The 72089-nt window shown below is 41.4% G+C and overlaps 1 protein-coding gene across 1 annotated transcript; it reads right to left on the bottom strand.

Moving 5' to 3' along the window:
* Nucleotides 1-21624: 21624 nt before the first annotated feature.
* On the bottom strand, nt 21625-61114 carry FBXO32 (F-box protein 32). Its single transcript, XM_036764335.1, has 9 exons — nt 60629-61114; nt 49689-49801; nt 48186-48235; nt 47538-47630; nt 30324-30417; nt 29516-29700; nt 24488-24670; nt 23311-23454; nt 21625-22239 (listed from the first exon to the last, which is right to left on the bottom strand). Exons 1-9 carry the CDS (start codon nt 60742-60744, stop codon nt 22150-22152), a joined length of 1068 nt encoding a protein of 355 aa, XP_036620230.1. The 5' UTR covers nt 60745-61114; the 3' UTR covers nt 21625-22149.
* Between the last annotated feature and the right edge of the window lie 10975 nt (nt 61115-72089).

Here is a 72089-nt window from a genome sequence, read left to right as displayed (position 1 = left end):
TGTTAGTTTGGTTACAAAATACAATAAAGTAGCTAGTAGCAAAATCTCTGGCTTCAAATTTATATATGGAATTTTATGAAGTTTAAGTAAAATAGAAGTTTTATCACAAGGAGACAAATTTAATCTCAAAATTATCACTAAGACTTTGTGGGATAAGAGCCATGACTGGACCATGGCTCTGGATGGATAAGCTGTATTAAAACAGCAATGACAACAAAAAAACCCCAAACCAAAACAGGATAGGTAAATGATGGGGTAGGGTAGCACTGCATATTAAGAAGATGTATTCATATAGATGTAATTCTTGGCCTAAAGGGCTATTTGCATGGGACCATCTTTATTGGTGAAGATTGTTTACTCAGTGCTTGTGAGTAGAATTGGTAAAAACTTGAGAGAAGAGAAATCCTGATCTTCTGGTTTTCAGCTTTGAGAGAGAAGACTCTCTTTAGGTCCTTGAAGGGAAAGAAAGAATCTAGGAAGAAGCAGGAATGTAGAGGATCTGGCAACTTTGATCATGTGCCTATCCCTAGCTTTCTACACTAGAGACTTTGGAGAATTTCCTCTTGAATGAGATCTGAGATTCTATGTCTCTCGGTTGCGCTGATATAATTTCACCCCCAATGGGAGAGTTCATTTTCTTTGTCTATTGTCTGGTATATATTCTCATATGTATACTTTCTCTGATTCTGTTTTGCTCTCAATTTGTATAAATGGGTTTATTGCTATTTGCTACATGTGTTCATTGTAGAACTGGCACCTAGTGGGAAGGGAGTCAAGCCTTGAATTTTTGCTTAAGGCATGCCTTCCCCATTAAAGGATAATGACTGGGAATGCAGCTTGACTTTAAAATCTGTTTCCTGTAGACCAACAATATTTAAAGGATCAGATAGATATAATTCTAGCCCAGTCCCCACTCTCTCTGAGGAGAGCAAAGTGGCCAGCCTCTTGCCCCAACCTCCTGCTTCTCTTCCTGGCAGGAATCAAAATTTCCCTTGGAAAAGAGTGGCAGAAGAAAACTCTAGTGATATTTATTCATGTCTCCCTTTGAGCTTTATTTAGATAGACCTATGGATACACATAAGCTAGGTGGGTAAAATACAGAGTAGCTCACACATCATATTTTGTATAAGAAAAGCCAGGAACTAGAGGAGGAAATAATGGTGCAGGGTATTTAGGTGAAGAAAAATGAAGGAAGAAACAGAAGTGCTTCTGTTCCTGGAGTATACTACAAGCACTTAAATAGAAAGAGGTAAGAGAAGCGTTTGGGAAATGGATGACAAGCCAGATTCACATGTTATATAGTGGTGATGGGAGACTTCCATTGTCTAGACATCCATTGGAGCTCTCTCTCTGCTAAAAGAAGAACTTATAGATTGTTTTGATGACAATTTCATTCTCCTAAGCTTACAAAGGGAAATTCTATTCTGCATCTGATTTTCACTAGCAAGAAGTTGCTAAGAAATGATGGGAACCTTGTGGAAATGTTGGCTGCTGCCTGTGAGAGTTTGTAATAGAGGAAAGCTTCAGACTGGGCAGTAAGGTGGCGAAGTGGATAGAGTACCAAGCCTAGAGTCAGAGAAACTCATCTTCCTGAGTTCAAACCTGGCTTCAGACACTTAGTAGCTGTGTGGCCCTGGGCAAGTCACTTAACTCTGTTTACTTCAGTTTTCTCATTTGTAAAATGAGCTGGAGAAGGAAATGGCAAACCACTACAGTATCTTTGCCAAGAAAACCCCACATGGGGTCACAAAGAGTCAGACATGACTGAAAGGACTGAACAACAAAGCATAGAGTCTCCCATGCAACCTAGATTTTGGGAGAGCAGGTTTCAAAGGATTCAGAAGAAAGATAGCTAAGATCCCATGGGCTAAAATTTTACACAGAAATCAATGCAGGAGGAATAGAAAACTCAAGAACAAAATTCTGAAGACATGAAAGGAAACAATTCCAGTGAAGGAAAAACAGGAATTGTCTAAAGAGACCAATGTGGATGTAGAGAATTCATCACCTCACTTAGATTTTTTTTCAAAGAAAGATATACTTGGAAGATCAAAATAAGGGCAGATAACAAAGAATGAATACAGAAGTAGGGCAGGGTCCTGAAAAATAGTGTCAAGAGTGCTTAAGCTGGGAATAAGCTGAGTCTGGCAAAAGAAGCTAAAGACAAAAATAAAAATATATCCATTCTAGTTTTATTTGGGGAAAAAAGAATCAAATAAGAGACAGGATCACTGTTTGGGGGTGAATGGGATGATGATAACGAGAAAAAAAGTAAGACTGTTCAATTCTCAATTTGATTTTTTTTCTCTGCCAAGGAAAGCGATCTTAGGACAGGAACAGGAAGAACAAAAATGAGTGATAGGGAGTTGATAGCAAATATAATAAGGCAGTAAGAGGGAACCTAGCTGTCCTTGATGAGTTCCAAGTCAACCAGTGCAAATGAACTGCAGTTAACTGAAAGAACTGTCATGTGATCACTGAGTGACAGTTGAAAGGTCCTGGAGAATTTCTAGGAGAAGTAGAGGGGCTAGGGAAAGGCAAATGTTCCAATCTTCAAAAGGGGAAAAAAATGAGTATGTAAACTATAGCCTGGGAGCTTAACTTCTATTCCTGGAATATTAAGGAAGGGGGAAGGGAATAAGCATTTATGTAGTACCTACTGTGTTCCAGGCACTGTGCTAAGTGCTTTTTAAAAAGCAAATTTCATCTCATTTGAGATTTACAGTAATATGCAAAGTAGGTGCTACTATTGTCCCCATTTTATAGTTGAGGAAACTAAGGCAAATAGGGATTAAATGACATGCCCAGGGTCACAAAACTAGTAAGTGTCTAAGGCCAGATTTGAATTCATTTCTTCCTGCCTCCAGGCCCAGGCTCTATCCACTGTGACATCTGTTCTACTTTAGTGAACGTTTAGAAAAGGAAGCAGTAATTACAAAGAGCCAGCATGGCAGAAACAAACACAGGTCATACAAAATTAACCTTGTTTCTTCTCCTTCTCCTTCTCCTTCTCCTTCTCCTTCTCCTTCTCCTTCTCCTTCTTCTCCTTCTCCTTCTCCTACTTCTCCTTCTTCTTCTTCTTCTTCTTCTTCTTCTTCTTCTTCTTCTTCTTCTTCTTCTTCTTCTTCTTCTTCTTCTTCTTCTTCTTCTTCTTCTTCTTCTTCTTCTTCTTCTTCTTCTTCTTCTTCTTCTTCTTCTTCTTCTTCTCCTCCTCCTCCTCCTCCTCCTCCTCCTCCTCCTCCTTCTTCTATAATATTTTATTTTTTCTGATTACATGTAAAGATAGTTTTCAACATTCATTTTTTAAAATAAGATTTTGAGTTCAAAATTTTTCTCCCTGCCCCCTCTCTGCTTCCCCAAGGCAGCAAGCAATCTGATATGTTATACATGTGTAATCATGTTAAACATTTCCACATTAGTCAAGTTGTGAAAGAAGAAACAGAACAAAAGGGAAAACTAAAAAAACCAAAAAACTAAAAAATTGAAAATAGTATGCTTCAATCTGCATTCAGACTCCATAATTCTTTCTCTGGATATGGATAGCATTTTCTGTCATGAGTCTTTTGGATTTATCTTGAATCATTGTATAGCTGAAAAGAGCTAAGTCAATCATGGTTGATCATCTCACAATGTTGCTTTTACTGTGTACAATGTTCTCCTGGTTCTGCTCACTTCACTCTTACTTCTTATTTTGAAAGGCCTACCAAACTGGTAAATTAAGGGAATGCCATAGTTGTGGTTAACCTAAATTTTGGCAAAGCATTTGATATGGTATTTTGTGCTATGCCTATGGGAAAAATGGAGAGATGCAGACTGGATGACAGTACAATTAGATGAATCAAACTGGTTAAACAGCTGTACTTACAGAGTAGTCATTAATGGTTCAATGTCAGCTTTCAAAGCCATCCCCAGGTAGTCTGTGCTTGGCCTTGTAGTATTGGACATTTTTATCAATGATTTGAATAAAGTTGTGAGTGACAAACTGATCAAATTTTTGAATGACAGGTCACAATCACTGCCACAAAACTAACGAGCTGGCAAAAATTTCAATAAATGTATTAGCCAGAGGTTAAAGTTGAGAACAAGGGGTATTTTTTCATGTGTTTAAAGTTTTCTTTTTATTTATTTATAAATGAATTATATGCTAAATAGCATCAAGGCTGAGCCCTAGTTTGTAATACAATATTGTCACAGTAAAAAGTCCTGCTATTTGGAAGAATTCTGCCTACTGTAACTATTTCACTTTTAGACATTATTTTGAGTTTACATTTCTGATTTTTACATTCCTCAATTGTATTGTGATCACTTTATACTGCATCTTTGTAGAGTATTAAACATTTTGAACTTTAGTTAAAACTTGTCATGCTAAACAGTTAAAAGATTTGGGATCCACTGATTTTGTAGGACTCCCCCCTTCTACTTGACCTTTTAAAATATAAAGTAACCTTCACAAAAAATCAAAGTTGGATTTAGTGTTTTAAAATTGTACTTACTATTTATAATTTTTCATCCAATAAAGAGCTTGTGAACTGATTAAAAAAATTCTGCCTCTGAAACTTACTACCTGTGTGATGTTCGGTAAATTACCTTAACCTCCCTCGACCTCCGTTTCCTCATATGTGTCCTTTTGAGATCTAGGACCCTAACCCTGAAGTTCTGTGCTTCAGGAGAAAAGGGAATGGTATTCTCCTCCACCTTTTTTGGACTTTTTGAAGCAAGAAGTGCATACGTGTCTAAGTACCTCTATATTCTGTAAGATATCATGTGGAGAAAGATTGGCAAATCTCAACATAATTAGGACTGTGTCTTTATGCATGAGAAGAATGAAAACAAAGTCTTGTTCTATGTATAATCCATTGCCATTCTGCAAATGTCAGGGCCATGAGAAAGAACAACTCAAATATTCTTTTCCATTTACTCATTGGCATTGCTCTCATTTTAACTGCCATGAGGCTATCATAGACCAAAGTAAAAACCTTTTTGCATGCAAAGTATGATTAAGTTGTAGCCTAGTTCAATAACTCAATCATCCAACTAATATTTATTAACCACCTATTATCAATCAATTAGTCAAAAAGCATTTATTAAGCAGTTACCAAGTGCCATTAGACTGGGAGCTCCTTGAGAGCAGGGATTGAGGTTTGTTTTTACCTTTATTGTACCCTTAGAAGGTAGCTCTGTGCCTGGCACATAATAAATACTTAATAAATGCTTGTTGACTGACTGCCAGGTACTGTACTAGGTGTTGGAGGCTCCTTGTAATTTCTCTGTTTCTGTCAGGGGTGCCAGAAACTTTCTAGTCGTCCAAATGTGGAACCTTGGAGTCATCCTTGAATTTTCACCCTTCCTTCTTCCTCCATCTATTTAGACCTTAATCACCTATCATCTGAACTATTGCAATACCTTCCTCTCTAGTCCTTCCCCTTTCTCCAATCCTCCTGATACACAACTGTCAAATTGTCTCTGTTAGGAAACACTGCATCTAATGATATATACAAAGAAGATACAAGGTAATTTTGGTGTGTGTGTGACAGACGAAGGCCTTAGCAGCTTCGGAGAATCAGGAAAGTTCTCATGTGGGAGTTGATACTTGAACTGAGCTTTGGACGAAGCTTGTGATTCTAAGAGGCTAGATACCAGAGGGGATATATTCCAGCAGCTTGTGCAAAAGCATGGGTGGAGATGGGAGATGGAGTGTTGTGTGTGAAGGTTGGCAAATAGCCTAGTTTGTTTTGACCTTGGACTACAGTAATGTGCAATAAGACTGGAAAGGTAAGCTGTAGCCAAATTCTTTGGTTTTAAAAGCCAAATAGAGCTCCATTTTTGATCATAGAGGCAATAGAGACTCACTGACTTTGTTGAGCAGGGAAATGACACAGGCAGCCTGTACTTTAGAAATGTCAGCTTTGGCAGCTGGGTGGAGGATGAATTGGAAAAGGAAGAGAATTGTCTATATACTTTTCTTTGTTGTCACTCACTGTCCCTGTGTTTTTCCAAAAACCCCTCCTTGAGGATTTTATGTGTGTGTGTGTGTGTGTGTGTGTGTGTGTGTACGTGTGTGTATGTGTGTTTCTTTCTTTATTAGAATGCCCCCTCTTGGAGTCAGGGAGTGTTTCACTTTTTGTATTTACATCCTCTGTTCTGCTTGGCACATAGTGAGTGATTAATAGATTCCTTTTTTATTGATGCATTCATTGAGGTGGGGGGGCTAATTAGGAATATATTTAAAAAACACAACTAAACCTCTTTCCCTCTTGGTCCTGTTCATGACTTCTGGAGAAAAAAAAAGGATAAAGGAGAAGATGAAGCAGTGTAGTGTAGTGGCAGAAGCATTGGTTTGGGAGTTGAGAATTGAATTTTGTTACTGGCTGGCTGCAGGACCTTGGATGGGTGACTTCTCTCTGGGACTTGGTTTCCTATCTTTAAAATGAGGAGTCTGTATTAGGAGGGCAGAGTTTATAATCTCAAAGAGGATCATAAACATGTCTGAAACGTTCGGAACCGCCGGATATAAGAAACTCTCAAAGTAGAAGGCAAAAGAATCAAAACATATATTTAGGCTCCACAGTAACCAACCCATGAACCAGCAACCCCATTTTGATATATTGATCAAAGGCTTCCAGGCCCAATAAGTACGCCTTGAAAGAGTAACCAGGAGGCTACAGAGAAGCATGATTGCGTAAAGCAAAATCATGCTTCCCCCCCTATGGTAATAAGATTACCCACTGGCCTGAAGTCTTTGTTCAGCTTCCTCCCGTAGGTCAGCTCTGCTACTGGCAGCTCCTGCTTCAGCTGTGTCTGTGGCTGTGGCTGTGACTGCAACTGTAGCTGTAACTGTAACTGTAACTGTAGCTGTAACTGTAGCCGTAACTGTAGCTGTAACTGCCTCTGGCTCCAACGGGAGCTGCTTTTAACCATCCAGCTTCTGCGGGGGTGTAAGGTACGCCGGGGAAAGCACAGGTTCTTTCAATCTGCTTAAGCAAGGTGAAGGGGTTGACCAGAAAAGCACAGGTTTTTTCCATCAGCTTAAGCAAGGGAAGCAAGGTGAAGGGGCCGACAAGCTTACTCCAGTCCAAGATACAAACAGCATTCAGTTCAGGGGAAAAAGCCAAACTAGTCAAGGGCACTTGTTGACTAAGTGCTAAGGAGCCCATTTTTGGTTGCCAATACACTCCACCCCTTGTTATAGGATACATAATCTAATCAGCCATGTATCCTAGAACATACATTGTGATCCAATTACAAAGGAAACTAAAACATATCATTCATTATAAAGCAAAACATATCATTTGGTGACATTCCTAAATATTGGTTTACGATTCAAATGTGATCCACCCCTAGATCCCAGCAAGATAATCTCTTCAATCAATCATCCCCAAAATAATTATTAATAATTCAAATGTCCACCCCTAAATCCTTGTATCCATTACATAGGATCAATAATATCATAACAATAAAACAACACAGCAAGGATAACACAAAATAAGTAAACAGAACACTATCATCATTTCCACCCCCCTTGAACGATTGGGGCTCAAAATCTTGGGGTGAGGGGTGAAGGTCTCATTTTCCATAGCTTCTTCATGCTGAAATTGGATGTAGAGATGGCCCTGCCCCCAAAAAGTCCCATTCCAGAGGTCATTTCTTTAACGAGCTGGCAGGAATTCCAAGAATGCTACATGCTTAGGCAGTCACCGGAAAGTGCAGGGTGCTTAAGCCTGAAGGAAACAAAACTAGCAACAAGGTTAGCCAAAACAAAGGACAAAAAGAATAGACAAGTATGGACTATAATTCTTCAAATAAAATCATCTCAAGTTTGGTTGAGATTTCAGTTATGCAAAGATCCAACATCAGAGCCAAACTCAGGTGGGAAATGTTTCTTTTCAAAAGGAACATAATGAGGAAGCCAAGAGGATCCCACCCTAGATAGAGACTAAGATTGTCCTCTCAGCCTTTCCCCAAATGTACAAGTTTTCATCCGTTAATCACACAAGGTCACCTTCAGTCTGAGTGGCTTGTGGGCTTGCAGGAGCAGTTCTTATTTCCCTATTTCTCGTGTTATCAAGTCCTCTATACATTCTGTATAATTCATTGGTTGGAATTCCATCTATCATTTCAAAACCTACCCCTGCTCTCAATAAAGCAGTAAACATTTCTTTCCTTGTTACTCTCCTTTGGCGCCAAGTTTGCTGGTTATTCACTCTTCTCTCTCGAGGAGATCTATCCCTTCCCCAGTCACCTAAGTCATGTAACTGTAAAATCTTATTTATCACTGTTGTAAGATGGCTCCCTACTTCTCCAAGTAATAAATTCAAAATTAGTTGTTTATAAGCAGGGGGAGCTGTCCTAATTATTAAATTCCTATGAGGCAGTCCCATTGGATCATTGTAATATTTGTCTGCAGTTCCTATCATAATGGCAGTCTTCATTACCTCCTCCTTTAGTCTCATGATACAGTCTCTAAGTGAATACCAGGGTCTGTGCTCAGTGGGCCACATAGAATCAGTAGCATATCTCTTATTGCATCCCACAGCGGCTAATGCCAACAGAGTAGTCCTGCTATCACCATCTCCTTGCTGATGATGTTCCCTAAAAGCTTGTTGAACTAGAGGATCATGGCTGATACCTATGAATCTCATGCAGTCTGTCCTATCTACTGATATTCCACTGGCCCCTTGATCACTGAGTCTTACCATCCAAGATATCAATGGTTCTCCTATTCTTTGGCTGAATCTACTCAAAATATCTGTGACCTCTTGCGGTGAGAAATCTTCCTGAATTTCCCTTGTAACTGAATCTTCACCTCGGGTTTCTGTCTTCCTCCTTTGTATGGGTCGAGCCCTTGTCTGATCATTTAACCATCTCCTATTCTCTGTGTGAGGCACATCCTGAACCCCAGTAGTGTTTTGTGCCTCAGCCCCTAACATTGTCTCATTCTCTCCCCACTCACTTCCTCTGCCACCATGGCTAGGACGAAGCAGGCAGTCAGGCTCTTTCTGGGCTGGGTTGAAATGCACTCTGGGCTTTTTTGGTCTCCTGTTGCTCTTAGCCACATTAATAGAAAAGTTCTCATTTGAGTCAGTTTGGTCTCCTGCTATCTGAGATTCCCCTTCTTCCTGTGGGGTAGGAGTGCCCCCATGTCTTTCACTTAATCTCAATCTTTCGTATACTAGCCGGTAGGCTGATAACACTATCCAGCTTTGCCTAGATAGTGATGCCCCTGACTGAATCCCAACTTCTCGTAAACACTTTTCCAAATCCCTAGGATCTCCTCTCCATAGCCTTGGTTCCCAGTTTTCACAGGGTCCAGCTTTTTTAGCCAATTCTTTTGCTAGGGAGGAATAAAATGGATCCTCCCATCCTGGGATATTCATCTCTTCCTCTGGAATTGTTCTGCTTCTAAATAGAGATCTTATACCTAGCGATCCCATCCTCGTCGCCAAATGTATTAGGAGGGCAGAGTTTATAATCTCAAAGAGGATCATAAACATGTCTGAAACGTTCGGAACCGCCGGATATAAGAAACTCTCAAAGTAGAAGGCAAAAGAATCAAAACATATATTTAGGCTCCACAGTAACCAACCCATGAACCAGCAACCCCATTTTGATATATTGATCAAAGGCTTCCAGGCCCAATAAGTACGCCTTGAAAGAGTAACCAGGAGGCTACAGAGAAGCATGATTGCGTAAAGCAAAATCATGCTTCCCCCCCTATGGTAATAAGATTACCCACTGGCCTGAAGTCTTTGTTCAGCTTCCTCCCGTAGGTCAGCTCTGCTACTGGCAGCTCCTGCTTCAGCTGTGTCTGTGGCTGTGGCTGTGACTGCAACTGTAGCTGTAACTGTAACTGTAACTGTAGCTGTAACTGTAGCCGTAACTGTAGCTGTAACTGCCTCTGGCTCCAACGGGAGCTGCTTTTAACCATCCAGCTTCTGCGGGGGTGTAAGGTACGCCGGGGAAAGCACAGGTTCTTTCAATCTGCTTAAGCAAGGTGAAGGGGTTGACCAGAAAAGCACAGGTTTTTTCCATCAGCTTAAGCAAGGGAAGCAAGGTGAAGGGGCCGACAAGCTTACTCCAGTCCAAGATACAAACAGCATTCAGTTCAGGGGAAAAAGCCAAACTAGTCAAGGGCACTTGTTGACTAAGTGCTAAGGAGCCCATTTTTGGTTGCCAATACACTGTCATATGTGGTACTCTCTAAGGTCCCTTCTGGCTCTGACATCCTATGGCTCTGGAAAAAAAGTAGGAGTTCTTTGGAAAAACAAAAGCAAAAGGAATAGGAATATCGGCAATAGAGAGGAAGGCACAAATTCTCAGGATGGTCAAGAATATGTGTTATTGATGCTTCTGCCAAATATAATTTTCAAGGATGTGATCCTTGGCCAAAGATCTCATGTAGTCATTGGATACCAGTCTACTTCTGGGTTTTCATTTCTTTTTTTTTCTTTGCCCTTGGTTGGTGTTTAGTCTTGAAATTTTTTTTCTTGAAGACTTCTGCCGTACTCTGCGTTTCCCAGGGATCATCTGGAAGGCACTGGGAGAAAGCTGAGGCCACTGATTAGTTCGCAAAAGACTACTTGACCCTATAACTGGGATCTTAGTGATCCTGCATCTACAATCTACCCCAGACTTGAAACTTAAAGTTTTATAGAAATTATTTCTCTCCAGAAACACTGAATGTATATCGTGGTGTGGTGTGGTGAGACTTTGGCCTCCAAATCTTAGTTCTTGGCTCCAAAGCTCAGAAATAAGAACGAATTGCACCAGAACCTGCAAGAATGTGTAAAGGGCTATGTGTAGTGATGTACATAAAGTACTCTTATAACAGTGAGGGACTATATAAATGTTAGCTACAATTATAGAATCTGATTATTTCAGGTAACCCTTGCCTTTAACCTTTCTAAATGATTTGAAAATATGTGTTTGGATTTAAACTCCTTTGCTTCAAATGAAAGAACAAGTCCCTGTGGACTTGGCCCTGGTCAGGTTAACATCTATAGTATTATGTTCAGTTCTGGGCTTGACATTTTAGGAAGGATATAGATATGTTCAATCATCTCTTTTTATTCCACTGTTATGGAAATGCTTGTTTTATTTCATAAATTAAAAATAAATAAAATTTGTAAAAAAGGAAGGATATTGATAAGCTGGAGCATGTCTAAAGGAGAGTGGCCAGAATGAGGATGGATTAGAGACCATGCCACAGGATTAGTTGAAGGACCGAGGGACTTATCCCAGAGAAGAGAAGACTAGGAGAAGGGGAAGAAGACTCAATGGGGCAGGGAGTGGGGTTAGACTAAGAGCAATGAGTGGAAGCTACAGACAGGCAGATTTTAGTTCAACATAGGGAAAGCTTCCTAATGACTAGAGCTGTCCCAAAACAGGATGGACTGCCTCAGGAGGGAATGACTTCCCCCTCCTTAGAGGTCTTCAGGTAGAAGTTTGATGGCCACTTATCAAAGATATTGTATAGGGGATCTCTGCTTAGACACTGATTGAACTCAATGGATTCTGAGGTTCCTCCCAACTCCAATGAAGCCAAAAGCTTCCCACCCCTTGCACTGTGTTCTTTGGAATGTCTGCTCCATAGGTAACAAACAAACCTTCATCTTCAACCTTGTCCTTTCTTCTTCTTTCCATCTTCTTTTACTTACCTGACTTACTTTTTTCCAGCACTGGTTTCACTTTCACTCATGCCTCTTCCCCTCCAAGTCTCTGCAGTTTGGCTTCTGACCTCATCCTTCAACCAAAACTACTCTCTCTGAAGTTACTGATGATCTCTTGATTGGTAAATCTAATGACTTCTTCTCAGTCCTCATTCTTGACCTCTTTGCAGCCTTTGACACTTTGACATTTTCTCCTTAATACTTTTTTATCTCTATGTTTTCATGACACTGAAAATTCTCTTCCCCAGTCTGACTTTTCCTTTTAGGTCTCCTTTGCTGTGTCTTCATCCAGGTCATACCTATTGTGGCTATGGCTATTCCCCAAGGTTCTGGGCCCTCTTCTCTTTCTTTCCTATATTATTTCACTTAGTGATCTCATCAGTTGCTCTGGATTCAACTACGATCTCTATGCAGTTGATTCTCAGATTTATTTGTCCATCCCTAGACTCTCTGCCAACCTCCAGACTCCCATTTCCAACTGCCTATTGGATATCTTGAACTGAATGTCCCATAGAAATCTTGAAGTCACCATGTCCAAAACTGTATCTTTTCCCCCAAACCCTCCCCTCTTCCAAATTTTGCTGTTACTATGGAAGACACTACTATCCTCCCAGTCCTTCAGGCTCACAACCTAGGTGTCATTGCTGATTGCTGACTCCCTCTCACCCTTCATACTCAATCAGCTGCCAGAACCTGTTGTTTGTACCTTCTCAACATTGCTCATATTTACCCTCTTCTCTCCTCTGACATTCCCACTACCCTGGTGCAGGACCTCATTCCTTCTTGCCTGGACTCTTGCCATGGCCTTTTAATTAACAGCTATCAATGTAATTTCCTAAAACACAAACCTGACATTCATGAAGGAACTCAAGGGAGACATGTATTTGAAGGGCTGTCATAGAGAGGATGAGTTAAACTTGTTCTGTTTGGCCCCAGAGGGCAGAAACAGGAGCAACCGAGTCACCAAAAGCCAAATTTAGGCTTGATGTCAGGAAACATTTTCTTTTTTTTTTTTTTTTTGTTTTGGCAGGGCAATTGGGGTTAAGTGACTTGCCCAAGGTCACACAGCTAGTGTGTCAAGTGTCTGAGGCCGGATTTGAACTCAGGTCCTCCTGACTCCAGGGCCGGTGCTCTACTCACTGCGCCACCTAGCTGCCCCAGGAAACATTTTCTAACAACTAGAGCTGTTCTAAAGCTGAATGGTCATCCTGGAGAGGTGGCAGGTTCCCCCTCCCTAGAGCTTCCTTTCATGTAAGAGTTGGACTAGATGTCCACTGAGGTACCTTCTGACTCTTAAATTCAGTGATCCTATGTCAATTTCTCCATATTCAGTAAACTCCAGTAACTTCATGTTATCTCTTGGATCAAAACCAAACTCTCTTGTTTGTCATTTAAAGCTTTTCATAAACCAGAACTCTTTTCCTTCTCCAGCCTCAGATGTGAAGCCCCTTCTCCTCTCTCTATGTCTAGTGTGTCCATCCTTTTCACTTCCATCTCTTGGAATCCCCTTAAGACTCAGATCAAGAGCTGCCTTCAGCAGGAGACCTTTCTTCGTCCTTGCTCCCTCCCTCAAGCTGCTCCTGCTTTCTTCCAACAAGGTTACCTTAGATCTACTTTGTACATGTTCTGTATATACCTATATATGTGCCTGTTGTCTCCTTTGTTAGAATGTGAACTCTAAGGTTGAGGGTTGGGATATTTTTTGTTGTCTTATATTGCTGGTGCCTAAGGTGCATAGCAAATCTTAAAACACTCTATAAATCCTAACTATTAGGACAAAAGGAAACAAGCATTTATTAAGCATTTACTATGTGCTAGGCATTGTGTGAAGTGCTTACCAATATTATCTCATTTGATCCTCGCAACAGTCCTTGGAGGTAGATATTATTTTTATCCCCATTTTACAGATAAAGAAATTGAGGCAAAAGAGAAGTTAAGTGACTTGTCCTGGGTCATACAGCTAGTAAGTGTCTGAGTCTGGTTTTGAACTCAGCTCTTTCTTGACTCCAAGTCCATGGCTCTATTCCACTGTTCCACTTAGCTGCCATTACTATTATTATTAATATACTTGATTGAATTGAATTTGATCATTATTACTATATTTGATTGAATATATTGTTATATTATTTCACTTTTATTTTATTTGATTAATAGTTGATTGAATATTTGATACTACTGTTAATATATTTGAATTTTATGAAATCATGGAAACATAGGATGTAGAGCTGGAATAGACCTTGGAGATCATTTAATCTACCTCCCTTCAATTTACAGCTGTTTCCTGGTACCAATTAATTTCTATACTAGCATGTAGTTTTGGGTTGCCAGTCTCCTAGTTCATCTACCAACTTCCCAGTGCTCTCCCCATTCTGTTGTTCTGACCTCACTCCCCTGATCATCCAGTAGAAGTGATACTTGCCAAATAAACATTTGATAGGAAATACCCGGCTATTTCTTGGGCAAATTATAATTCCTCATGCTCTCAGTTGCCTGTAAAAAGTAGATTAGACCCATGGGAGTTCTCTGATGCCCCTTCAAGCTTCTCTGAATTCTAGACATGCATAGCCAAATTAAACCATAAGGATGTCGTGATCAGGCTGGCTCTGAATTCCTGTCCCATTTCAAGTGGCAAACTGGGTTTTCAGAAATATAACTTCTTATAGTGAAAGATGAGAGAGACAGACTGACAGGCTTTTGAGCTACATGGATTTTGGACACTCTTCAAATTATACCATCCACAGGTGACAGCCTAATTTGGCCTCATATGTAAGAGAAAGAGCCTTGAACGTGGAGTCACATGAGCAGAGATGGAATCCTGGTTTGGCTTCTTATTGCTTGTGTGACCACAGGCAAGTCAATTCATCTCTATGTGGTTGAGTTTCCTCATCCTCAAATCACAGGGTTGGATCCAAAGACTTCTAAGGCCCCTTCCAAATCGAGATGTGTGAGCCTATTCGCGTGGCGAGGTATGAAGCCCCAGTGAGAGAGAAATGGTGCTCATTAAGCCTGGCAAGAGACCTTTTCCTCCCATGGTTATATCCTTTAGCCTATTAGGATCATAGGTTTAGAGCTCAGGAAGGAGCCTAAGAGTCTGTCTGGACCATCCCTCCCATTTTACATAGGAGAAAATTGAGGCCTAAGCTCATACAGGTATTTACCTTCAGAGGTGAGACTTGAACCCAGACCTTTTCTCTTCAGAACCAATATCCTTTCCAGAGTGTCATCATGCCTTTTTGATTCTCTTTACCTCCAAAAACCTTTAATGTGGGTTTGGGAGAGGCAGCATGGCTCACCTTTGCAAAATCAAGCGGAAAGAATGCTGAATTTAGAATCTAAAGGACTAAGATTCGAATTCTGATTCTATTGCTCACTATCTGGGTGGATCTGAGGAACTTGTAACTTTGGGTCTCTAAGGATGTCAATCATACAGCCCGCTGGCTGGGCCCAACCAGGTTAAATGTAATGAGGAAATGTTTAATGATATATATATATATATGTATGCATATATATGTACATATATATATACACATGCATATATATGTATATACCCACATGTATACATATATATACACATATATACACATAGATATGTACATATATATGCATGTATGTATATCGTATATATCAATGCAGATAATGTTAATTTGTAGTTTTCTGAGTCAATCTGTAGGACCTGCAGGGCTCTATTTCTATTTGAGTTTGACACACAGGGATAGAGCACCAGGCCTGGAGTCAGGAAGACCTGAATTCAAATCCAGACTTGGATACTTATTAGCTATGTGACCCTGGTCAAGTCACTTCACTCTGCCTCAATTTCCCCATCTGTAAATCAAGCTGGAGGAGGAAATGGAAAACCACTCCAATATCTCTGCCACGAAAACCCCAAATGGGGTCACAAAAAGTTGGACACAACTAAAATTGTGTTCTAGATCATAGATTGAAAGAGAATCACAAAACTTAGAGCTGGAAGGGTCCTTAAAGAGCATCCGATAAAACTGACATGTTAGAAAGTGCTAGATTTGGAGTCAGAGGACCTAGGTTCAAATACTGCTTATATGACCACAGGTAAGTCACTTACCTCTCTGGGCATCAGATGAAGAAATTTTTTCTTCATGTACAAAATGAAAAGGTGGGTCTGGACAACCTCATAAGTCCCTTCCAGCTCTTAGCCAATGGTATTCTACATATGAATCCATGAAGCTGAGATTCTGATGTCTGAATTTATTTGCTCAGCCTCACACCATAGCAGCAGAGCCAGCATTCTCACCAGAGTCCAGCATTCTTGCTATCCTCCTATGTAAGCTACTGCCCTCTGGACCGAGGTGGCTTAGGCAGACCTAGACTATAGAGATACACCCTAATCAAGGACAATATTTCTTGGTCCACATGTGTGCACAGATGTAAACTCCCTCCTCTGACCATTCATTTACATATGAAAAATAAAATAAAATGACACATTTGTGGAAGAGGAAACAGAAATCTTTATGACCAATTAGAGCACAGCCCAAAGCAAAACCAAAAAAAAAAGACCACACCCCCAACCCAGGCATATGTAAAACCTGACTTGAAGTTCACAAAGAACACACCAAGGTTGTTGTTGAAACAACATTTATTGTAGCTCAGTGTCAAAATATTTTTTTACAAAAATATGCCACTGTTTGTACCAAACAGCTATAAAAATCAGTTCTACATGCAAGGAAGGTGTGCAAATAACTTACAAACAAGGACTCAGTTCACACAATAGTATTAAGGAGGAGGCATAGTCCATGGCTAGGCTAACCTCACACTTCTATTTATAATTTTCAACTCCTCTAAAAGTTTTCTCATTCTACATTGTCTTTATATCGGAGAAAAGCTATATATGCTAGAATGTGTGCTGCAAGAAACATTACCTTTTGAGGAGGCTGGTTGGCACTCTAGGGGAAAATAATGCTGTCCGTCCAAGGATTCCCAAGTTTAGAGGAATGGTTTGAGTCCTCCCCTTAGAAGACTTACATGCCACACAGTGGGAACAGGAACAAAAAGGACCATGATCTCATCTAAGCCACTCAGGACATTGTGGTGGGGGATCGAATACCAAGGAAGTCAAGGATCAAAAGCCCCCAAAAGGCAAAACATCCTTAAATTGGCAGTCTCAGGTGTAAACTGGATTGTGAAAGCTTTCCACATTTATTCTTCACTCCTGTTTACAAAGTGAGTTAACACTTTCAAGGACCTAGGCGACCAACTGCTTCCAAGATGGTCACCTTCCTGCCTGAGAAGGGAGAACAGATGAATTCCTAGAAATTAATTTCTCTGTAATCAAAAGGATTATATGGCAGGTAGCCCAGATATCAGGCTTAAAATCAGGGTGAAGTTCCCAGGATCTCATAGCTGGTAGCTATTTGGAAGGAAAGGAAGGACTGATAAATCTAGCCACAGTTAGTTTGGGAAGAAAAATACACTTGGGAATCATAGCCTTGGGAAGTTGGCCTGCCTCATAACACAGGCTCTGCAAATTAACTGGAAGAATTAAGGGGGAAATAAGCATTGCTTTATTTTACAGCAAATTGTGCTGGGGGTACTATTCAAAACATAAAAGCATTTAGGAGGTTGTAGCTGAAGATCTACTTAGCCTCCTTATTAAGAAAGGGTGACAAATGTCGGGAAGTGTCCATAGCAAGAAATAAGCTGGAGGTTACTAGTTTCTCTTTCCCTTTCCTTTAAAATGCAGGCTTATTTTAGAAAATAAAACATAGGCTGTGGAAAGTTTATCAATGTGTTTCTGATAATTTTAGTTAATGACAATGGAATTCAAAGGTGAACAATCTTATGCATTCTGAGCAGTTCTGTGGAATATCTAATGAAAGTCTCTCTGGGCAAAAAGCTGGAGTGGAGGGATATATTCCCTGTTGCAGATCTTCTAAAAGAGAAATCAACAGCAGATGGGATACACGGCAATGATGTGGTGCATTAAAAAATATATATATCACACATAAAAATGGTCATTTGCACAAAGCAAAGACGTCATCTCTCTAAAGCCTGGCAGAAAAATATAAATTCTGGTACACATTTTGTAATAAACATAGTTATACTGAAACCACTAAAAAATTACATGTTATTGAACAAAATCTACCTTGAAATGAATGATTTATATCATTGCAAATCATCATCCCCTCTTTCCTTGACAAATTAAACACAAAGTTCTCCCATGTTAAAAAGAACCAAACACACATTTAACACACAGTTAGAGGACTCGCAAATTCTCTGTATGGAATACCCCCAAATCTACAAAGTTGAGAATTGTAGTAATGATACAGTAATCACTGGGTTACTTCATGAGCACAAGCCAAAAAACAAAACAAAACAAAAAAACCATCCCTTTTTTAGGATGGTCTTACTCAGTAAACTAAATCTATTGAAAAGATCAGTTTTACATGCCAAGCCACCTCAGTAGAAAACAAATCCCCATCAGGCAAATGGAATCATATTAACCAATGCAAGGAAGCCTAGTGGAGCCTTGCTAGTTTGGGTGAAAGATTATTACTTTGTGCTTCTTGGGTCTGCTCAGTTCTTCCTACCATGTCAGTTGGGTACAGGGATCTTCTTATGGAATGCCACATCTAATTAAAACCAGAGTGGTGCTGTGAGACTATTCTATATAAAAGTCTGGACTCAGTCTGGCTCATTTTAAAACCTCCTTCCTGGCTACAGTGTATCTCATTGGGCAGATCTCCCAAATATAAGGTGCCAGCATCCTCAAGGGTATGCAGCAGCCCGGCTAACACAGAAGGAGCAATGAACTTAGGAGTCCCAGCTCCTCTTCTTTGTTTCAGAAAGGAAGGCTCTGGCCAAATCGTTTCATATCCGAAACTCAGTTTTCCCATCTGCAAAGTGAGGACAAGGACTCTTGTAGTACCTTGCTCATAGAGCTGTTTTGAAGAAATGACCTTGTAAACTTATTTGCCACTAACAACTTGCATTTACTTTGTTTTAAGGCTTACAAAATCCTTTCCTCACAATGCCCTTGTGCGAGGTAGGTATTATTTATTATTATTTATTATTTATTATAACCTTTGGATTTGACCACACCATGCTAGATTTGTTAATAGGCTCATGGTATCTAGGATATGGCCACATTTCCCCTGATAGTCAGTCTGTGTTGAGTATAGGGCTCTATTAAATTCAGTTTCCTATAGGCGTCAGGGTAGGGAAGAGGGCTGGAGCTGAGACCGAGGTGTGTACCATTCCTTCCTTTACTCCCCATTCTGATAGAAAGCTTCTAGCTGCTAGACCAGAAGGTCTCCAACACTTTTTTTTGGCCAAAGCTGCTCTTTGATGCATTTGTAAAAATGAACAAAAAAATTTAATATTGTAAACTCACAGAATCACAGAATCTCAGAGCAGGATGGGACTTTGGAAGTCACTTAATTTTAACCTTTATCTGAAGCATTGATTTCCTGTGACATCTCTGATGAGGAATCATCGGCTTCTGAGCGAATCTCTATAGATAGGGGTTCATCACCTCAGGAGGCAGCCCATTCTACTGATAGCTCCAACTGTTAGGAAGTTTTTCCTCAAAGGGAACCGAAATCCACCTCTGCACTCCTGGAGAATATGTATTGTGTCCAATTTATTTTTTGTGTGGGCATGGAATACTTGTCACATTTTTAATCAAGCTGAATTTGTGATACTTTGAATTCTTGCATTTGTGCTTCTCCTCCTCTGATGTCCTACACCTAGTGCAGGATTTTAAAAATGCCCCTTTGGTTCCTACTTTCCCCCCACCAACAACCTGCTATTCCCTCTCCTGTTTTCCCATCAGAACATTGCCTAGTTTCTTCTCTTGTTTTGCTTTTACAATTCAGCCCCTGGCTCCTGCACTTCTCACTTACATGTGCCAGAGAGTGGGACTCTTAGCCAAATTTGGCAAATATCTCAGATTCCATTCTGACATTTCTTGGTGAGTTTAAACATATTATCAATATGTTTTAGAATTTGCCATATAAGTTTGCCCGTATTACCATTCTTGAGGTGAGGTGGTTTTAAAGACAGGTGAAATGAGCACTGGATTTGGAATGAGAAGACCTGGATTCAAATCTCACTTCTATCACTAACTGCCTATGTGACCTTGGGCAGATCGCTGGTTTTCTCTGGGTCTCAGTTTCCTCTTCTGTAAAATGAGCAAGTTGGGCTTAATGATCAATAAGGTCCCTCCTTGCCCTCAGTTCTATGATTTTATGAGATACCCAATTGCTGACAGGAGCAACGAATCAGAGTATTTTTGCTGTTCGCAAATTAGCAGGGAACTTAGAAATTTCATCTGTTTCATAGATGTGACAGTGTAGAGGCTGTACAGATGGGGAAAGAAGAAGTAAAGGAAAGGATATACCCTCGACCTAAAAATACACATCCAATTTCTGAAACACACTGCAACAAACCATCTTCTTCAGAGAACCTGAGAAAGCTAAAGGAAGTATTGAATTATAAGAGTCTAGGTATGAATATTTCAAATGGTAGATAGAAATACACATGCACCATTTTACAACACAATGGGGTTTTGCTTGTGTATTACTAAGGAGAAAGGGTAAAGAGATTACTCTTTTGCTACACACCTCATTACCATACCTTTCTAGCTATCTTTACATACACTAGACTACAATTAGCATTTTACCTTCAAAGGACAAATTGTCCAGTAACACAAATGCCAAATTCAAACTATTTCTATTTTTCATTTTTTTTTGCCCAAGCTACACAAGATGGTGTTTGCATTTGCAAAAATGCAAATGTAATGGCAAATGGTAAAAGTAATGAGTTGCTGTAGAAAAGCAAGATCTCATAAAAAGTAAACACACACACACACACACACCAAAAAGTCCAAAAATTAACTCATGAAAGCCTGAGATTCCTCATTCTTCACTGTATACCCACCTATACTTGCCTTTCAAAAATCCCTTCATTTACACCAGTCCCAGCACTGAGAAACATTCAACGTGAACTCTGGGTTTGGTATGAGGACATACAATATTTTTTTCCACTCTCTCCCAACTTTTTCTAATGATCCTTCTCAATGTCAGTGCCTTCCCTGTTATCTCCAACTTATCCCGCATATATATTGTTTGTACATAGTTGCTCACATGTTGTCTCCCCCATTATTGTGAGCTCCTTGAGAGCAGGGTCTGTCTTTTGCCTTAGTATAATGCCTGGCACCTAGTAGGCACTTAATAAGTGTTTACTGATTGGAGAAGTTATGAATTTCGATTGAATTTGCCTTAGAAATGATTAGTCAGGGTTGACAAAAAATTCATGTTGGACAAATAAAGGAGAAGCTTGATTTAATGATCAGCATACTTCCAAGGGCAAGGTAACACATCTGAATCAGCCCACATATTTGGACTTGCTTGGTAAGGCCACAGGAACACAACCCCTCCAGGTTCAGCTTATCAACTGAGCTATGATGTTTTGTGAAGGTACTTGGAATGGAAGAAGCATAAGAAATACCCTGAAGACAAACAGGATATAGTCTTTCCTGGACATGGGTTATTACTGGGCTCTCTTAACTTCTTTCAGCCTCAGTTTCTTCATTAGTAATTCTCCAGTTTCTACAGCTGGGCTGCAGAAGTGGCTTTCTGTCCTGCTGTTCTCTCCACAGTGAGTGGCATAAAAAAGCATTTTGAACCTAGTATTTTAGGGTTCCCATTCAAGAGGCAACTCCAAAGACTGCCCTACTCCTTTGGATAAGTAAGCTCAAAATAAGAAAAACTTTGTGGTCAATATTTTCTCCTTTAAGTCACTTTTACAGTGATTAAAAATAGACGTGAAAATTTACAATGTGCACTAGAGAAAGTGCTGTGTATGTGTGTGTGCTGAAAGATAGCATTTTATGATGTCAGAGGTAGAAAATGGTGTGGTGTATTTCACGTTGCAGGATATGGCCCTTTATATAATATAGACTTAAGAAACGTTCAGATCTGTTACATGGGTTTTTCCATTGCTTTAAGACAATGACAGTTAATAACAACAACAACAAAGAACCACAAACCAAACTAGAAAACCAAAACATTGACTTTTTCATCTGGATATGCTGTTTCTTCCCAAATTTCCATCTTGTAAACAGGTCAAGGTTGTTCTATTGTCAATTCAACTTTGCTGCTTTCCCAATTTTTGGAAATCATATAGGGGTTTCAGAGCACGTAAGGCAAATTCAATGTGACTTCTGAAATATAGCATTAATGCTGCTATAGTCTTGCTGGCTAATCATTTAAAAAAAAGTTTATTTACAGTCTGACTGTTTTTCCACACTAGTTCTATTAAGAAAGTCCATGTTCCTAAATAGCCAGTCAGCAATTTCATCTTTCTCCTCCAGGGTCCTGTCATTTACTCAACTTAGGAATTTCAAAACAACATAAAAGTGTACACTATTTACAATGGAAGTGTCCATATTGGGTATTCCAAAGCATGCCATGAGAACTGGACATTCTCAAGGGCTGTCCCACGTGAGGGCTCAGAACTTGAACAAGTTGATAAAGTCCTGGGGTGACAGAGAGACAGAGCAACTCTCTGGATTATTGGCTGTACATGGATGATCAGTTCCCTGCAAAAAGAACATAGAAGTTGAGCTTGGGTTCTCAGAGGTATCACTTCTGATCTTAGCATTGCAAAGCACTGGCTAATGTAGGAACAATAACTCTGTCTAGACAGTGCCGTGGGAGAGTGCCACATGGGCCTGGAAAAGCAAGGAACTACAGAGGAAACAGCAAAACCAGTTAATAGCGTGTCAGCCTTAGAATCAGGAAGACCTAGGTTCAAGTCTTATCTTGGGTAAATCCAAGGTCTGTAGTCATGGGCAATTCACTTAAACTCTCAAGTGCCTCAGACAAGTGTCTTACTCTAAACTAGAATCTTAGATGCCTGGGGTTATCTAGTCACCAGCCCTTGTTTTTTCAGGCCCCGTGACAGAGGAATTCCACAACTGCATTGGTGGAGGGAGTTTCCATACCTGGGCACTTCCTATGATGATGAAACTACAGGTCTAGACCAAAAGAAAAGAAAGAAAAAAAAAAGAAGAAAGGAAGGAAAAAAGAAAGAAGGAAAGGAGAAAGGAAAAAAGAAATAAGAAAAAGGAGGAAGGAGGGAAGGGAGAAAGGAAGAGAAAGAAAGAAAAAGGAAAAGAGAAAGAAAGAAGAAAAGTATATGTGTATGTTAGGAAGCATAAAACTCACATTGGGAAAGAAGGTCTCCTTCGTTACAAACAATAGGGACGGAGCTCTATGGGGCTATTCCTAGGGACTCAGGATTTTTTCCTCATAGGGACCAAATGCAGCCAGTCCCAGATTAGTGTGAATAAGAGATTCCCTGAAGTGGCTACATTATTTGAATTCAACTGCTTATTTCCACCGGGCTCAAACCAATGATCAAATTTTACATGATCTTAACTTAAAATAGTACAAATTCAAGTATATGCATCTACTTCAGGGAGTTCTTTATTTGTGCTAATAAGCACCCACCTATGATTTCATTTCCTCACCATTACATTTCAGGTCATTGCAGAAGTAAAAAAACCTTAGTTTTATCTTAAGAACGTGACTAAAAATATTATTTGCACAGTCTCTATGAGAGGACAGAATCTTCCTGGGCCTTTGTCAGGGTCATTTTTTCAACCCACCTTCCAAGAAAGGATGTGGCAATGTTTGCAGAGCTGCAGGGTGTCTCCATATTGTTCTTTCCGTGGGTAACATCGGATAAGCTTAAAATACATCTTCTTCCAATCCAGTTGTCCTTTATCAGATAAAATTAATCGCTTTCGAATCTAAAATTAAAGTAGTGATAGAGGATTAAGTAGGATTATGGCTTGAGGGATTCTGCGAATGCTTTCTCCAACTTTTCCATAGCACCCCCTCCTTGTCACCCAATTCGCCCACAGAAGACACCTCAAAACCAGAAAACTTCCTTCTTCAGGTAGTACTGTGTTGAGTTTGAGCTGGCTTAGAATAAGGAAGGTATTGAAAAACAAGCTCTTGCAGGGAAGGGGTGAGAGACCAGAAATCATGCTATGTTAGAGTAATAATAATATTTGACATTTCTCTAGTGCTTTGAAGTTTAAAAATGGCCTTACACACTTTACTAATTTAATCCTTACAACAGCTCTGTGAAGTTAGTGCTACAGGTCTCATTAGTGCCTTTTTACAGATGAGGAAACTGAGGTTTGGAGAGGTGGCTTACCCAAGGTCACACATACTTGAAGTATCACAGGTAGGCCCTGAACCTAACTGGGGATGGTCAGCCTCAAGAAAAGTAGCAGTGGTGCTGGTAGTGGTGGGTGGGTAGGGATGATAGCTACATTTGAAGGGTTATCATGCGGAAGGTGGAGAAAATTTGTTTTGTTTGGTTCTAGAAAGCAGAACTAAGAACAATGGGTAGAAGTACTAGAGAGATAGATTTCAACTCAGTGAAAAGAACAAGTTCTTTAATACATAGAGTTCTCCATATGTGGAATAGACTGCCTCTGTTGGTAGTGAGCTCTCCATCACTGGAACTATTCAAGTGGAGGTGTTCCTGTGGAAGCTTGGCGACCACTCTTTAAGATGTTGTAGGGGGAAATCCTTTGTTCAAGTACAGGTTGGACTAGTTAGCCTTGAAAAATTCTTTCAATTTTGAGATCCTATGATTTTATGATTCTATGATTTGAGAGTCAGAACGGGGTGGGGAACCAACTTTGGGTATTATGCATGTGTACCTTAGAGAATAAACTTATGGAATTCTGGAGGGGAGAGATATAAAAAATAGAGAGGTAGAAGTAGGGATGTGAAGATGAAGGAAAAAAAAACCTGTTGTTCATTTACCTGTCGCTCTGTGAAATGATATTGGCAGAGTTTCTTCCATAGCAACCGGTCTTCACTGAGCAGGTGCAGGTCTGGGGCTACCTGGCCCAAGCTGACAAGGTCCCTTCCATCTGTTAGCCTCTGCATGATGTTCAGTTGTAAACACAAAGGCAGGTCTGTGAAGGTGAGGCCTTTGAAAGCAGGCTGAAACCAAGGAAGATTCAGTTATATGGAGAAGGAAGGGAAAATCATCCAACCAACCAACTAAGAGGTAAAGGCATCACTTACCACCAACCACCCTCCACTCTCAAGCTGGTTTATTCTACAGAGAGTGAATCAAAAATTTTCTTCATTCTAAACACTTAAATTGGCCCCAGCTGTGGAGGCCAAGGGAGCCTAGTACAGGCCACCTTGAACTGATTACTGTCTAATGACGTTTCCCTCAGTTTTGTAAAACTTGCCCTTTGTGTTCCTGAGATATGTTACACATTTCAGAAAGCACACACTGGTATTGAGGACAGGGTGTCTCGGAACATCTTCAAAGTTCTGTCTGGATTTGGGGTATTCTATGTGTTTTTTAGAGTCCTCCATCCATAATGGTGACTATTGCCTAAGAGTAGACAGATCTGGAAAAATCTGTTACCACCTATGTGGTATTGTGGTTAGCCCTTTGGACTTGGGAATCAGGTGCAACCCTTGCCCTACTATTCAAAAATTGCTTGACCTTGGGCAAGCGCTGAGATAGTTTTTCTCATCTGCAAAACAGAAATAAGACGTGTGCTACAAGGCTTTTCGAAAGCAGTATGTGAATACATAGGAGACAGTGTAATGTGCTAGATAAAGAATAGGCCTCAGAATTAAGACTACATGGGTTTAAGTACACCCTCCCTCCCCCTTCCCACACACGTGGTTGCTGTAGGAAACTGGGTAAGTTGCTTCATTAACTTCTCAGTACTGTGGGCAATTTTCTGAGAATATAAGGGTCAACAGTGGGGAGGAGGGCTGGGGAGGGGAGAGGAGCACCAGGGATCTCCCCCATACCAATGAAATCACAAGTCTGGACAAAAACAAATAAATAAATAAATTCCAGCTAGATTTCCCCCTCTTTCCATATAGAAATAGGCCAGCTAAGTGGCACAATGGATAGAGTTCGAGGCTGGGAATCAGGAAGACCCAAGTTCAAATCCTACCTCAAGATACCTGTTGGCTGTGTGACCCTAGGCAAGTCACTTTACCTATTTAAGTTTCCTCATCTCTGAAGTGGGGAAAATAATAGCACCTATTTCCCAGGGTTGTTGTAAAGGATCTGCTATAACATGTTAAGTTGCAAATCTGAATAAATACTAGCTTGATGATGGTAATGGTGATGATGATGACGGTGACAGTGATGATGGTGGTGGTGGGGGTGACGATGGCGATGATATGATTCGCCCAAGGTCTCATAGTAATTAACTAGAAGAACCAGGGCTTGAATTGAGGTTCTGTGACTTCATACCAGAGCTCTTTCCACGGCACCCCATTGTTTCCTAACTCAACTCAAAAATTTTCTTCCATTACATTGAGACCACGTCTTCTCTAAGCTTTGGGTCTTCTCGCTCAGCTTGGTGCCCTGCACACTGAAGGCATTAACCGGTGTTTGTAGATTGACTGACTGGCCAATCTGTTCCCCCTCGGTCTGTAGAGGAGAACATTTAGTTGTTTACCACAGTGAGGGCCCTGCAGGCCTGCAGACTGCTGAAAACCCATTTGTCATTTATTATCTGCAACGGATCGAATGAGCTCATAAAACCGCCCAGGGATTTTTTTTTTAAACTTCCAAGTGAGCTTCAAAGTATCTACTTTTTTTGGATAAAACCCCCTGGCCAACTATGACATTCGCTTCTGTTGGGGGGGGGAGCACAGCAGGCAGTCGGAGTGAGTACTTTCAGCTTTTCGAACCTGACTGTTTAACCAGATCTTTGCCTCAACCCCATGAAGAGCCTTGCCTCCTTATCAACAGCTAACAACTCACATGCTTGTCGTCTTTTGCCGAATATAAACATGAACCAAGGAAACGAGAGCCATCCTTTTTCTTTTCCAAGCCAGCACCTGGCTAGAAGCCATGCTGGCCCACTCCTTGACCCCTTCAACCCCCCTTCACAATGTAATTCTGCTTTTGGCAGTATGTGCAAGTATGGGGCAGACCCCTGCCTTGCTGCACATATCCCAGGTGCCTCGGATTTGTTTGTCCAGAAGACAAGAGCAACACAACCCCTCTCGATTGTCCTAGCCATCTCTTAAGCCTTTCAAAAGAAATCTTGGTTATCTCAGCTTATAAATATTGGCTCCATAGGATTCTATTTGAGAGTTTATCCGGACTATAAATCTGTGTGTGTGTGTGGGGGGGGGTGAAGAGCTGAGTTCAAAAACGGAAGGGAACAGAACACTGACCAAGCATTCTTACTTTGCTTGGGCACTCAGGTGATACACATAGCTTCCCCAGTCTGTATACTTCCTCTCTCCTCAGCATCCTCTGGAACTTGGGAGTTGCAGGGATGCAAGCTGGGTGGAGCTGTTGCTCTTGAAGTGATCACAGAGGGGTAAGGTGAAGTACAGGAGAGATTGTGGTGAGGGGGAAGCATGCCGAAGTGGGCATTAGGAGCTGTGGGTTCAGGTCCTAAATCACATGAGGGCCAGAACTGATATGAATTAGAATCCCAGCTCTGATATGTGAGTGGGGTGATGTTGAGCAAGTCATTCGATTCCTCGGAGTCTTATTTTTCTCCTCTGTAAAATGGGTATGATAATTTTTCACTCCCTACCTCAGGGGATTGTTGGAAGAAAGGGGCTTCAACAAGCCTTCAAGTATTTAATAGAATTAAGCTATTGTTAGGATCACGGATCCAGAGCTGAAAGGAATCCTAAAGGTCATCCAGTCCAACTCTCTTGTTTTCACAGATGAGGTCTAGGGAGGTTAAGGGATTTGCCTAAGCTCACATAGGTTGTCTGCAGCAGAGCTGAGACTTGAAATGAGGCCCTCTCACTACAAAACCAAGCGCTCTTTCCATGGCTTATTAACCTTTCTTGGGTTGTTACTGATAGTGAATTAGGGCTATTATTAATATTAATGATGATCATAGGCATTTAAAACTAGGAAGGACCTCAAAGGTCATTTAGTAAGTAAGGGGTTGACCACTCTGAGCTTGTTTCCTCTTCTGTAAAAAGGAAATAATGATACAAACAACCTCAAATAAGATTACATCTATACAGATTTTTGTAAACCTTACTGGGTCACATAATGTCAACAGGGAATTCTAGCTTCCTCAAGCATACACCTAGGCCGTCTTTGAGAGTAACACCACAATTCCACCCAGCCTGCGTGCCCACAGCCTCCAAGCTCCAGGGGACGCTGAGGAGACAGGGAAGCACTCCTTACCTTATTCTGAACCAGACTGGGAAAGCTAGATTTAGTATATGAGAAGGGAAGAATGGGAAAATCAAAAAGGCAATTCACACCAAACTAATAAAAATCCCTAAGAAATTTCCCCTAAAATATCCAGATAATTAAGTCAAATGCTTTTTAAAAAAAATTACTTGAATAGCCTCCATTCTCCACTTGCCTTTGTAGGTAATAGAATTATTCTTTCCCTTTTAGGGATTCAGAAATTAAGCCTCAGAGACATTGTGACAAGATAACAGGAAGAACACACACATGGTATTTTGAATTCTCCACACAGCTACTTCAGTGATTAGCGGTTATTTCTACAACAATTATTTGTAGAGGCAGAGGGAGTCTCCTCACTTCTGGCCAATATGAAATAGACAAGACTCTACTTTCTTTGGTTCAGTAAACCACTATAAGCAATCCCATTCCAATGATTAACATGCTAAAAATCAAACAAAGATGCCAATCTAAATGCTTTGTTTGTGTCCAGACTTGTGTTTTCATCAATATAGGGAACTCTAGGAAATTCTTTACACACGAAAATCAGCAACTCGTAGTAATGTGTTGTCTTAGAGAGTGGCCTGGGGCATCGCAAGGTTAAGTGACTCATCTAAAATCACACAGTTAAAAGCAGGCAGGACTTGAACCCAGGTATTCCAGAGTTCAAGACTGATCCTCCGCTATATCATAATGAATCCACCAATTTCTATTTCATGTGTTTTTCTGACAATACTTGCTAGCTATTAATCATGTTGGCAATGAGTGACATCTTATGCTTGGGTTTTACTTACTTTTTTTAAATCATTGATATCTTTAGTTTTTATATTGCATATATTTCTCAATAAATTTCTCCTTAATATATTTCTCAATAGATTTTCTCCTCCTTCCCCTACCAGAGAGCCATGTTTTATATAGCAAATAAAAAGAGCAAAAAGAATTTTTAGCCAAAACTCACCAACATGCCAACCAAATTTGACATATATGTGTGTGTGTGTGTGTGTGTGTGTGTGTGTGTGTAGTGTTCCGCACCTAAAGTTTTATCTTAAGATGAACCTACAGATGTGGACTGAGTTCCCCTGTGCCCTCTCTGATCTAAATTTGTGTCCACACCCTGTAATGAAAGGTTTTTTTGTCTTTATGATGAATACATAGAACTGTAATTTGCAGGTCAGTACCAGCCCCAAACCCCCTTCAGGAAAAGGTCAATAGAATCCCAGCTCTATTATATTGATGGTATCTTGAAGCTAAGAATAAGAAGTTTATTAGAAAAGGGACAGAGAAAAGAGGAGACCTCCTCAAAGCCTTTTCAAGGATTTCAGTGATTACAAACTTGGGAGAAATTTCAATTTTCTCATCATGCTTTTTTTTGCTCTTTCTCTCAGATCATCCACTCCCCCCTTTCCTGGCTCTCCCTCCCTAGCCTACTCTATCAGAGAATGTTTTGGCTGTTTTCTTTTTCTTGTTGAGGGCCCTGTTAACATATCAAATCATAACAATAGAGATCCTGCCATAACTGGAGGCTTCTGAAGCCCTAGTCTGCCCCCCACCCTCCGCCCCAGCTGTGCTCAGGCACCCGTATGTAGGAACTACAATGGCCCTTTTCCCCCCTTAGCCTTCCTGCTCACCCTGGTGATTTGGATGTTGTTCAGCTGCTGCTGCCAATGTAGAATGGTCTCCATTCGGTACACCCACATGTTAATGTTCCCGACCAGAACAGACTTGCCTACCCTTTGGACCAGGGTACACAAGGATGTGTAGAGGGTCTGCAGCAATTCTCTTATCAATCTGATATTTTGTTGGTCTTCAAGGACTTGGGAGGAAAAAAAATAAACAATTATCTATTTGGTGTTTTCTTCTTTTTCTTCCTCTTTTCTATATTTTGCATGACCCTTGAGTTTTTATTTTTCCAGGAAGTGCTGTTTTCAATCAGTTAATTGAAAACCAACAAGGATTTATTAAGTGCATTATATGCTAGATACTTTGGTAAGTGCTGGGGATATAAAAACAAAAGGGAAACAGTTCCTGCCCTCAAGGAGCCTATGTTAAAGGTTGAAGTCGTTCACAAACTAAGATTGTGATATGTGCTAGCAATGAGAACAGATTGGACTATGGTGTTCTAAGTGGAAGGAGATGGTTCCTTATGGAATGGAGCATGATAAAGGCGTTAGAAAATTCAATGAATTGGGTCCTGATAATTCCATATAATAGCAATGCTTTGAGCTTTTCAGTGTGGTATTATTTTTTATCATCCACCTTTAAAGAATTAAACAATCTTAATGCTTCATTGGTACTCTCCTTATGCCTTTTAAAATAGACACATACATGCATGCATACACACGTGTATACACAAATAACACATGTAAATGTATATATGTACATGTATGTGTGTATATATGTACACATATATATGTATATGTATTAAAATAGGTTTACCTTTCAGCACAACTTTTTCCAAAATGTTCATGAAGTTCTTTTGGGCGATGCCACTCAGGGAAGTGAGCTGTGATTTTGCTATCAGTTCCAACAGCTGTGGATAAAAATAGAAGTTGCCAGGCTTAGAATACAGAAGTTTCCCCTTCCCCCCCACCGCTAATCTGTGCTTTGAGTCATGTGACGCAATACAGACCCACACTGAAGGCTAAAGAGATAAATGGCAGGCAGGGCCAGCCACAGTGAGAAGCAGATGCTCAAAATAAAAGATAAATGGGAGTAATTAAAAGGAAGCAGGCTGAAGAATCAGATGCTTTTTTTTGAAAATAAAAAGAATTTTGGCTTAAGTTGGGACCACCCCATCCTATTTGTCCTCCTTTTGTTGCACCCCATGAAGTTCATGCCTTTTGAAAAGAGACAAGCTTGCTGGGACCTGCTGCTGATGCTTTACTTCTGCATGATCACCTCCCAAGTCGCTAAAGAAACAGATTTGAATTTTGCCTTTTCTCTTTGTCCCAGCCCTAATGTTATAAAGAACTAGCAAAGAACACTGAAAGGTTCAAAATATGAACAGAGGAAGATGATGGGGGAGAATCAAGGTTTCTGGGTAACCAGCCCCAAATAACCAAGTGGATTATACTTTCATTATATAATTTAAACCTTTATTAAATCTTTTTAGAGTTTACCAAAGTAGGTATACTTTTTCAATGGAGTCTGAATATAATTACATTTGGGGTTAGAAGAATCAAAGGTACTAATAAAATGTTCCCTTCCCCAAGTCCAAGGTGGCTAATGTTGTAATGTTGTTACTAGGAATGGAGGAGGGAGGCTATGAAAGAAATCTTTACATAATTTTGAGAACTAGAAATGGACTTTAGAAATCATTTAGTTCAATCTCTATAATTTTTTTTCCTACAGATAAGGGAAGAAAGGGCAGAAAGAATTTAAGTAACTTGGCCAAGGTCATGCAACAAATTATTGGTAAAAGCAGCCCTCATACCAGGTCTCCTCTCAGCTCCTTGTTTGCTGCTCTTTTAATCAGACCATGCTATCTCCCCAATTTTTGCAGTATCTGATTCACCTAAAGCAAAACCTCCTAACCTTTTTGGTGTCCTGGACCCCTTTGGCAATTTTGTGAAGCTCGTGGACCCCTTTTCAGAATAACGTGTTTAAATGCATAAAGCAAAATACACAGGATTACAAAGAAAACAATTAGACTGAAATTCAGTCATAAAAATATGTATGTTAAAAAAAAAGTCCATGGGCTGGAGGTTAAGAACCTTTGGTCTAGTCTAGATCACCACTCAAGTTATGGGTTGTGCATGCAACAAAGAATGACCAGCATGTATAAACATTGGGTTTGTACTCGGCTGTGTACTGTGAGCTCACAACAAAGAAACTTAGTTCTGTTACTTGCCTATTTTGCTCAGCACTCTTCCCTGGACATGTGACTGTCAACTGAGGAGCTGGAGTGGTTAAAAGTGACAGATCAACCCTTCTACTTATTGGCTCGGCCAACACCCTGGATCAGAAGGTTGATGTTCTATTAATATCCTGCACCTCATATGACCCTCACAAAGTAAGATGAAAGAAAACAAAAACCTAGATCATTGCTGAGAAGGGCAGGCTGCCTTGTACTGTGACTCATCATTAAGGGGAAAAAAGCCCTAACACCGAGAAGGATTCTGACTGAGAAGCCCATCCCAAATCCAAGGTCCATTGTAACCATCAGCCACTTAATGGTAATAGGCTATTTTAAACCGTGTCTAAAAATGCTCCAAGTCACAAGGTGCGGGTGGGTGGGGTGTGGGGGTGTGGGGACTGTGCAATCGAGGAAGGGGTTATGCCCTCAGGCCTTTGGTCTGATAGGTTGCTTTGAAAGGAGGAAGAATAGAATCAAAAAGTATTTGGTGGCCAAAGCAGCTGACTGACAAATCAAAATATAACACATATACTTCTGAGGTGGGACCTTAGGCTCTAGGGCCAGAAAGGGCTTTAGAGGTCATCTGTTCAGCCTCCTCATTTTATAGACGAGTACATTGAGGCCCAGACAGCTTAAGTGATTTACTTGAGATCACACAGGTAGTGCGACAGTTCATTCATTCATTCACTCAGTCACTCGTTCAACATTCATTAAGCAGCTACTCTTTATAAGTTGAAAAACATGGGTCTTCTGATTCTAAATTCAGTGTTCTTTTCACTCTATCAAGTTTCTTCACTCCATGTTTTATGTGTCTTTGTATCTATCCTTTTATCTCTTACCCAATATGATACATTGCATATAGTAGTTGCTCAATAAATATTTTTTGAATGACTGAGTAATGGGTAGAAATTACAGGAGGAAGATTTTGGTTCAATATAAGGCATGACTTAAATTATCAAAGCTTCCCAATAATGGGGTGGGTAATGACTTTGTCACTGGAGGTGTTTAGAGATTATATGACTCGTCAGGCATACAGAAGAGGAGATTCATGCATCAGGCAGGGGGTTAAGCTAGATGACATTTAAGGTCCCTTTAAACTTTAGGGTTTTAGGATTCACCAGCTCTATATTTTAACCCTAATCATTCCTAGGCAAAGTAATATTCCTTTCTGTACTTCAGCTTCCCAACCTACAAAATAGGAATATTAACACAGAGACTAAAATACGTGGACATTTAAGCACGAGACATACAGAATACTGATAAGCTTGGATGGCGTAAAGTGCAAATCACATAATTTGTTCTCTTAGTCAGCTTGTGTTCTCATTTTGAACACTACTCTTATAGCCCCCTGTAACAAGTTGTGAAACCAATGAATGCCCTTCAGTGCCTCTGTGGCCTGTAGGTGGCACTATGCACAGATCAACTTGCTGACAATGATAATGATACTGTTAGGTCTTAATGGCCTCAAGAATGTTTCCCTTCTATAAAGTGTGCATACCTAGGGATTTTTGTCTGCTGTCATTTTTAAATTGGATGTCTAAACTCTAGCAAAATTTATTGATCACTTTTGTCATTTGCTTTGACCCTGTGTCCTAGTATATATAGCCTATGCAGCCTTCTTCTGATCAGGCTTTAAACAGAGTTTTTTTCTAGTTTTGAGGAGGACCATTGAGAAAACCTCCACCAAAGTCCTGCCCCAGTGTCTCTTCATCATGGCATGGGGGTGACCCTGGGTTCTCAAAGGCAATGCCAAGGGAACTCTATTTCTGGCAAGTGCTACCAGGCTGTAAGGCTGGTGAGGGGCTATGTTACTGTCATCTGAGAAGCCCAGCATAGCAGAGTTCAGGACAGACTCATTATCAGAAGGTTGATTCTCAGATGATCTTTTTTTTTTTTTGCATTTGGGTTTGAGGGGGAGCGTACTGGTGCACAGCAACTCGGGAAGAATTTTAATTACGCTGTGGATGGTTTATGACATGCATTCCTAGAGGTATTGCCCATGCTGGTGAAATCATAAAGTTTCTAAGGAATGAAGTGAGTGGAAGGAAACTAACACGAATATGATTTGGGTCTTGTATTGTTGCTCATTTTCCTACACCATCACTGTCAAGCACATTACAGATTGACAGAAGTTCTTTAGAACTAGGAACTACTTGGTACAGCAGAGAGGAGAGAGTGCTGACCTAAAGTGAAGAGGACTGGAGTTTAAATCCTATCTCAGATACTTTCTAGCTGTGTGACCCAATCAAGTCATTTAACTTCTCCCTACCTCAGTTTCCCTCTTCTGTAAAATGGGGATAACAATATAAATTCCCTCGCAGGGTTGTTGTGAGGACCAAATGAGATAAAAAATGCGAAGTGCTTTGCAAACTTCAAAGTGCTTTGCAAAGTGTTACATAAATGTAGCTTTTACTATTAGAAAAAGAACTGGGTTTGTATCCTGGCTCTCTGCTGCTTATGATTTGTGTGACCTTTGGCAAGTTATTGAACTTCTCTGTGCCCTAGTTTCCTCATCAGTAAAAAAGGGTTTTTGCATTTGAAGTATTGGAAATACCAGGTAATCTCTAAGGTTCCTTTCCAGTGATAAATCCTGTGACCTGGGAAATGTTACTGTTGACTTGGCTTGATACTTGAGCTGGTTCAAACCCTTTCCTCATTTTACAGATGTGGAAACTGTCTGCAATATATCTTGCCATGACACATCCTAAAGATATGACAACCCATAGTCCTATCAACATGGAATTTGATAGGATGAAATACGGGTCACGTCTTTCCCCTTTCATTATCCAGGATCGATTTACATTCTGAAAATAGGAGGCTAATTATGTATTGACGCTTTCAGGAAAAACCAAGTCTGAAAGCTTATGTTAATGGTATGCTGTGAATAGCAGCCGTTGGGGTTATCGGATTCCACAGCGTAATAGGGCGACAATTCCAGGGCCTTGGTTGGCCCATTGGTGTTACAGGCCTGTGCACACATGAGCTTCTCTTGAAATGTTTGTTGAATGAATGAAGGAAGGAAAGTAGGAAGGAAGGAAAGGATGAACTGGCTACTGTGGGTACCTTTTTAAAATGGTGAATGACAGAGAAAATAAGCCAAAGTTTCTGATTGCTTTGGACAGCACACGTCAGTACTTCAAAAGCACTAACTATAATTTCATCAGTGTTAGTGCTCAGCCAGCATAGGCAAAATGGGTGTATGGAGTGAACAGAGAGCTGGACTTGGAGTCAGGTACACCTGAGTTCCAATCCTGTCTCTGATAATAACATATGTGTTCCTGGGCAAGTCACCTGACCTTTCTGAGCCTCAGTTCTCTCTTCTGTAAAAGGATATTACTAATGCCTGTTGTGAGTCTCAAATGAGATCACATGTAAAATCCTCTGAAAACTTTAAAGCACTAAATAACTCTCAGTTATTACTATTCCTATCCCCATCATTGGAGCAACAACCACCAAAACAACCCCACAAACCTTCACTTGATGGCTAACCCTCTGGACACGAGCCTCTCTGAACTGACCCAGGCTGTTCCTTGACAGCACAGGGCAGGGAGCACTGGGTCTTTCCCAGATGGGAAGATCCTGCTTGAGTCTGTATTTCTCTGGCACTGCCTTTAAGAGCTCAGGATCATTTCCGCACCAAAATGAGGCACCGGAGGAGAACTTTAATGGAAGTTCTAACATTAAGAAAGAAAAGAGTGGCCAGGAAGCATCTATCTTGAGACTGTTATGTTGGGCAAAAGCTGTTAAGGTCCACCTTCCTGTACATGTACAAGCTAGTAAGAACATTTTATTGAGGACCAGCTGAAAATATATGTGACTTTCATTTTTACTTTCTGTATGACTCTGGCTGCGTATGTGCTTGAATACACAGGGTGAATGTTAATTTGGTATACATTAGCTTACCAAGCTGATTTAATATCTGAGACTATGTGTCTCCTTCCTCTTCTCCTTGTGGGGGTAAAGGAGAACAGAAAAGAATTTGTCATGTAGGAGCTAGGAGAATTTACCAGTAAGGGTTGAGCAATTACTCTGAAGACAAAAATAAATAAAACAGACAAACATTTTCTACTAAACAAATTTTAGTAATTATTATGTTTAATGATACCCATGGGGGGAGGAGGAAAGAGGGAGGAGGGAAGGGGGGGGCTAAAAGGAGGAATAAGGGAGGATGTAGAAAAAAGAAGGGAGGGGAATGAATTGAGGAGGGAGAGAGGGCAGCAGGAATGGGACAGGGAAGGAAATTGGAAGTAGAAAGGAGGGAGAGATTTGAGAGGAAGAAAAGGAGGGGAGGAAGGAGGGAAATGGGGAATGAGAGAGGGAGAAATGAAGGGGGAGAAAGGACGGAAGTGAGAAGGAAAGAGAAGACAGGAGAGGAAGGAAGGGGAGGGAGAAAAGGAGGAATGAGGGAAGAAAGAGGAGATAGAAGGCGAGAAGAAAGGAGGGAAGGTGAGGAAGGAAGAGAAGTAGGTCTGGTCACAGCTCTTGAATTCTAGGTTGCTATTACCACCTGTCCTTATTGTGTATTCATCATACTCAGCAGTGACTAATTTTTTTTCTTTTCAGTAAGATAAATGCTTCTGAGAAACAGGATGAAGGAATGATAGTTACCGCAAACTAAAACCACATCCTGCCCTTGAGCCTCGGGTGTTTCTACTGCTCTGCCATTGAAGATTTGTCACAAATCTCAGCAAAGAGACCACCAGGGTTTGAAATAGCTTCCAAGATTAATGGGGAAGAGTGAGATCTTGTCCCTACAGAAATGAATTGGTGAGTCCACCGTCAGGCACATAGGCTGAAAGGAATATCAGCATCTATCTTTTCTTGTGTTAGCATATTAGATCTGGAAGGATGTGTTGGAAGTAATATAGTCCCATACTTTCATTTTACAAATGAAGAAAGAGGCCCAAGGACATTGTACAAGGTCACACAACTAGTAAGTGGAAGAACTGGGATGCAAACCCAGGATGCAAACCCAGGTTTTCTTACTCACAAGAAAGTGCTCTTTCTAGGAGGCTATATGGCCTCCTCATGAAGTATCCCTTTAAAAGAGTATGATAACAGCCCACTGTAACATTGTTCTACCAATTCATGAAGCCAACTAATGCTCTTACGTGGCTATGCTGAGACCTAGTTATTTGTCATTCAAAGGTGTGACAAATTCAGGTAGGAACAGCAGACCCAAGCTTAGAGAGACTAGAACAACAAATGTATCTCTTTGTCTCTCTCTCTCTCTCTGTGTCTCTCTCTGTCACTCTCTCTCTCCCTCCCTTTCTCTCTCTCTCCCTATCTCTCTCCATCTGTGTATCGATCTATTTATCTATCTATCTTTTAAACAGTCCTAGAAAGGCTTACAGGATCTTAGGAAAGGGGGGGCGGCACAAACATTGATTAAGCACCTATTATGTGCCAGACGCCTTGCTAAATGCTTTACAAATATTATCTCATTTGATCCTCACAACAACCCTGGGAGGGAGGTCCCATTATTGTCATCCCCATTTTACAGTTGGGGAAACTGAGGTGAGGGAAGCTCAATAACTTGTCCAGGGTCACAGAGCTAGTAAATGTCTGAGGTCACAGATGAACTCGGGTCCTCCTGCCTCCAGGCCGTTGCTCTGTCTGCTGCACTACCTAGCCAGACTGATAGAGCCGGAAAGAATCTTAAAGATTATATAGTTCAATCTCTTCATTTTACAGATGATGAAAATGAGGCTCAGAGGGGCAGTGACTTATTCAAGGTCACACTCTAGTGAGTGGCAGTCACTTGAACGCTAGGCCATATACAAAGTCCAAGTCGAGTGCTCTTTATCGAACAGTAGCCCTAGAAGCAGTTTCACAAGCATGTTCTATGCACAAGACATACTGTTAGGAACCAGAATAGATTCATTTCAAAATTCCCCTCACGTGACAATGAGATTTTCTAGCCTCTATTATGCACATGGTTGATTAGAGAACATTTCATAATGATATCAAAGGCTTGACATCATCCCAGCTTTGAGATGCTTCACTTTATTGTATGTGATTTCTCACACTTCTGGCTCTTCTGTTAATATCAGTGTTAAACACTCTTAAGAAGTCTTTGTCTTTTAGAAAATAAACCCCCACTTTTATTTTGCTCTGTTCTCTCTCCATCAGACTCTGTTCTTTCAAAACCCTTATTTACTCAATGGATGACACAAATTAAAACCGTGGAAAGTTCTGGGCTGACTTTGAGCCCGAACACTGACAGGTTGGATGAGAATCACTTTCAACCACATTAATAATCTTAGGGCATGTCAAGATTGGGTAAATATTATTTGCAAGTAAAATATCCCTTTGACTTTCTTTCTTTCTTTCTTTCTTTTTTTAAAAGAACAGTCAAGGCTAGAAGAATTAATTGTACTTTCAACATAGCCAGAGTTAACCCTGGCCCCTTTGATTCATCCTGCATGCTGCTACAGATGAAAACACATTTCCATCCTTCCACTTAACAGCCTAAAATGGTTGTCTTTGGTCAAATACTGAAAAGTCCTCTCCTCCAGTTGGTTTTCAAGGCTCTCCATAATTCCATTCACTTGATTTTAATTCCACTCAACAGACAGTTCTTAAGCACTTATCCTGTATAAAACACTGTGCTGGGTACTGGGAGAGATACAAGGTTTAGATGAGACAAAGTTCCTGCCCTCCTGAAGCTTATAGTCTAGTAATGTGGAATATGACACATAGAGATACAAAATAACAAGAGACACTTAAACAAAATATTATGTGGGAAAGGCTGCACCTCATTGCAGGGGTCAGGAAAGGCTTCTTGGAGATATATTCTTGCCATACACAACAGAAGAAGACTGAAAACCTATAGGACTGTCCTAAAGTGAAGGGGGAAGGGAACTGCATTGGCAGAAGTGCCCAACTCATTTGAGGTCGTTTTAGGGGAAGTACCTGCCTCAGGGTGGCAAAATGCACAAGCAGGCCACCATCTACCAAAGACTTGGCCTGTGAGTGGCTTTAATTGAAGGCATTGGGTTTAAATTTTGGATCACAGGACCATATTTCAGCAATTCATTTGCCAAACCACTGGTCAATTTAAGCTAAAACATTTCTTGTTTTGAGAAATGCATTCTTAGGAGGAGGAATGCGGCAACTTGTTGGAAGAATTAGGAAAAAAAAAGAATACAAGGGTGGCAATTTAGGAAAAAAAAAAACCACCCCAAGAATATGCAGTGGTTACAGCTCTCACACAGAAGGCTCAGCTTCAGGGTACTGGTGGGAAGGTATCGACAAGCTTCCCTGCTTGTCTGTCTTGATCCATCAGTACCTCTGGATAGGAATAAGCTGGGGCAAGGGCCTCCAAGAACTTGGATGGTTGTGGACACAGCTGTAAAACAGTAGCCTCATTTTCATTCCACAGGGAACAATGGGTGGGGCAGGGTGGTAATTTGGGTCAAAAAACCCTAGACCCCACAGGCCTCTCAAGTCTGCTGTTGAGGCGTGTACATTCCAGGATCCTTGCATTATTCCCCGTTCCTCCCCAGGTGCCCTCCTCTAATGCCTTCCTGGGCATGGAGGTGACCCTGGGTGCTCAAAGACTATGCCAGAGAAACATAAGCTCTGGCAGTTTCTTTCAATATGGAAGGGCTTCAAGTTTAGGCCTGGCAAAGGGCTCTGGGTCTGGTGTCCAAGGACCAGCCCAGCTAAACTCAGAGAGGCTCATCATCGCAGGGTTGGCCACTAGGCAATCTTTTTTTTTTCTTTTTTCTTGGCCATGATAACTTCTGAAACTGCCCATTAAATCATGAAGGGGCTGGGATCTGTTTCACTGGAGGAAAGACCCACAGTGAAGAAATAACAGAGCTTTGAAATAAAATTGAACAAAGTATTTCCCTTTATTTAACAGGTAAGTCAAGGGAACCAGGAACAAAGAGAACAGTTCCGGACTTCAGTATCATAAGGAGCCAACAGTCAACCCTGCAGATAGACCTCTACCAGATCTGTTTTTCCTACATTGTTGCTTTTATCCAATCCCTCTCTTGCTCAGAAAACTCCCATAACTCCTCATCGTTTGTAGGATAAAGTCCAATTAATTGGCTTGGCATTCCAGCCCCTTTCTAAGGTCCAATCTACCAGACTACTCCCTTATCCTGAGCTTCAGTCAGATACCAGCCTGGTGATGATTCCTATGTCCACCCTGTACTTTTCTGTCTTTGCATGTTTGCGCATGTGGTTCCCCTGCCCTAGGATGCTCTCTTCCTTCTTTGGCTTAAGCCTACTCTTCTTTCAAGACCTAGCTCAGACCTCACCTCTGTGAAGACTCCTCTGACCATCACAGTCCATTGAAGTCTCTTCCTTCTTAACAGGAACTCTTGTTTATCCTTACTGCATACTGGCCACTGAAAGCTATTGTCAGCTACCTCTTAAAATACCCATGTCTTAGCTCCTTCCTCAACTCTGCCTCTCATCTCTGCTCCCCATCTTTGTATCCCCTTCCAGAACTGTGCCTTCCACATAGCAGGTGTAGAATAAAAAGTCAAGAGACCTGGGTTCAAATCCCACCTCAGATACTTATTGGCTATGTGAGGCTGAACAAGTCACTTAAGCTTTCATAGCCTAATCTCCTTCATCTGCAAGGTAATATTTGTACTACCTAACTCAGAGTCAGGAGAGAAGTATTTTACAATTCTACTTCTCCCCCCATACTCTCTAATTTAAGGGTCCACATAAACATGAGTGATTATTATTTGTGGAGCAGTTAGTTATCAGAAGTCTCAATTAGAGCAGAATGCTATGATTTGACTACCACTGTCAAACTGCTCTTCCTGAAGTGCAGGTCAGACTATGTCACCCACCTATTCAATAAATTCCAGCGGATTGCTGTTATTTCCAGGATCAAATATAAAATCCTGTGCTGGACTTTTAAAGCCCTTTATAACCTGGACAATTCCCACTCACCCAGTCTTCTTACACCTTACTCCCTTCCACATGCTCTTCAATAAATGACACTATTCTCCTGGCTGCTTCTCGAATTAGATACTCCAACTTCAGACACTGGGTATTTTCTTTGGCTATCCCCCATGTGTGGAATGCCCCCTCTCTTCATTTCTGCCTTTTGGTTTTCCTGGCCTCCTTTACTTCCCAGATAAAATCCCACCTTCTAGAAGAAGCCTTTCCTGATCCTCCTTAAGGCTGGTGCCTTCCCTCTATTAATTATCTTCAGTTAATTCTGTCTGTCTCTTGGTTGCATATTGTCTCCTCTGTTAGACTGTACACCCCTTGAGGGCAGGGACTGTCTTTGGCCTCCTTTTGTGTCTGAAGTGTTTAGCACAGTGCCTGGCACCTAGTAACTAATTAATAAATGATGACTGATTGATATCTAGTTTGCACGACTGTGAGTTCCTTCAGAGCAGGGACTGTCTCTTGTCTTTCTATCCCCAGTGCTTAGCACAGGCTCTGGCACATAGTAGATGCTTAATAAATGCTAGTTGATTGACGGATATTTGTGGATAGCTATTTGTGGATCACAAAGTTCTTTATGAAAATTAATCTTATTTGTTGTTCATAGCAACCCCATGAGGAAGGCAGTGCAATCACTTGATTACCTTTGAGATAATGTGTCTCCTATGTGCCCTTATGGCAGCTGGGATCTCTCAGAGAATTCCTCCTAATGGTAACTACACTCCAACTCCAGGAAGGGTCCCAGCCTTTGAAACTTCCTCTCCATCTCCTGAGCGGCAGAACCCAAGTGTGCTGACCTTCAGGTCATGGTGCAAACCAACTCATACTGTTACACCAATAGGTAGTCTATATTCTGATTTTTCTTAACATTCTAAATAACTTTGAAATGATCTGGGAAATTCATGGTTAAAGATCATTCATTTTCAAAGGAAGTGAGCACATTCAGAGGCCAAAAATGCTGGGGTCAAGTCCTAGACAAGCTTTCTTATAAACAATGAAATGATCTCATGAAAGTTTATAAAATATTATTTTAAGTCTTAAAGGCACTACCAGATGACCACCTTGTCCCTATGGATGTAAAAGAGATTCTTATCTTCCCTCTGAGGTACCTCCGAAGCCATTTATTCTAACCTCCTCAATTTTACAGATGATCTTGATGAGGCCCAGCAGGTTAAGTGACTTGTCCAAGGTCATATAGGCACTAAGTGTCAGATGAGGGATTTGAACAGATTGGACCAGATGGTAACAGAGGTCTCCCTCTCAGTCAATCAGTCAACAAGCCTTTATTAAGTGCATACTATCTGCCAGGCATTGTGCTGAGTACTACGGATACAAAGAAAGGCCAAAATACGGTCCCTGCCTTCTAGGAACTCCTATCCTAATGGGAGAAACAACAAGCAAATAACACATACCAAATACATTCTGTGATTCTGTAGTATTTGCCTTTTCATATGCTTTTTGTATGTGACCACCTTTGTTACAAAATGGATTTAGAAAAAATGGAAAATTTTAAAAGCTGCAGAATTTCTTATCTATGGTTTTAGTAAATAGGTTTTTGGAATAAGATTTTTAAAAAATGTATGTTTTTTAGAGGCACAAACTTTTCTCTTTTAAATGAACTTAAAAGTTGGTTAGACCTTTATATAGTTTAATTTAGAACCAAGGATTAACTGTAGCAAAAAAGCTTAGAGGATTAAAATCTGTTGGATTAGAGGATGGGGCATTAGAGTGACTGGCATGGCAACATGCTAAGTCTCTAATACTCTAAGAGATATGTGATCTCTCTGATGCAGCTGTTCCTTCCAATGATTAAGATCTCAACCTATCTCTGCCTGCCCATCTAGGTGGACACTTGTCTGGGCCTGTTTGTAACAAGGCTCCATCCCGCATGCTGATGGCCTTCTTGATGGTACTCTTGGTAGCATGTAAGATTTCCATTGGTTATCAGAAGATCATGGGTCCAAGAGTGGCAAGGAACCTTTGAGGCCACCTATTCTAACCTCCTCATTTTACAGATAAGTTCACCGAGGCCCAGGAAGTTAAATGTCTTGCCCAAGGTCACACAAGCACGAAGTGTCAGAAGATAGATTTGAACCTATGCCTCTAGTAAAAGAGTTCATGTCTGTTCCTTTGTTTTCACCATATAACCAACTGGCCCGATCATTTTTTCCTAGTCATGTTTCTCTGACGATATCCTTGACTGTGCTCCTGCCATGGAATTTTCCTGTGTGATGTGCTTCTGCCGGTTCACACCTCCCATTAGCCTCTCCATTGCCTTTTAAGTGATTTAGTGCATTTCAGAATCCTCAACCCAGAAAACAGATAATGATACTCTAGGAATAATGAAAGGCTCAGAAAGAGTTCTGCAGCCCTTAAAAGTTTAAAAAAGTGATAAGTAGATCACTTACAGATAGGTAGTAAAATATTACAGACAAGGAAACTGAGGGTCTGAGAGTGGCCAGAGTGACACAACTATAAGCCTCTGAGGCACGATTTGAACCCAGTTCTCTTAATTCCAAGTCTGACACTCTTTCTACTATGCCACACCCTAGTAATAGTAAGGAAGGGGAATGAGCATTTATTAGCACTTGCTATACTCCAGGCACTATGCTGAGTGCTTTACAAATATTATCTCATTTGATCCTCATAATGACCCTGGGAAGGAGGTGCTACTATTATCCTGAGATGAGGAAACTGAGGCAAATAATGTTACACACAGCTGGTGTTTGAGTTCACATTTGAACACAGGTCTTCCTTGCTGTAGTTCCACTGTGGCACCACCTAGTGGGTGATGTGTGTTAGGGGTGGTCATATGTTGACCTGTGTTTTACTCTTTGTGATCCCATTTGGCGTTTTCTTGACAAAGATACTGGAGTGCTTTTCCGTTTCTTTCCCCACTCATTTTACAGATGAGGAACTGAGGAAAACAGGGTTAAGTGACTTGCCCAGGGTCATACAGCTGGTTAACCTTAAGCAATTAGAAAGTCTGGGGGAAAAACTGACTTCAAGAAATTTAACTGTCTTATGCATCTTATAGGATTAGTTTGACGATTAAGAAGAGGCCATCTGCAAAGTGCTTTTAATTCCCCAAAGGAAAAAACCAAACCTCAAAACAGAAACAGAGTGCCTCTTATTATGAAAGTGTTTTAAGGGTCATGATCAAATAACCACTTTATTCTAAAAGCTGTTGAGGGGCTTAGGCAGAAGAAAAAAAAATCTTCCTTCTCCAAATAAGAATATTCTTCCAACATTTCTAAACCAAAACACTTTTGTGAGCACTCAGCAGTTTTTCTTTTGTGACCTTAAGAACATCTGAGGGCAGATCCCATGGTGTATTGTACCCAGATTGCCACTGGTTTTGCAAACTCCTTTGACTGGTGTAAAAGAAGCAAACACACCCTTTTTACTGAGTCCTGGAGTGAATAAGAATTTTTTTCATGCTACTGAATACCTCTTAAGTCACTGTCAGTTTTTCCTTAAGAAAAGTTGGCCTCTTTTACAATAACTTCATCTAAAAGGACTGAGTACCTGGGGAAAAGTGGACATTCTGTGTCTCCACCATGACTGGAAGGCACAGTCTGCTTCCTTCTTAGGGTCCTTGGCTTCCTTTAAGGCTCAGCTCATGCGCGCCCCCTCTACTCAAAGCCTTTCCTGAGGCCCTGTCTCCTTCTTCAAATTATCATTAATATACTTATCTGTGTAAATGATAAACCTCCCTCAGTAGAATGTGAGCTCCCTAAAAGAAAGAAAAGTTTTGTTTTGTTTTGTATCCACAGTGCCTTGCTCATGCTAGGTACTTAGTAAATACTTGTGGGGTTTTAATGTGTGTGCGAAATCCAAGGCATTGGTAACAATGATAGATATGGTGCTTTAAAATCTTGCAAAGTGCTTTATATGCTATTTTTTATCCCTATTTTACAGATGGGAAAACTGAAGCAAATGGTGATTAAGCAGCTTGCCCAGGGTCACACAACGAGTAAATGTCTGAAGCAAGATTCCAACTCAGGCCTTCCCGATGATGTCTAATACTATATACTGTGCCCCTAGTTGCCCCACTGAAACTGGGATGACAGCAGGGATGTAGAAAAAAAAATTCAGTTTTTTCAGGCTAGGTATTCTTCCCTTTCATGATAAAGCACAAAGGTTTTCTGTAGTTTAAGCAGTGAACAGTGGGATACCCAAGCCTCAAGTCTAAGCTAGTCTTTAAACCAATGTCATACTTAGCATGCAATAAGTTCAATCTTGTGTATGAGTTCTGTTCCTAAATTGGTCACTAATTTGGGTGATATTGGGCCAATCAGTGAACTTCTCTGAGCTTCAGTTTCTTCATCTATAAAATGTGGATGTTAACATCTTCATTACAGGGTTGTTGTAAGGCTCAAATGAGAAGATGGATTTAAAGTACTCCCTCTTTTTCTCTCATGTAACTCGTGATTATTTTCTTCCATATGTGATGATGTGCAGGGCCTGTGGTGGCAAAAGCATGAATGTACAATTATATGATTATTTGTGTGTGTGTGTGTACGTGTGCATGTGCGATGGCAGAAGTGTATGGATGGAAGGGAGAAAGAGATATGAAATGTCATGCTGATAAGATACTAATTTTCTTGACAGCCACACTTCCAATATTATAGGAAAGGACTTTTTGTGGTTGGATGCCCTCATGTAATAACCAGAAACGAGGCACTATCCCCCTCCTAAGCCACAAAGGACATTGGACTGTCATAGAACTGCTCCAAACCAATCCTCTAGGCTAGACTCCAGACTACCCTGAGCACTGTGGCCACACCTCCCTCAGTGCTCTGTGCCTGGCCCAACAACATGCATGCTCAGTTTTGCAACTATCTGGGCTTGAGAAGGTGTCTTGTGTTAGTCACCTGTACTGAAAAAAAAAAACAACTTAATGACTCAGAGAGAATTATTTGCCCAAGAGCATGTCTTATGATAATCACTTGTATTGGGAGAATGATGTCTTAGAGAGTCAAACAGAGAGAATTATTCAGCCAAACTGTGGGACTTTAGCAAACAGCCTGTACCTAAAGTGGAAAGCCAGGTTTGATCAGATTTGTGCAGGAGGCCTGGCTTGCATCTGTTTAGACAACAGGTGAGTGATCCAAAGCTGAACTCTCTTGAATGTCATCTCTTTGGCTGTCTGTTTGGAATCATTTGACTCAATGAGCTTGCCCTGGGAAGCATGATGAGCTGGCCAAAAAATCCTCCCAGAACCTAAAACCCAAACAGCTGCAGCTTCCCAGGTTGAACCACTGACAAAAATGCAAAAGGGAGCTTAGGGAGGAAAAAAAAGGACCCAAACAAAAACAGAAAATGCCACCAACAGAAAACAACCTAGCCTGGAGACTGCTCAGTGAAACATTCTTGTTTTCTTCCACCCATCATTCACTCCAATTCAGGCAAATCATGTTCTTAGTATTCTGTATTGTTGCAAATGGGAGTTTGAAATGGAAAGCAGCAGATGAAAACAGGTAATTTCAGCTTTAGGTAAACCTGGTATTGGATACAGGATCACATGGGGTGGGGGTGAAGAAACACTCATATGATTTGGACTCTGATATAATTCTTCTGCCCCAGCCAAGAATGTATCTAGGACAGCTGAGAGTGAAAACTGAAGAGGGGACTAGAGGGAGGGCAGAGAAAGTCATTGGGGTGCATAAGGTTTTATAACCAATGGTGGTACTTTACCAACTTGGTTATCTTTGAATCCCCTCTTTGGTTAGCCTCACAGAACACTGGACTTGGAAGAGGCCTTGGGACCATCTAGACCAGCCTTCTCATTTTCTAACAGAGGGGATGTTAAGTGACCTGTCTAAGGTCATAGGGTTAGTTAGTGGAAGAAATGTGACTAGATCCCAGTCTTCACACTACACTATGGTGTGTGTTTCCAGCCACTATGTTCTTGAATAAAAATCTAGTTATCTAGCAATCATTATGTCACCTAGCTCATCATCTACTACATTCAAATAGAAGCAGGAGGGACATTAAATTTAAAAAGACCAGATATTGTTAAATATTATCATGTAACTCTTTGGAAATAATACTAGTCTCCATTTACACAGCGCTTTACAGTTTGAAAAAGAAGATCTCAGAAAGAAATCTCCATTTGAGAGATTAGGAATTGATGAGGTGAGAGAAATTAAGTGACTTGAACAGGGTCACTTAGCTAGAAAGTTTCTAAGGAGGGATTTGAGCCCAGATCTCTCTGGCTCTGAGACCAGCACTCTGTTCACTAAGCTTTGCTGAAAGACTGTCTTTGGGGTGTTTGATTTCATTTGTACTAAAGGGACCTTTGCCTCTCCCCTTTTCCTAAGTGTTATCTTTGGCTTAGGATATGTTGCCATGAGTTTTGGGCTGCCTGATCTGTGTTTTCCATTTATCCATGAGACAGATTTAGTATGAAAAATAGTGGAAAAATATTTTTAAAACTCTCACTAAAAAGATTAGCTTAGGTAAGTTTTGTGTTGGACTCAGCCTTCTGAGCCTGACCTAAAAATATTCTATCAGAGAGGCATAAAAGTGTTTAAGCTATTGGTTTATGTGCCACATGCATTCACCGCTAGTTAGGACATTCTAACAGAACAGGTTGGGGCAGCTACTGGGCCTGGAGTCATCTTTGTGAGTCCAAATCCAGTCTTAGACACTAACTAGCTATGTGACCCTGGGCAAGTCACTTAACCCTGTTTGCTTCAGTCTTCTCATCTGTAAAATGAACTGGAGAAGGAAATGGCAAACCACTCCAGCATCTTTGCCAAGAGAAACCCCCAAATGGGGTCCCGAAGAGTCAAACTTGTCTGAAAGATGACTGAACAACAGCAACAGATCAATGGGCAAGACCTTTTGCCCTGGATGCCTACCCGCACAACATAGTTGAACCGTCTGGAATCCAGGATAGCAGTTGAGAAGTCAAGCCGGTTGAAAGCTTCTCCCAACGTACAGTATCCATGGCGCTGAGAGTGAGAGAGGACAAGTAAAGTAATTTTTTGGTTAGCCAGATCTTATTCTGATCAGCAATCCATTCAGAATCAATTTCTGATTGATCTTCAACTAGCCTGGGACCACCCTGCTCCTCTGTTGCTGGAAGAGGTCGCCAGCCAAGAAAAGACTACATGTAACAGAGGCATGTTAGCTAGCTGTCTTCAAATTTCGGCTGGATCGTCACATGAAAGACATATTCACTTATCAGAATGTAACCTGAAAGATTGGAGTTTTGTCTCCTTTTCTAGCTACCCCAAATCACAGAATTTGGATCAGAAGGGATCTCAGTTGGCTATCTAGTCAGCCTATATCCTAAAAAGGATCCCAACTACAACCCACCCAGAAAGTGGCCATCTAGCTTCTTCGTGAGGACCCCAATAAGGGGAGACCTACCACCTCCTGGAGCAGACCATTTTGCCTTTGGATGATGCTCATTTTCACTCAGTTCTTAGACAGGAAAAAGCCAGTTGTCCAATTCTGCCAAGTTAACTAAGCAGACCTAATCAGATCTATCAAGGGACACTTACTTCCTTAGTGCTTCCTTTGTGAACGTAGATCCATTTTTCCTGGTGGAAATCTGAAAAAGGGACACATCATTAATACTTAATAGAATTACTGAACATCTTAGGTGCTTTCTTTTGCATCTGTTCCCAGGTTTAACAAAAGTTTTGAAATAAAAGCCAGGGTTCTAAGCAGTGGCATGTGCTCTACTGACTCAGTCCACGACTATGTAAATGTTTAATCTCTACAGTGTATAAATACAGTGAAGAATTTCAATTTACTTGGGTCACAGGCACCAAGTATGGCTGATAGCCAGCTTTAGTATACGAAAGGGCAGAATTGTTATTGAATTAAAAACAAAACGAAACACCTCTTCCACTAGGTAGGGTGTTTGTATTAAGTACCAAATGTGAAGCTTTTCCAAGGGCCACAAGAAAGAAGATATAAAACAGACGAGACTATGAAGTACAAAACCTCACAGTAAAGATTAAACTAGAGATTTTATATTTTGTGTTTAGGATCTGAGACTCAAAACCCTTTCTCATATTCACATATAACATCTAGGAATGTAAATAGCAATTCCACAAGAAAGAAGAAAGAACAGAATATATTTTTTCAAAACTTTCAAACCACAACTTAAAACAAAAACATTAGAGTGGTCTTTATTGAATGTGCCCCAGGAAAAATGATTTGAGTTCTGCCAAATATAAATGACATGGAGGACAAAAAAAAAAAAGAAAAGAAAAGAAAAAAAAGAAAAAACACCAACAATACAGGGAGTAGAAAGGCTGATAGAAATGAATAACAAAAATGGGTTTATAGTTCTTATCAGACACACAGGTTCCCTACTTAGATTAAGCCTGAATGCAGAGACACAAATGACCTCTGAAGAGCACCCAAATAAACATGAAAAAAGGTGCAAATAAATTCATTTCAATAAGCAAATATTAAGTGCCATCTGTGTTTCAAGCACTGTGCTTGGTGCCCCGGATACAAAGGCAAATAACAAAATAGTCCTTGCCCTCAAGGAATTTACACTCTATTGGGGGAGGGAGAAAGGAAGAAATGTATGTTATTGTTGTTCACTCATTTCAGTTGTGTCCTACTCTTTATGACCCCATTTGGGGTTTCCTTGGCAAAGATAATGGGGTGGTTTGCCATTTCCTTCTCCGGCTCATTTTACAAGTGAGAAACTGAGGCAAATAGGGTTAAGTGACTTGGCTAGGGTCACACAGCTAGTAAGTGTCCGAGGCCAGATTTGAACTCAGGAAGATGAGTCTTCCTGGCTCCAGGCCTGGCACTCTATCCATTGTGACACCTAACTGCCCCAAGAAATGTATAAAGAGAAGTAAATTCAAAATAATTTTCTGGGGTTGGTGGGAAAACACTAGCAATTGTGGAGATAATGAAAATGTTATAAACTAATCAATAAATATGGTGAGAGCTACTATGCTTTCTTTGTGATGAGCTCTTAAAACCTTTTCCTAACTGTTCAGACCCATTCTCCAAGTCCCAAGATAATGCCTTACACTGAATTTTGGTTTTGCTGTTCATCAGGTCCTTCTTTCTTTTCTTGGCCACAACATCGTAGTTCAGACTGTTGAAAAGATTCTCCTTGTTGTGCGCGTCTTTGGGGCAGTAACTATGAATAATGGAAGATGAGAAAGTATGATTTCGGGGACAGTGTTATAAAACATATGCATGGAACAGAAAATAAAAGGCAAATTGTCCCTCCCTCCCCTCACCCCTGAATTCCATACATTCATAGACTAATCTCTTTTTAGAATATTTATATTTGTGCAGAAAGCAGAGTCAAGAGCTTCACTTTTTTTAATTAAAGTTTTGACTTTAATTAAAATAAAATGCAATGATACATTTTGTTTTTATATCAGAAGCCTTTTAGGTTTTATTCATCCCTGACCTTGTTAATAAAGAAACACCAACAGTGGCCGCCATGTCTGACGGTATATGAAACAGTTTGTACCCCATAATACCTCCATTTCCAATGGAAGGAGGAGGACTGGACTTCCTCATCTCTTCTCCGGGGTCAAGATTAGTTATGATTTTTTTCTTCTTCTAGCCCAAAGTAACCCTTTGTTCTGTATTCAGGAAACTCTCTTTTAATGGAGAAAATGGTGGACTGTGACATTGCTACTTGATTCAAAGAAAGATCATAGAATTATGGATTTAGAGGTGGAAGGCACCTCAGATATCCTCAGTCCAATGATTTTCTTTACCAGATGAAGAAATAAAGGCTTAGCAACATAAACTGACTTGTTTAAGGTCACACAGGTAGCAAGTGTCAGAATTAGGATTTGAACCCAGTTCTTTAATACTAAATCCTGCACTCTTTCCACTGCACCTGCAGGGTGGCTGGCTTATACCAGTGAAGGTTCTGTTGTTTTTAGTTGTGGGAGCTCCCTTTAACTATGCAAGCTCCACCTTAGTCAAGATAAGCCTTAGAGTATATTACTTGGCCAGAGTCACTGAACTAGTAAGTATAGGAGTCAAGATTTGAACCCAGATCTTACTAACTCCAAGGCCAGCATACTATCCTCTATTCCTTGCTGTCTCTAACATTTGAAGGGAGGTGGGGGAAATGGGAGGAAGGAGTGGGGAGGGACAGTCTGGACCTGTGATATGAGGAACTTCATTCACCTGTGGAGATCTATAGCTCATTTGTAATTTACAATTTTAGGGAGCTGCCTGGGGTACTGAGAGGTTATGTGATATACCCATGGTTACATAGCTACCACATCCACGTCAGAGGCAAGACCTGAACCCAGGTCCTTCCAATTCCAAGGTTACCCCTCCATCCATAATGCTACTCCACCTCTCCCAAGACAAGGAAAAATGGCTTTGCTTTACAAAAGGCTTCAGCACAGGGCTGCTTAAATGGTCCTCCTGTCATTCATTTAAAGCATGACTTAATTTGCAAAAATTTAGTTTGTTCACAACTTTTGAATAACTAAACTGTGGAATGCAGTAAGGAAGTGGGGTCTCCAAAGGAGAAGGGGCATTCCATTATTAATCATAAGGAGCAGGTGCCAGTTCATGATCTGGGACCTTGATGCATGTTGACAAGATAATTCCAATAAGGATTGGGAAGAGAAAGAACATTGTGCGCTATTGTACATATCAGTCAGTGACGGCAGGTTCAACTTGGCTACGTTCACGGATTTCTCTCAATAGTTTTAGCCGTCATCTGGTGACTAGATATTAATGTTCTATTTCCGGAGACAAGACAGATTTACCATACAGTAAGTAAACTTGTCACAGGGCAGCTTTGATGATTGAGACAAAATAATAGTGAATGGCATTTACACAATGTTTCAATTGCTGCATTTTGTGCACCTCATTTGATCCTCATAGGGCTACGATGTAGATACTATAAGAATTGTTATTGTTTTTAAAAGTTTAAATATTTTAAAATTTAACAGAAATCTGTTTTCTTCCTTCAATCTCCCTTCCCCCACCACTAAAAAAAGAAAAACAAAATCTTTGTAACAGATATGCATAGTCAAACAAAACAAATTCCTGGATTGGCCACGTGCAAAAAATCAATCAATCTGTCTATCTATTTATCTATCTACTTATCTGTCTATCTCTCTGATTCTGCATCCTGAGTCATCTATCACCTCTCTGACAGGAGGTACGTAGCACATTTCCTCACTGATTCTCTGGAATCATTCTTGGTCATTGGATGGGTCAGAGTTCTCCTGTCTTTCAACGCTGTTTGTTTTTACAGGGAGTACTATTGTTATTATATTAATTGCACCCTATAGGTACTATGATCCCTGTATTACAGATAAGAAACTGAGACCCAGGGAAGTTTCTACAACTAGCAGTTAGTTGTGGCAGGATTTGAACCCGAGTTTTTCCTGACTGTGAGTCCAGTGGCTCATTCCTCTCTAGCATACTGCTTCCCTGAAGGCAGGTGAAGGAGTGATGATCTCCTGTTGTCAGTATGTTCCACAATAAAATAACAGAATATATGGAAGTTCAAACTTGCAAAACAGATCAATTGGGGTGTGACTGGTCATGTTACAAAAGGATTACACACACAATTCCTGAATGTTCAAGTTCCCCAAATGAATTTAAAATACTTCCAATATTTAAAAGGATTTGTGGATTTTGTATGTGTTTTTACTCCCTCCATCATTTGACCTTAAGTCTTGAGAGAGGTGAACTTGGGAGTCTGGAGACCCAATTATTAGACAGATGAGTGTAAATCATATCCTCACAGAGCTTCGCTTTTCTCATCTGTACAATGGGGATAATTATATTCACCCTGCTTCCCTCATAGCGTTGTTTTGAAGGAAAAAGATCTTTGTCAACCTTAACGTGCTATATAAATGAGAGTTTTAAAAATACTATTTAAGAATTGTTATGGCTCCAGCCCCTACCCAGCTGCTCCCCACAAAATCTTCACCTGGTGGCTGGCCAGGCTTCTGGCAAGGAGTCTCTCTGAATTTATTAACTAGGCTAGTCTTTGGACAGCCAAAACACAACCTGTCACCAGTCCTGTTTTCCGAGACCATCCAGCTTGGCAGGTCCTGACAGAATTTGGGCTCTTTGGGTCACTGAAATGAGACTTGTTTCAAAAATGAAACTTCATAGGTGCAAGATAGAAGAGGCAAAGTTAGACATCGGTTCATGTGGAAAAGATCTGGGGATTTTAGCTTAATTTTAGCATAAGCTTTAATTAGAATCAACAGTGTAATACTGCAGCCTTAGACTCCGTTCAAAGAGCCCTAACTATTAGAAATAAGGAGAGTAATTCTATTTGTATTGTGCCCTGGTCAGAACACATTTGGAGTGTTGCGTTTAGCTCAAGGTGCCACAGTATAAGTCAGGCACCGATAAGCTGGAGGGCTTCCAGAGGAGAGAGAACCTGGATGGAAGGCTCCTGTGAGTGCCATCTGAGGATCACCCAAAGGACCTGGGGCTGTTTAGCACAGAGAAGAGTAGACTAAGGGGACACACAATTAGTTGTCTTGAGATATTTAAAGTACAGTCACCAAGAAAAGGAATTCAGAATTTTCTTTCTGGTTGGAGAGAACAGAACTAAAAAGCAAAGGGCTGAAAATTAGGCTTGTTGTAGGAACAGGGACCTATGATTTTATGGGTATAGGGAACTCTCAGGTGAAGAAACCTTCTCCATTGATGCAGGTCAGCATCTTGTCTGTACCTTAGAGTCTCAGAAATATGCCTGGGGGATTGAGAGGTCAAGGGATTTGCCCAGGGTTACAGAGCCAGTATGGATTAGAGGCAGTCTTCCTGGCTTCGAGGCCGGCTCAGTTAGTTGCTAATGATTAGAGTTATTCAAAAGTGGAAGAAGATCCCTTGGGAGGTAATGGGGTCCTCCTCACTGGAGGTCTGTAAGCAAAATGTGGATGACCACTTCCTAGACACATTGAACATGGATTTCTTTTCTTGGTTAATATGAGTAATACTAGATAGCCACTGGGGCCCTTTACACCTGAGATTCTGTAAGTCTGTGACTTTAGTGAAAGATTTTAAAATATGATGTGATTTAAAGAGAACTTGTCAGTTCATTCACTGAGTTACATGTCGCATACCTGTCCTGTGAAGGGCACCTCATACTGGTCGGGGGGGAGGACTGATAAATGTTTAAAAGCCAGCTCTGGTGGGGGGTGGGGGGAAATGTACCGGTGACACTTTTTTAAAAAAGTTCAGTATGCATTATGAACATTTTTCTATCAGTTTCTTGAGTCTAGACATCAATAAAACAATAAATTAAGTCCTAATTTGTGGTAATTGCTGATTTCTGAGGTGGAAATGATCACACTGCAAATGTAACAATTGGCTCCCTCAATTCAATACAAGCTGACTTCAGTATGCCCCTGCCTTAGACTCTATATACTATATATAGTGAAGAGGAAGAAACACAAATATGTATTTCAAAATAAATGATTCTTTCTTGTACCCAGTCCTTTCAGTGGCTTTCACTCATATCAGTTAATATAATAGATATCTTGCTATGGGCCCTATCAGCTGATACATTTTTTTTTGGTACAGGCAGAGGTAGGTTTGACTGTAATCTCCTTTTTTTGAAGCCACTCAAACACACTTTGTCAAGCCTCCTAACCTTTTCGGCCACTTTCCTTTCATACAGGATGCAGAGGTTATTTTTAGGTTCCAGGTGGACAGCTGTGGAGACCTATTCCTTCAGATTGCTCTCTTATAGGCCTCTCAATCAAGTGAACTGGGTATGAATTTTGTTTCCTGCATTGCTGCTGACTCTGTTCTCATAGGCACAATAGTAGCAGCTCAGGGATGGTGTTAAATACCTCACAGGCTTGTAGATTTAGAGCTGAAAGGGACCTTGGAGTCCAACCCCTCTTATTTTATTGAGGAGGAAAGTGAGGTAGGTCTAGAGACATGAAATGACTTGGCCAAAGTCACAGGGGTAGTGACAGGGCTGGGATTTGAATTCAGGTCTTCTGATTCCAAATCCAGCATTCTTTCTACTGTGCCACTTTGCTTCTCTTGTTTTTGCTAGCCAACCAATATGGCATAGGGGTTGGAAGACTATGCTTGGAGTCAAGAAGAGCTGGGCTCAAGTCCTCTTTCTCATGTATACTAGTTGTGTGAACAAGTTAGGTCTCCTAGCTTCTCAGTCTCCAAGGCAACTGCCTAGGACTATACGTTCTATAGGACTAGAGTTACAGATGACCAGTGGGGAGTGAATTGTTTCCACAATAGCTCATATTAATCTAGTGCTTTCTATAACATGATCTCATTTGATGCCTACCAACACCTGAGTGAGTTAAGTACTATTATCTCGATTTTACAGAAGAGAAAATTGAGGCTTGGAGAGGTTAAGTGACTGGTGTGTGGTTTGCATAAATAGTGTCTCAGACAGGATCTGAACCCAGTCCTTTCTGACTTCAACAAAACCCTCCATCTAGACCAATAAACAAGTGAATAAATAAATAGAAAATAATGCAGAAGGAAAGACTAGGAGAGTGTGTGGCGGGGTGGGGCTTGGGGAGGATGTAGGAAGCAGGGGGATGTAGGGAGGGGAATTAGAACTCTGAGTCCTAGGCAGTAACCTGGGGCACCCCATACAAAGCTAAGAAAATGGAAAGAGATGGAAGGTCACTTGGCTGTCCATACTGTCCCAAGCATGGTCCATGGATTCCTTTTGAAAGCTGAGAACGCCGTGTATGCAGAGATACCACACCAAGTCCTATTATTCGATAACAAACCCACAGTGCACATTCCACCCCCGTGAAGTGCACCATAAAACTAAGCTGTCATCTTCTCCATCACAGAAACACCCAGGCGAAGCCTAACAAAGCATTTTCATAAGCTTAGGACATAGCTTGTTACTATTCTTTGGAAATTTTAAATATTTATATTTCATTTTATTCCTTCCTAATTTAAAACAGCCCCCAAAGGAATCTGAGTCTTCTCCCTCACAGAAAATACAATAACCTGCTGTAAGACAGAGTGACTCATTATAAAAGCAAGTTTAAGAATACAATCGATTATGATCTTCCCTTGCAGAGTATAGAAGAGATTGAACCAACCCTGCAACTTTCATCAGTATTAGCTTTCGGACTCCAGGGGGTAGGGGCAGGATGGGAAAAGCGATGAGGTTTATTTGTCTTGCCTGCTTATATTTTAAGCAATAATATATTCAGCTCCATGCTATTTTAAGAGTTCAATTATGTCCGTTTCAGGCAAATTGAAAGCCAATGGAAAATTACAAAAGGATTTCCCTCCCCCCACCAAGAAAAGACATCATACTTTAAGAACCGCAGTATTTTTATTTGTTTTTCCACAATCTGAAATCAGCAGAACCATTGTCTAAGGCTTCTTTCTCGATGCATTGTAAATGAAGGCACGGCAAACTTAGTGGCTATTTTACTGCTAGCAGTTGGCACTAGTTAATCCCAACTTTTGTGGGCAGTGACCTAGAATAAGGGCAACTGGCTTTTTTTTTTACATGATGGGATAATTTAAGGAGACTGGAAAAAAGTGGGAAAGATGTCAAGATGAGTCTATTATGGCTGTAGAGATAAATGGGGATGAGTAAGGGGTAAAAAAACCAAACCCTGACGAAAGCCCCAATTCGCCTTTGTCTCTTTGCTCTGCCATTTTAGAAACTCCCAGTGTGATTTTAAAATGAACTTAGATATGTAATTGTCCAGGCCAGTCTATAACCTATTAGGCCTAAGTCCACTAAGCACTGCTAACATATTTATCCAAATACCACCATGCTGCCTAGTTGACTCTTCAAAGCCAAAAAATGAGGCAAAGATCACAGAAAAATCCAATCCAATCAATCTAATTATATTAAACTGAAGAAATGGAAAGAGACAGTCACTTAAATGTTCACAGTATCCCTGGCATGGGTAGCATAGACTTACTTCTCATATACCTCTCACAAAGACCTGACACCATGTTGGGCACATAACTGGCACACAAACATAATAGTAATTCACATTTATAAAATATGTTTCTCTCAACAACCCTATGAGGTAGGTCATGCCATTATTATCACCCCAATATCACAGATGAGGAAACTGAGGCACAGATTTGTTTAGTGATATGAAGCAGTATAGTAATGTGGAAAAAAAAAACACTGTATTTGGAGTCAGGGGATCTAAGCTTGAAAGGCTTTGCCACTTTCTGAATGTATGACCTAGGGCATGTACCTTCTCATCTCTGAGACTCAATTTTCTCATTTGTAAATTGAGATGGTTGGTTCTGATGCCCTTTAAGTTTCCTTCCCAACCCAAAGTTACCACTTCTTACTCCAGGTAAGAAGGCTCTTCCCATCCACTGACTCATCTATTCCTCATGACCACCCCATAAGTGAGTACAACCATTTAAGTCCCATTTGGAGTGATAAGGAGACTGAGGCTCAGTCTTTAAAGGGCTGTACCAGGAGCCAAGTCCTCTGACCCCAAGTTCAGTGTTCTTTCTACCACTCTAAACCGCTTGCAGGTTGACTGACTGGCATTTGGCTGTTGGAGTGAGACTGGGCCCTGGAACGCTGTCAGAATGCTTGAATGGAGTCCAGAAAATCTGCAGTTACCCACATCAACCGTGCATGGCCTCTTACTTCAGCTGCTCATCGAAAATTTAAGTGGAATTAGGGAAGTATGCAAGGCCTTTGTGTCACCCTACTTATAGGGTTTTTTTTTTGTAAGGGATTACCTTCTGTTTCCTCTCTACAGGAGCTGGAGGCAGCTATCACCTGCCTAGGCACCCAGCCCAAGCCTGACATCACAGATAACTTAGTCAGTAGAGCCCTGAAAACAGTAGGGACATTTGAGATTCCAAAGCCTGGCCTCTAAAGGCCAAATATGCCTTTAAGAGGCTGGCAGTCTTTGCATTCTGAGCAGGGAGGACTGGAGTTGTTTACAGATGAAAAAAAAAGAAGTAAAAACAAACACCAAAGTGCTAACAGCCAGCTGCTTTAGGGCTACCAAAAGGATCCCAGGCTCTGACTCACACAGGGACCTTGAGCAGGGTCACCGGATCACCTTCTGCTGTCATCATCAGGCTCGGACAGGCCAATAGGAAAGGTGCCGGTCAGGGACAGGGAAGATGGGAGAGAGGGACGCCTAAGAACAAAGTAGCCTTAAGGTGACCAAAGAAGGTGCAGCCATTTGATCCTGGCCTGGATCTGAGTTTTTCTGGTAAACTGAAACTCCCTTAAGGCTTCTCCACACCAATAGGAGAGAGGCACCCACTGTTTTCTAAAGGGAGACTGATACCAGCTTATCTTCCAGATGAGGCACAGTAAGAGCATTCACAAGAGCCACAGGGGGTGGAGGTGGAGGTGGAGAAAAACTGGAAAGGTTTCACTCAGGGCAATTCAATCGGAGGCTAGAAACTTACCTAGCACACTAATGCAAGTACAGGTGAACCTAATAGCCTTCTCCTCACTCAAGGGTAGGTATAGGCAGAGGGCTCTATTTAGAGAGATGAGGAACCCCATGGCTACTGCTCGAAGAATGTTTTACCCCTCTAGAAAGCATCGATTTACATACTCTTCAGAAATGAAGCAAGTGTTAAAATAATGGACAAAGTTTCCTGGGTCGGAGGGAAGCATCTAATTAGAAAAAAATATTGTGAGACAGAACACATTTTGTAACTTGAGTTCCCATAAGATGGACTTTGGCATCAGAGAAAGAAGACACCAGCTAGGATAGTTTTCCTTGTAATTAAATTGTTATCGGATCTTTCATAAACAAGAGATTTCTTAATAGCACTCCCAAGAAGACTCCCTTTGTGACTGCCCCCATGTATTTTTACAAAATAAAAATCAATATAGCTTGTGCCTCTTGATCTCTCTGACTAACCCCTGAGATTAAATAACTTGCCCTTTATTGCAAGACAAAGAGAGGTTGATTTGTTACAAACAACAAACAGATGGGGGGCTCTGGAGGTTAAGCCTTCAAAATAACCACATTTTCCTGATAGTTTTCTTAGGATTTGGTGCCAAGTACTCATCCAAAACAACCATTTCAAAGGCTTGAATAATTAGAAACCTGGCTCAGAGACAGAACTCCCCATCTCCACTGATGGGACTGAGGATGCTGGGTTTAACTGAACACAAGGGCAAAGGGAAATGATAATGATAATAGCGAGGTCTAGCATTTATAGAGCACTTTAAAGTTTGTGGAGCACTTTGCCAAGATCTCATTTTATCCTCACAATCATCCTGAAACGTAGGTGAAAACAGAATCAAAGAATTTAAGAGCTGCAGAGTTCCTTGGAGATCATCTACTATAACTAAACTTGGGGACCGTACTGAGGCAGTACCATGTTTATGTCTACACTTCTTCACAGGCAACAGACCCAAGTTCGACCCTCTTTTCCTTCAGTTCAATGGGATGGTTTGTGAGAATATTCTGCTGAGGCCCAGGGCTCCCAAGATATTCTAGACAACATAACTGGGCTTTGCCATCACTACTTGTATGATCTAAGGCAAGTTGTTCCTTCTCTGACTTAGTTTCCTCAGTATGGCATAATTGGAGAAAGGACCAGCCCTGAAGTTAGAAAGACCTGCCTGTGACATATGCTACCTTTGTGATTGTGGACAAGTCACTTAACTTTTTAGTGACCCAAGAATTGATGATTTAGTGACTGGGTGGCAGATATTCATTGATGCAGGAAGTATGCACACTGGGAATTCCCCCCCCCCCCCATGAAATGACAGATCCAGCCTCTCACTCCCTCCTCCAAAGAGATAGGATGGTCTCTAAAATCCTTTCCAGTTGGAAATCGATGATCTTATGATCCTTTTTATTAACTATAACAGCAGGGGAGTCTGGACTCCAGAGTCTGAATATCTGGGATTAAGTCCTAGCTCCTGCACTCATAAGCTGTATGACCCTGAGAAAATCACTTCACTGCTCTGTGCCTCTGTTTTCTCATCTGTAAGATGGGGACCTTCACTAACTACACTTCACATGTGGTGAGAAAAAGGAGCTATGTGAATGTGATTCCTGGTTATTAGTATCACAAGGTCAGTCTTTTCAGCAGAAGACGGTTGATTTTTCTCCCCAGAACAAACGAGGTGTGGACTTAGAATGAGAGACAAGGTTTACAGAAGGTTAATAGACTTTTTTTTTCAGATGGGCTAGCTTTGAAATAATTTTTTTTTAAAAATCACAATAGAGACGTTAAACAAATACAAGACAGTAACTGAGGAAGCAGGTGCAAATGCTGCCCCTCCCTCTAACCACCCCCTGCTTTACAAGCAAGGCCATTAAGAGCACCCCTTCCCGTGGGACCAGCTGGCCATCCCAGATTCCATCCTCCAGGCTGGAGACTTCTTCCTGGCTCCCTCTCTCTTCCCCCTCCCCCGCCTCCTACTCGGCACCGAAGAGCAGAAAGGCCTGATGAAGAGACAGGACCGGCGCGCTCCGCTAAGGCCGGCTCCGGGTACCTGGCCGCGGGGTCGCAGCCTCTTTGGGGACTGAACCCAGAGAACATGGGAGCCGCCCGCGGCTGCTCTCTGCGCCTTGCACCTCGCAAACAGACAAAACTTGCGGTTCATCTAAACCAGCTCCTCAGACCATGAGAGTCAAAGCAAAAATGCCATCTTTATGATTCCTATCTTGTGTCTTCCGTGGGCACGGAAGGGGCATCTCCCCTCCAACCTTACAAGTTCCTTGCAAACACTTTCCAGGGCTAAGCTGAGCCATGTTCCCCGCGCGCCCTTGCGTTCCCGCTGTCCCAGGTCCACCCCCCAATTTTCTCGCATCAGGATAGTACCTTCCCTCCGCCCCCCCCCCCCCCCGGACCAGGATCCTGGAGGGTGGACATCCCCGGGAAGACAGGAGCGCTTGCACAGCAAGGTTCTGAGCACTGTCGGGATAGCCTGGGACAGGACGCGACGGAACGGAACGGGACAGAACAGGATGGGATAGGACAGGAGGAAGAAGCTAGGGGGCTGGAGAAGAGGAATTCCCCTCACCTGTTGATGTCACTCACGAAGCCACTACTTTTCTCATCCAGGAACCGCTTCCAGCCATCCGCAGTCTTCACCCAGTTCTGTCCCGGGGACCGCCAGTCCTGCCCGAGGAATGGCATAGCGCCAGGGAGCGGCGGCCGGGAGGACCAGACGGGAGTAGATGCGACTGAACGGAACGGGATGAACCTGGGCTTGCCCGGCGGCCTGCAGAGCGAGCGGCGCTCGGAGACTCCTCGGGCGGGGGGCACCCAGGGGATGCTGCAGACCGGGAGGCTAGGGGATGCGCTAGGTTGCGCTGGACTGGGGATGGAGTGGGGAGTAGAAGGAGGAAGGATGTGGTGTGTTCCGGGGCTGGGGTCCAGGGAAAGTTGTCTGCCCTCGACCTCGTGGGCTTTCGGAAGACCAGGGACAGCAAGGGGCGAAGAAGGAGGTAGGGCGCTTTAGTGTCTGTTGCTCCTTCCTGGGAGACTGACTTGGACGCTGGGGCCGCAGTATTTATCCGGGGCCCGCTGGCGGCTGCTCTTTGTTGCCGGAAGAGCTGCCTGCCTTTTAGCCCTGCCTCCCGGCCTGGGAGGACACGTGGCTTTGTTTATGGGCTCGGCTTGTTTTGGTGGCTGCCACTGCTACAGCACCCTTCGCAGTTGCACAACCTCTCACCAGTGGAAACTTTAAACCAGGAAGGAAGACCTCTTCTCCTCTCTCCCCCTTTCCACCCCCAGGTTCCTTCTCCTCCTCCTCTTCGGCCCTTCAAGGAGCAGCTGCTAAGAGTGAGGCAGCTGCCCCTATGGTCACTATGGAACTTGTCTCTCCCTCTCCTCTCCCTGTCCCTCTCCTTTCCTCTCTTTTCCTCCCCCTCTCCTCTTCTTTCCTCTCTCTCTCTCTCCCTCTCCTCTCTTCCCAATCGAAAGATCACATTAAAGAAAATTCCCAAATTGTCCAGATTTTTTTTTGAGGGGGACATTGTTTGAAGTCAACAGTTAGGACAGAGGGAGCACCTAGTGATTGGCAAAGTTAAGTTCAGCCACCCCTACTCATGGCCTATATTCAACAGCAAGCTGTCCCCACTCTGGAGGTTGGGGAGAATTCTTCAATTTGACCAGGAACTAATGCCTTGTCTTTTTTTTTTTTTAAATTTCAAGTTCCCAATTCTCTTCTCTCTCTGTCTCTCTCTCCCTCCCCCACCATTGAGAGGGCTAGCAATATGATATTCATTAAACATATATGAAGTCATACAAAACATATTTCTATATTAACCATTTTGGGGAAAAAGCTAGCAAAATAAAGTGGAAAACAATATGCTTCAATCTGTACTCAGAGTTCATCTGTTCTCTCTCTGGAGGGGAATAACATTTTTCACCATGAGTCCTTTGGAATTATCTTGCATCAATGTTTTGCTCAGAATAAGTCTCTCATAGTTGATAATCATTACAGTGTTGCCGTTACTATGTATAGTGTTCTGGTTCTGCTCAGTGCACTTTGCATCAGTTTATGTAAGTCTTTCCAGGTTTTTCTGAAACCATCCCCTTACCATTTCTTACAGCACAATAGTATTCCATTGCAATTTTATTCAACCATTCCCCAATTGATGGACATCCCTCATACCTCTCTATGATCTTTTCAGGTTGATTAGAGAAGCCCTCGATTTAATCAGGGGATGATCTTGATCTTCATCCACCCTCTTTACACATAGCTTCCCTTAGTTGGAAGGGGCCTCAGAGGACACCTGATTATTTTGTCTCTCTGTCTCTTACTTCCCCTGTCTCTCTGGTAGACAAGAAGCAGTATTGGAAAAATGAAACAAAAGAGGAGGAGAAGGAGAAGGAGGAAGAAGAAAAGTAGGAGAAGCTGGACCAGGAAGAGTCTTGTGCTGCCACTTAGCAGGTAAGTGGAAGAGGGCCCCTTTCTCCCTCTCCCTTTCCCGGGAGTAATCAGAACTTCCCTTTAAGTGGGGTGGGGGTGGGGGACTTATTAGCTCTGCTAATTTGTGAAACTATGTCTCTTGAGGAAGCAACACAGCCGGAGACTTGTTATCTACTTCAGGCCTACACTCAAATCATGCCCGACACCCATTATAATCTTCCAGAGGTAAAGACAGCTTTGTGCCACTGCTAAACAGACCTTTCACATTTACCTCAGACTGCCTTGTTAGAGCATCTCACAAGGTCCAGTTTTCCTCGCCAGCCAGGGCATGGCTTTTTTTTGTCAAGGGGGAGGAGATGGCTTCCAATTAGCTTCAAGGTGACCCTGGTGGTGGTCTCCTCTTAAAAGCATGCTGACAAAGGAACTTTCTTCTAGGGCACTGTTGCTCAACTTGGAAACCCTCTACTTATGTGGTAACTGCCCATTTCTCTGGATAGCTCATTGTTAGCTTGTGCTTCTAAAAGGAAACATCAAGGCAGAAGAAGGCAGCTGGGGAATATGAGCTTAATTTCATTCAACAAGCATTTATTAAGATGATGGTATTTGTAAGATGCACCTGGGAATATGAGTGCCATGGGTCTAAGTCCTTCTCATTAGAGCTTTCACTAGCATGGGGCAACTGGCAACAGGCAATTTGTCTCTGAGCTCTGTTGTTGGAAGGGCAATTTACTTACTCCTTCAGATCTCAGACTTCCTTCCTGCACTTTCTACAGTACAGTCACCCAGGAAGAGGGCTTCTCCTTAGTACAACTTAGTACAACTGCACAGGTAGTTGGGGTGGCTGCTGCCACACTCACCGCAGTGTCCTTGCCCCAGAGGAAATTCTTCCTAGTTATGGGCCTGTTCATGATCACCTGTGTGACCGGTCACTTAGCTTCTCAGTGGCCCAGGTAACCCTTAGCATTGTATGTTTAGAATGGAAAGGAGCCTTAGAGACCATCTAGTCCAACACTCTTATTTTACGCACAAGGAAACGGAGGTTTAGCGAGATTGAGTGACAGAGGCAGGACCTGATCCTTTGACTCCAAACCCAACATCCTTTGCATTATGTAACTCTAAGAATATAAGTTCCAGTCAATTTGCTGATCTGCACTGGTAGAGAGAGTTTCCATACCAGGTGTTCCCCATGCCAACAAAATAATAAGTATGGACAAAAACAAGGAAAGAATGTCCTTGGCATTGTGCTAGGTGTTAGGGATTCAAAGACAGAAATGAAAAACAGCCCCACCATCCTGGCGCTTGCATAATATTAGGGCATACAAACAAGTAAACAGATAAGTAAATACAAGACAATATAAGAGAGGAAGCACTCACAACCAGTGGGATCAGGAAGGGCTTCCTGTAGGAGGTAGCACCTGAGCTGAGTCTTGAAGGAAGCTATGGATTCTAAAATTCAAAGGTTGTGAATGGAATATATTCCAGGCATAGGGGAAAGGGCCTGTGCAAAGACCTGTGATACAGAAGATGAACCTCCAATTTCGGGGCCTGTTTCTCTGGAGCAGAGTGTAAAGGGAGTAATGCAGAAAGTCCAGAAAGGCTGGCTGAGCCCAGTTCAAGAACTTTCAATGCCAAACTGAAGAGTTTGCATTTTAACGAAGAGGCAAAAGGGCACCGCTAAAGATTCTAGAGTAGAGAAATGATGTGGCTAGACCTATGCTTGTCCAACCTATACCTGAACAAGAATTTCCTCTGTATCACTGCTGTCAGACTCAAATGGAAATAGATGCCTGTGGGCCACCTTCTGACTGAGAAAACCACAAAGCAAAATCATCTATGTTGTTTGGTATTTTTATTTCTTTTTGTCAGACATTTCCCAATTACATTTTAATCTGGGTCCTGCAGCACTGGGGATTTTGCTGACTGTTTGAGGCAGCAGACATCGAGTTCGACACCCCTGTTCTACATCATATCTAATAAAAACAGTCTAGCCTTTTACGTGAAGTCATCCAAGAGGAGGGATAACCCACCACCTCCCAGAGGCAGCCCAATTCACTTTGGGGTAGCTCTAACCATTTCCTTACATAAAGATTAGATTTTCCTTTTCCACACACTGCTTCTTACTCTAGGCCTTCGAATAGAATTAGAATATATCTAATCCCTCTTGAACATGACAGCTTTTCAAGAAGAAAGACAGAGATCATGTGTGTCATCCCCCCTTCCCCCAAGGCATTTCTCTAGGCTAAGCATACCTAATTTCCTCAAGTGGTCTTCCTTAGGCTTGAATTTTGGGACCCTTACTCTCCTACTTTCCCTTCTCTTGAGATCCTTTCAATCTCCCTAAACTCTGATGAACAAGCCTGAACCCAGTCTTCCAGACGTGTCCTGAGCAGGGCAAGGTACAGCTGCACTCTCACCTCCTTATTCTGGGAAACTATGATTCTCTTAATGCAGCCTTTTGGATGAGGACTGTTTTCAGACAGCCACAGTTTTCTGACACAGCTTTCCCACCATAAATAATGTAATTGTGTAGGGACAGTAAAAATAGCTCTTGAAAGCAATTCGCAAAGATAAAAAGTTGTAAATGCTGTAGACAAGATAACAAATGAGACCCTGCTAGGTTAGTCTTTGTGGGAGATAACAATATTTATCTCTGAGGAAGTATAATTGGGAGCTGCATTTATTTATAGAGAACGAGACAAGTTCCTGTTCATGCTTCCTATACTTTACCTTTAAGGCATCCTGGTACACTGGAAAGCATGTGGGATTCAGAGTAAAATAAGGGGGTTGGGCTAGGTAGCCCCTCAGATAGGTCCTTTCCAGCTCCAAATCTATCACTTCTTCCTTAAATCACTTTTTTCTTTATCATTCACTCTCAACTATTCAAATCGGACTCATCTTGAAAGACTTTTGCTTCCTAGGTTTTTATAGGGAAGCCTCAAGCTCCTACTATCTTGCGCAGTCAGGGGGCATCATGGATAGAGCCCTGGGTTTAGGGTCAGGAAGACCTGAGTTAAAATCTGCCCTCAAATATGCTTACTAGGAAAAGTCACTTAACCTCTGTTTACCTCAGTTTCCTCAAATGTAAAATGGGGATCATAATAGCACCTGCTTCCCAGGGTTCTTGTGAAGATCAGATGAGATAATATTGGCACATAATAGATGCTTAAGAAACGGTTGTTCCCTTTCCCCTTCTATCAGGAGACCTTGTCATGTCTATCCCTTCAAAATGATGAACATGCCCAGTCTTGTTTCTAGACGATGGCTCTTATGTCACAAGTTGGCAATTTTGCAAAGCTTCTGCTGGGAGGAGGGGGTTGCCATTGGGGGCTGATCTTGTATGTATGGCACTTGTGAATCACTCTGAAGGCAACAGATCAGTGAAATATGTAAAGATACAGAGGCAGGCGGCCAAAATATACTTCACAAAGCAGGTGGGAACCCATAGGAGAGTTTGCCTGAAGCTGGAGGGCTTGATAATTGCCCATGGTCTTACAGCTAGTGAGTCTCAAAGACCAGATTTGAATCAAAGCCTTTCCGTCTCCAAATCTAAACATTATCTACCAAGCCAAGCCCTCTCTAGACCTTAGAGTAAGATCTCAAGGGCAAAATTAAATTGTCCACGATTCTGCTCATGCACATTAGATGTTGCTATGAGTCTTCATTCTCATTGTCATATTTTCTGATGCCTGACTTTGGACAGTTTGCACGATGCTATTTGTTATTTATTGGGTAGTCTATTTCTTCTTGCTTGGAAGAATTGCTAACAGATGTGATTATGACGTCCCCCAGTAGAATGTAAGCTCTTTGAGGGCAAGACCAATTTTGTTTTTGTCGGTGTACCTCCAGTATCTTGCCCAATTTTTTTTTTGAGGATAGTGTCCAGGCCTATGATTTTGCTGACTTAGATAATTCCCAGTATGACAAAAGCAGACTTTCATTTTACCTGAAACTTATAATTTTAGAAAATTATGAGGGCACTGGGAAATTGAATGACTTTCCCGTGGTCACCCTGCTAATGTGGGTCACAGATGAGACTTTAAGCCAGGTCCTCCTGATGCCAAGGATGAACTTTTATCCACTACACCAGGCTGCCTTACGCATTGTAGCAGCTTAATAAATGTTTGCTGGATTGAATGGTGAAAACTGTGTGTAGCAGGGTGAATGTTGGGTCCACACCCTTTACCGAGGAATGTTCCCACTCCACGGGAGGTCCCCCCAGCCAGTAAATCAGGGATTCCTCTAATCTCCCCTAGTTGTGCTATACTTGGTGTAAAGTGTGAAGGGATATGTCAGTCAGTAAAAAAGTGTTTATTAGGCCTGTACTTACTGGCCAGGTACTGTACTATGTTCTAGAGATATAAGTAAAGCCAAAACATAGTTCTTGACCTAAAGGAGCACATATTCTAGTGGAAGAGACAACAGATGGATACAAAATGTATTGGGTAGAATAATAATAACTGGCCTTTGTTAAGCACTTACTATGTGCCAGGCACTGTACTAAGTGCTATAAAATTAAATAATAATAATGATAGCTAACATTTATACAGGACTGACTACGTGCCAGGCACTGCACAAAGTGCTGTAATAATAACCACCACCACGTTTATATATAGTGCTTACTGTGCACTGGGCACTACACTAAGTGTTACAATAATAATGATCGTTATTATTCTGATAGCTAACATTTGTATATTGCCACCATGTGCCAGGCACTGTGCAAAGTGCTATAATGATAATAATTGATAACAATAAAACATTTCTGTAGTGCTTACTATGGGCCAGACCACGTGCTAAGTGCTATGATAATGATAGTAATAATAGCTAATAATAGACTGTACGCCAGCATTGTTCTGAGCATCTTACAATGATTATCCATAATCTCAGAGAAGAAGCACCAGCAGCAGACGGTAGGGGCATGGGGACTGGGAGATAGAGGCCTGCAGAAGGTGTGATTTGAGCTAGGCCTTGAAGGAAGCCAGGGAAGCCAGGAGGCAAAGGTAAGGAGGGAGAGCATGGGGGGACCAGGCAAGGGGGACAGCCACTGCAAAGGCCTAGAGTGTGGAGATGACAGGTTGCATTCGAGGAACCGCAAATAGTTCCACGTAGGTGAATCACAGAGCACATGGAGGGAAGTAAGGTATAAAAAGACTGGAAAGGTAGAAAGGGACCAGACTATGAAGGGCTTTAAATGCCAAAAAGAGCATTTTATATTGGATTCTGTTGGAGTAACTTTGGGGGTCTTTTATGTGTAGCCTGGATGAAGTACGGACATTCTTCACTGAAATGCAGTGTTATGTTACTTTACTTGGTTTCCTTTTTTTTTCTCTCCCAAAGGGTATTTTATTATGAAAATATTTAATGGTGGTAGTAGTAGGTTAAAAATAGCTTTAGCATGAGTGTGTGTGGGAGGAGGGGGAGGGGTGGACCAAATCCATCATCTCCCTCAGTTCTAACAGACAGCATTTGAGAAAGGAGGAACTGAAGTGAGTAAATAGATTACGTCCAGCCACTTCAGAGCACTTACAGGGAATGTATGTTTAATGTCACAACAATTTGCATCTGACCTTATCCCCTGTCCTGGGCGGGGCATCCTGGAACTAGTGCCCAGGGTGTTTGCTAGGTGTGGGTGAGCAGAGCCTGCCAGCTGAGTGTTATTTTTGGACCTTTGGCTCCAAGTCCCGCCAACTAAATTAAAGTTGGTCAGACACATGTCACTGAAAATTTGCTCATTCTTTTAATGAGAATCATTTGGCATTCCTGACGTGTGGGCCTGATCTGTTCTCTAGAGAGGGCCAAGGGCATTTTGCTGTAATCCTCCTTATTTCTAAAGGGAATCACTCAATTTGCAAGAAAATTCTCCCCTCCCTGGCCTTTGTGTGCACTGAACGAACTGCGTTCATTTGACACAAGTTTGTAAACTTTCACATAAAGGAGAAAAGCAGAGAAAACACACAAAGGCCGACATCAATGCTCGAAACTCCCATTGGTCTTTTTGAGTCTGTTACATTTTTTGTGCCGCTGAAGCTTATGGGTTTAGTTTAAAACTTTGTGTGCAGGTCTTTAACACAGACCTAGTGGCTACCCTCTGTACTTGGGATGGGCTAATTATAGATTTGAACATTTTCACATGTTGTGTCCCAAGATTCAAAAATTGCCTGGGACAAAATAAAAGGCGTCCTTTTTGCTTTATTCATTGGGGTGTAATGGAAAGAGGGCAGGCTTTGGAGTCAGGAAATCTGGGTTCAAATCATAGCTCTGCTAAGATCTTCCTGTGTGACTTTGGGGAAATCGCTCAACCTCTCTGGGCTTCAGCTTCCTCATCTGGAAACTGAAGTGGAAGAAGTTCTCTTCTATATATAAAAACTACTGTATGATCTATAGCAGCAATTGTTTTAACCTTTTTTTGTGTGTCCTGGACACCTTTGACAATCTGGTGGAGTTGATAGACCCCTCCTAAGAATAATTTTTAAATGGACAAAATAAAATACATGGAATTGCAAAGGAAATAATTTTTATTAAAATACAGCTATCCAAATATATATATATAAAAACAAAACCCAAGTTTGTGGGTTAAGGCCCCTAGTTTAAGATCCCTTAACCTATATGTTCTCATAATCTTCTACCTCAAATCACATTTGAAGAATACTAATGGAGCCTCTATTTAAAACATTCCATTGTACACTCTTTTGAAAATCAATCAATCAAGAAGCTTTTATGAAGGCCTACTATGTGTTAGGCATTGTGCTAGTTTTGGGGGATACAAGAATAAAATCGTAGCAATTTGTGCCCCTGAGGAGCTCATATTCTATAAGGGGAGAAAATATGTGTGAAAAATCCTTTTGCAAAAAGTATGTTACTCAGTAATTTATTTTTACACCAGTCCTGATGTTTATATCGCATTGTTCAAAGTGTGGTATGGCTTTGTTCATTGGGCTACTTGTTCTTCAGATAAGATTAACATCAAATCAATTGTGTTGCTTCAATAAAATGTTAAAATGCTAATTTCCCCATAAATTTGGGTTTGAAATTTAGCTGTAGAAGGGACTTCAAAATTCTAAATTCTGGCCCTCTTCTATTACAAATGGGGAAACTGAGGTCCTGCCCTCAGAGGTTATGTGACACAAAGAGCTGGCTCTCCTAATTTGCAGTTCAGGGTTGTTTCTGATGCACAGACAAGGCAAGGTAAGGTCATGGAACCGAGTAGGGTAAGAAAGGTGTGAAGAAGAGATTTGGACAATGTTGCAGCTGACAGATCTATGTTTAATTTACAGTAAGAAGTTAATTTAAATTCCACAGAAATATTAAAGATTGTTTTATTAGATAGAAATTCAAATGAGTTTATCTTTATGTAAAAGAAAAAAAAACAGTTCTTCGAGTTTCCATAGAGATTTTTCTTTAAAAGTAAAGATAGAACAACAAATTTGAAATGTCAGGCACAAATCAGACCTTTTTCATTAGATGACTTTTGTTCCTTCCTCTTCATTTATTCAGTCAGTCAATAAACATTTATTAAATGTCTCCTATGTGCCAGCTATCATGCTAAGTATTATTGCTACCTTAATACAGACACTGGACTATTGATCGAGCCTGTTAACCAATCTTTCAATCTCCTCTCCAGTCTTGTTTTACTTCCAATCCTCTCCTTAATTCTCTCTCTCTCTCTCTCTCTCTCTCTCTCTCTCTCTCTCTCTCTCTCTCTCTTTCTCTCTCTTCCTCTCTTCCTCTCTTCCTCCTCTCTCTTCCTCTCCACCCCCTTGTCCTAAAATCCCTCAGTGCCTCCCTATGGCATGGTCAAAACAGTTCAGACTTCTTAGGTTGGAATTTGACGCCATAACTACTCTGAGACTACCTCCCTTTTTAGCCTTATGTTACCAGAATCACGGAAAAAGAGCAGTTGTGGGGGCAGAAATGCACCAACTGCTGGCCATAGCCTTTCTCCTACTCTGAGGATGCCTATACGATGCAGATAAAAGCTGGGAGAGATAGAATCTTTGTGCTAGTGTCTGTTGTAGGTTGACTCATTATACACCATAGTTGAAGAACCTATTCCCTGGAAAGCAGGAGAACGAATGAGAAAGGGCAGTGGGATAACAGAGGAGCTGGTATTTCTGGGTGACTTTCCCTTTCTGTGTCTGTGTTCCCCTGTGTTATGTGTCCCAGGTGAAGTGCAGTGTGTTACTCTGTGAGCTTCGTCCCCAAGTCTTGGGTGTAGACGATACTGAAGGGCTGGACTATGACTATGTCACACAGTCACAGCTGTGTCCTAGACAACAAGCTTTTGAGCCTTCTCTGTTCCTGTGTCAGAGGTCATGGGAGCCTGACTCTATCTCATACTATTCCCTCTCGTCCACTTTACATTCCAGCTAAAGTGGACTACTCACCACCTTCTGTCTACAATTTTAGGAAGCGTCCCAGCCTTGCTTTGCCTCAGTCCCTCCTAGACTCCTGCAGATTCCTTGTCTTCCTCCTCCTTGCTGACCACCTTGTCATCTGAGTACTCTTTCTTCTGTACCCCCTCCCCTAGCTTGGAAGCTCCCCCTTATGTTTTGTCTTCCCCATTAGAATATAAGGTCCTTGAGGGCAGGGATGGTCTTACTCCTTGTATTTGTATCCCTAGAATTTAGCACAGCCCCCTGCACATCATAGGTGTTTTATAAATGCTATAAATCTCTCGCTCTATTTAGTTTCCATCATCTGTCTATAATTTATGTATCTATCACCTCTACCTACCCATTATCTCTCTGTCTTTGTCTCTGTCTCTGTCTGTCTGACTGTCTCTCTCATCTTGGACTCTTCCTACCTCTGAGTTTTTTGCTAACATTTTTTCTTATCCCATTATTACCAGATAGATTTCGAGGCCTGGAGTTAGGACGACTCAACTTCCTGAGTTCAAATCTGACCTCAGACACTTACAAGGTGTGTGACAAGTCCCTTCACCCTGTTTGCTCAGTCTCCTCATCTATAAAATGAGCTGGAGAAGAAAATGACAAACCACTTCAGTATCTTTGCCCAAGAACACCACAAATGGGGTCACAGAGAGTCAGACACATAGAGCAGGGGGTAACTGAACAACAACAATTCTTATGAAGTTCTTCCTGATATCCAGCCTAAATTTGACTCTTTGAGACTTTTACTTACTTCTCCTGGTTCTGCCCTTTATGGTTCAGAACCAGTTTAATCCTTCTTTCATAAAACTGTTCTTCAAATATTTGAATACAGATATCATGTCTCCCTGCTTCTCGTATTCAGGCTTTACATCTCTAGTACTTTCAACTGATCCTCGTATGACATGGACCCAAGACCCTTTGCCATCCTAGTTTTACTGCTTTCGATGCTTTTCAATTTAAAATAACTAATACCACTAACAATAGAGAGAGTTTATGTAACACTTTAAGATCTTCAAAGTCCTTTACAAATATCTCAATTGATTCTCACAATAACTCTGGGAGGTAGGTACACTTATTGTCACCATTTTACAGATGGAGAAATTGAGGTAAACAGAGGTTAGATGATCCTCCCAGGGTCACACCTCCCTTCTCCTCAGACCCAGGGCAGATGTCTGAGCTTGGATTTAAATTCAGGTCTTCCTAATTCCTGACTCAGT

This window comes from Trichosurus vulpecula, chromosome 1 (genome assembly GCF_011100635.1).
Source record: "Trichosurus vulpecula isolate mTriVul1 chromosome 1, mTriVul1.pri, whole genome shotgun sequence".
Classification (NCBI taxonomy): domain Eukaryota; kingdom Metazoa; phylum Chordata; class Mammalia; order Diprotodontia; family Phalangeridae; genus Trichosurus; species Trichosurus vulpecula.
Note: the sequence above shows the minus strand (reverse complement) of the source record. Positions and strands in the feature narration are given on the sequence as shown.

What these genes read in the sequence shown, in the direction of transcription:
- FBXO32 (XM_036764335.1), bottom strand. Translation starts at nt 60,744, where the DNA reads ATGCCATTCCTCGGGCAGGACTGGCGGTCCCCGGGACAGAACTGGGTG. An exon ending in TTCGTGAGTGACATCAACAG is followed by an intron (nt 49,802 to 60,628) that starts GTGAGGGGAATT and finishes CATTATTCATAG; the next exon opens with TTACTGCCCCAAAGACGCGC. An exon ending in ACAACATCCAAATCACCAGG is followed by an intron (nt 24,671 to 29,515) that starts GTGAGCAGGAAG and finishes CCTTGGTTTCAG; the next exon opens with CCTGCTTTCAAAGGCCTCAC.